Raw genomic sequence first — 72,089 nt, 5'->3', positions numbered from 1 at the left:
TTTTTGTTTTATAATATTGTTATTTTTTTAAAAAATCAGCCTAGATTCAGTAGGGTTGATCAAAGCACGCTTAACTAAGTCTTTTGTATAGAAAAAATAATCCAGCAACCAATGAGGGGATTTTGAACTCATCAGAGTGTTACATATTCTGTTTTACAGATCATCATATTACTTCGCTCCCCAAGAACTCCTGGAGAGATTAAAGTATATATAATCACTTGAAACTAATTGTGTAAATATGTGGTTGGCAGAATAATTACTTTTCAGGGGTTTAAAGAAAGCTATGGTGATAGATTAACAGCTGGACAGTCGTGTAGCTTGGATGAGCAGAAAGCTTTCAGACTAAACCTCTCAAGGGAAGTTTTAACAGATTAACAGAGTTTGAAGGTACCTTATAGGTCATCTAGTCCAACCCCCTGCTCAAGCAGGAGACCCTACACCATTTCTGACCAGCGCCAGTCCAATCTCTTCTTGAAAGTCTCAAGTGATGAAGCTCCCACAATTTCCAAAGGGAACTTCTGTTCCATTGGTTGATTGTTCTTACTGTCAAAAAGCTCATCCTTATTTCTAGGATGAATCGCCCCTTGGTCAGTTTCCATCCATTAGCTCTTGTCTGGCCTTAAGGTGCTTTGGAAAATAGCTTGACCCCTTCCTCTCTCTGGCAGCTATCAGATCTATACGATAGATAGATAGATAGATAGATAGATAGATAGATAGATAGATAGATAGATAGATAGATAGATAGATAGACAGACAGACAGACAGACAGACAGACAGACAGACAGACAGACAGACAGACAGACAGACAGACAGACAGACACACTATATTGCCAAAAGTATTCGCTCACCTGCCTTTACTCGCATATGAACTTACAGTATTTAACCTGTGATTATGTCTTCCCGACTGAATTGCTGTTAGTATTTTTCCCTCTTTGGATTCATTGTTGAGTCACTGACACTACATTAGTGCCCATAATGTGGCTAGATATTTCCTTAGTCTACTCCATGCTTCATTCACTTTTATTATCCTACAGATGCGTATCAGTTATAACGTGACTTCTCCAAATTAATGACTTTTTTCATTATTTTTTGTGCTAATTACAATTAATCTGGATTTTATCAGACTGATTTTCATTTATCTGTTCTGTATTAATATGAGTATTGGGTAGAGAATTTGTAATAACATCCATTAGACATCAGTCAGCAGAGATCTGGAGCAGGTGGCATGTCCATATGGGAATGCATGGCAGAGGTTGAGGGGAGCAGTAGTCCTGCAAGTAGCTCGGTTCTATGGTATCTAAAGCTTTAAAGGCAATAACCAGGAAACTTGAATTGCACCTGAACATCTATTGGGAGCCAATATAAGTTCATATGCGAGTAAAGGCAGCTGAGCGGATACTTTTGGCAATATAGTGTAGATAGATAGATAGATAGATAGATAGATAGATAGATAGATAGATAGATGGATGGATGGATGGATGGATGGATGGATGGATGGATGGATGGATGGATGGATGGATGGATGGATGGATGGACGGACGGACAGAAAGACAGACAGACAGACAGACAGACAATGGCATGTATGTGTGTGTGTGTGTGTTTATATACATGTACATATACATATACATATACATATACATATACATATACATATACATATACATATACATATACATATACATATACATATACATATACATATACATATACAAATACAAATACAAATACAAATACATATACATATACATACATACATACATACATACATACATACATACATACATACATTATAGATAATGGCAGTTATCCAGATAAACTCTAGTTCAGTTTATACACTCTAAACTTCCGTTGGCAGTACAAATGTTCATAAATTGGGTTCACATTTGCAACTTATTGTCATAAAAATCTCTGGAGACTCTTTTTGTTTGCCCTGGCCAAAAAAAAAAAATGCCAATAAGAAGTTAGCATTCAGTTTTGCAACAAATGCCTGGAATTTTGCCTAAAGATAAACCAAGGGGAAAGTGATGGGTTGAAGCCAAAGCTGTTTGAAATGGCAAGACCAAATCATGTATTAAACTTGCTTTATTTTTTCTGGAAAGTAAAGGAGTTAGCATCCTTTTCTAACAAACTACATTTACAGTAACAACTGCAGAAACATCATACCTCTAAAAAGAGCTGTCATGGATCCACACAAAACCGATTTATCTAACCATCTATCTCAGCATAACATCCAGATGTGTACAGATAGAATGTATGGGAAATAAAACATTACCACTCATGTTCCCTAATAACTGCCATTTAGTCTCATGCCTCTAATTTAATTAAGAGCATTAATTAAATCAGCTGAAATTGAACTCATAATGCACAGAAGAATAAGTGTAGATTGGCCCTGAAGTGCAAGGCAGAAGGGAAACATGAATTCCTGATGCATTAAACTTTGGCTCCAGAATTTCAAACCACTTTGTTAGCTAATGGGAGGGTAGTATATCAGAATGAATATGTAGCATGGCTGTGGGAGGTGGATCATAAGGAAGGCTGAGTGCCAAAGAATTAGTGTTTTCGAATTGTGGGGTTGGAGAAGACGCTTAAGACTTGGACTGCAAGGACATCAAACCAGTCAATCCTAATGGAAATCAATCTAACAAAGTTTAGAGGATTTTTGATACTCTAGTTCTAGATTTTAGTCATTCTAGTCCTTAATAGAAATGGAGTGCCCAGATTTGAGAAATGTGTTGATCCCTTATCTTCACAAATCTGTTCAATTCTTTAGTTATTAGGATAGAGTATTTTCTCTTCAACTGGATTTCAGCCAAATCTTCCACCTCTGATATCTGAGTCTGAATCTTGGCCTATGACATTCATTTTGTAGCAGGGAGGGAGAGAGAGAATATTAGAACATCTGCGGGAAAGATCCAAGAGAACAAGAGAATCATCCATTAATGAAAAGATCTTGTTTTCTAAAAGTTGCCTCTAAGATTCATGGTTTTATGTCAGCAATATCTGATGTCCAGGTTGTCTATTTTCTGTAGTCCCAAGAAGAGAATGCATTCTTAATGCTATTTTTATTTATTAAATAATTATCCCGCCTTCATTGCTTTATAAATAACTCAAAATGATGAACATACTGTACGTCATATTCATTTCCTCTTCCTATTTTCCCCAAAACAATAACAACTCTGAGGTAGGCTGGGAAGAGACAGAATGACTCGCCCAAAGTTACCCAACTATATGGAATCTTTCTTTCAATTTCTCAACAGTTTTTTTTTGTTTCAAAATATGTTTTTTGTAATTATTAAGAAGTTTAATACCCCCTCTCCAGTGGTGGGTTTCAAAAATTGTTCGAACCTACTCTGTGGGTGTGGCCTCCTTTGTGGGAGTGGCTTGCCACCCATGTGACCGGATGGGAGTGGCTTGCCGCCCATGTGACCGGATATGAAGATGCCGACAACACTTGTCAGAACCACCTTAAATTACCTCACACACAGCACTGACATGTATAAGAATATGAGGTAAACTTGTTTTTTAGAAGGCATCTTTGGTTTGCGTTAAAACAACTTCAACACACACAATGTTCTGATTGCACCACAAACGCAGTCGTCATTCTTACCTTTCACAGAGTCACTGAGTTTTATAAATATGAGCATGATAGTGTAGAATAATCATATCCAAGGACCAGTGATGGGTTTCAAAAATTTTTGGAACCTCTTCTGTAGGTGTGGCCTGCTTTCCGGGTCCACTGGTGGAACCTCTTCTAACCGGTTCGGTAGATTTGACAAACCGGTTCTACCGAATAGGTGCGAACTGGTAGGAACCCACCTCTGCCCCTCTCCCTCAATTTCAATACCTCCCTCAATACCACCTCTGACTGCACCTGCCCCATCTATTCTCTGTCTCCAGAGTCCCAGCTGATCAGGAGGAAATGAGGATTTGCAGTATCCTTCCCCTGCCACACCTACCAAGTCATGCCCACCACACCACACCATGCCCACCAAGCCATGCCCGCAGAACTGGTAGTAAAAAAATTTGAATCCCACCAGTGCTATAAACCTTAAAAAGTCACACTCCATGGATAAAATGTAACTAACCTCTTTCAAAGAAACATTCTCTTTTATTGGTCAGACCCAATCATTCTAATTATTATTTATTTTCAATGTTTAATTTAAAAAGCCAGATGGGAAACTGACTTTCTGCATAATAAATCCCTTGCCTCTGCTTATTTATTTATATTTATTTAACAGATTGCGCAACCTATTGCTAGGATCCCCTGACAATGGAAAATTAAGCATAAAATTAGGGAAGCTACAGAAAAAATCTTATTTTCAAAAGCTACATTTTTATGAAGTTTTTTTTTAAAATAAGGGTAGTCTATTCAGCTCAGCAGGACATAAATGTCAAACATTGGGTTAAAATCAATCGCAGAGCTCAGCAAAATATGCATTTTCCCTACTGCAGAGAAGTATATAGAGAAGGTCATTATCTCATATCAAATGATTCCAAGCCTTACATTGCTTTAAAGGCAATACTTAGCACTCCATATTTTGTCAAAGAACCTAATTAACAGCCCGGGCAATATTTTGTAATGGGATCTATTCAAATTCTCCCAGAGTCCAAACCATAATTTATTTTGAACATGTTCAACCTGTACAAAACTCAGAAGCAAACTGGAAGCAGTTATTTGTCTTTGGATAGATGAGTATTTTGTCACTGACAAACCACCCTCTTGGAAATGTGCAAGCTTCACAGCTGTTTTGCACAAATGCTCACTCTATTATTCTCAAAATCCCAAATATGATCACTGGGTTGAGTTTCCTTATATTACAAAGCAGAATGCTGGAGTAGACAGGCTTTTGATTGGATCAAGCAGGGGTTATTCTTATGTGTTAGAACTCAGACTTTTAATAAATGAGAATTCTCTGGTGTAGGATGTTTTGCAAGAAAAACCAAATGTACAGGTATAGAATAGATGGTACCTGACTCAATAGCAGTAACTGAGAGAGGGATTTTGCAGTCCTAGTGGATAATCATTTAAATATGAGCCAGCAGTGTGCAGCAGTCACAAAAAAGCCAATTGTGCAGCCATCTTTTCTTTTGGATCTTTGGCCTGCCACACTTTCTATTATTCTACCATGCATTTTCTATTGTGGGAAAACGGGAGGGGGTATTGTATGAAGTTAGATGATATGTAGCCATAGCAAAATTCTTTCTAGATAGCCAAGGTCATCCTTTGTCTTTGCACCTCTGAACCTGACCAGAACTGTATGGGTGGAACTGCCAGCATGGCAATGGAAGATTGGACCATGTAGTGGATTTGTGGGTGTGGGGGCAAGATCTTGAACTTACAATTGGGTGGGGAAAACCAGGAAGCTTTCAGATTCGGGTTTTCCCAGATGTGCCAACATGGCTCTCTTAATAAATTGGAACTTTGAGCAATACTTTGCCTTGGACTCTGATTTACTTTTGGATGCTATTTGGAACCCTGACACCAATGCAGTCCTAAGCTGCATTAACAGAGCGATAGAATTGGGTGATGTGAAATATTAGCACCAATTTATAATGACTTGGTAAGAGCACACTTTGACTTTACATCCAGTTTTGGTCACCACAACATTAAAAAAAAGATGTTGGGATTGTAGAAAGAGTGAAGAGAAGAGTAACAAAGATGATTAGGATGCTGGAGGCTAAAACACATGAAGGACAGTTGCAGGAATTGGCTATGTCTAGTTTAATGGAAGGGAAGGACTAGGGGTGATATAATAGCAGTGTTCCAATAGCGAAGGGTCTGCCACAAATAAGAAGGGGTCAACCTATTCTTTAAAGCACCTGAAGGCAGAATAAGAAGTAATGGATGGAAACCACTCAAGGAGAAGACCAACCTAGAACTAAGGATACATTTTCTATCAGGGAGAACAATTAATCAGTGGAACAACTTGCCTCCAGAAGTTGTGGATGCTCCAACCCAGAAGGTTTTTAAGCAAAGATTGTCTGAAACATTATAGGGGGTTCTGCCTGACCAGGGGTTGAACCAGAAGGTCCCTTCTAACTCTGTTCTTCTGTTATTTTTTTCTGCTGCAAGGAAGACTATAATTGGAATCTTTGATGCTCCTGATTTCTTAACGTTACCTAACTTGAAGGGGAGCCAACAATTAAAGGTTTCTCCAAGTTTCTCTGTGACTCATTTTAACACGTTGGGTTTGTTTCTCACACTTTCCTCTTTCTTGAGCCTGAATAGTCTTGTCAGCACTTTAATGTAGTCCAGACAAGCAACACAAACCATTAATATTAACACTACCTTTATAGTAAGGTTACAGCAACAGAATCTTGCAAGTCTTAAATTACTGTTTGTCAGGGTTCCAAGTAACACCCCCAATGAAAGAAGACTCCAAAGCTTGAGTTTCCTCAAAGTTCCATTTTATTAGGGATGTCGTTTTGGCACATCGGGGAAAACCCGAATCTGAAAGCTTCCAGGTTTTCCCCCACCCAAATAGCAATAGCAATAGCAGTTAGACTTATATACTGCTCCATAGGGCTTTCAGCCCTCTCTAAGTGGTTTACAGAGTCAGCATATTGCCCCCACAGTCTGGGTCCTCATTTTACCCACCTTGGAAGGATGGAAGGCTGAGTCAACCCTGAGCCAGTGAGATTTGAACAGCCGAACTGCAGAACTGCAGTCAGCTGAAGTAGCCTGCAGTGCTGCATTTAACCACTGCGCCACCTCGGCTCTTATGAAAGTCCAAATCCCTGCCCAGCACCCACATGTCCATCACATGGCCAAATCAGACACCATCCAGCAAGTTATCATACATCCCTGGTCATGTAGGACATGGGGAATGACTGAACATCTGAATACCCATAACAGGATGATCCCAGTCACACCATCACGGCTGCAGGGCAAGGTGTCCTTGACTCTCTGAGAAAGGAATGTTGTTTCAACTATATATTTCCCATACTCCCTATAATCCCCCCTCCCATTTTCCCACAGCATTGAATATTGCAGGCCAGAAAACCCAATGTAAAAGATGACTTCCAGGCCTGACACTTCTCCCCTCCTTTCCTTTTACTTTCCATAAAAGTAAGGAGGGTTCCTTCTGAGAGGTTTCTAATGCCTCTTTCTTGTTTGCAGGCTGAGCTTTCTCTTGGATTATGGTTTTCTAGTTTGCATTCTTCCTCCTGTCTACCAAAGTCAATCTCACATCCCATTACAAATCTTTTCTTGAAGTTTCTTTTCAGGAAAGGAGAGAGTCACTCCCTTCCCTGTTCTCAGGGTTAGATCCACATTCGGTCCCAGCAAGTTATCCTACATCCCTGGTCATGTAGGACATGGGGAATGACTGAACATCTGAATACCCATAATAGGATGATATTACAGGTAGTCTTCAACTTACAATGGGTGGCTTAATGACCATTCGAAGTCCCAGCAGTCCCCTGGATTTGAGGTACCAAAGGTTATCCCTCCCTTGCAGTCATGTGACCATATTTTGAGCTCTCAGCAACTGGGCCATTTGACACTGGGCCATTTGCAGCATCCTGCATTCATATGAGCATTGAGATAGTGTTGCTAAAAACAACATTTATATTTAGTCTTGGTTTTGGTTTTTTTTGCAAAATCACACCCGTAACGAACCGTTGGTTTTCTACTGACTCCGACATTCACTTAACATCAGCACATTTGCTTAACAACTGTGGTGATTTGCTTAATGACTATTTGAGAAGAGGTGGTAAAATTGGATTGACATTTCTTTTATTATTTTCAGTGTTACATTTATCAACTTTCACTGGGTATATTAAAATGCTATTTTTTTAAAGCAAGAGAATTTTTAGTGTAATTTTAAAAAGAGGATGTCTGCATGGATATTAGCATATATGTGTGTGTGTGTGTGTTTATGTATATGTATGTGTGTGTGTATGTATGTATGATATGTATGTATGTATGTATGTATGTATGTATGTATGTATGTATGTATGTATTTAGTGTCACAACCCCTGGTATGCCTAAATATGGGAGGAAGCTAACTGCTTCCATTCTCTGTCTATCGGCTCGTCACAAGAGACCATCAGGACAGAAACCCAAAAGGCAACAGTAAAAAATATTGGGTTTCTGTCGTGATGGTCTCTTGTGATGAGCCGATAGACAGAGAATGGAAGCAGTTAGCTTCCTCCCATATTTCATTGCCACAATCATTGCTCCTGGAAGCACGAAGCCTGAAGATGACGAATGAGACTTAATCAAAACGTCGCCAAGACACCTCCAATTTTACGCGGGAGAAAACCCGAATAACCAAAGACCTACACACACACACACACACACACACACACACACACACACATATAGGCATGCTAATTTTGGTTTTTTTATTTATAATGGGTTTATTTAATTCTCAGAAAAGATAAAATCTACAGATGAACAGATATTTATATATTTGAGCAACTGCTGATCAATACTGTAAAGCATTAATAAAAGATGCTAAGCAAAGTACATTGAGTTGTTTTCATAATATTGTATTAAAAAGAAAAACAAGAAAAATGTGAATTTTTGAGTTTAGTAACAAAGTGTCAACCATGTTATTGTTTATAAATATTAAAAGGAAAACAGAAATAAGAGGGGCTGAGAAACTAATATAGATTACTTAAATATTTGATTTCTGATTTCCCTTTCTTTGTTCTTTGCAATATCTTTTAAATTAAACTTTAGAAACCATGTTATAAATATTTGCATTGGTCTTGCTGTTTCATGTGCTACTTCTAGGTCTGCCTGTCTATCTGTCCATCCATCCGTCCGTCCATCCGTCTGTCCATACATCTGTCTGTCCATCTGTCCACCCGTCTGTCTGTTTGTCTGTCTGTCTATCTAACTTCTATCATCTATATTCTATCTATCATCTATCTATCTACCTTCTATCATCTATAGTCTGTCTGTCTGTCTGTCTGTCTGTCTGTCTGTCTCTGTCTGTCTGTCTCTGTCTGTCTGTCTGTCTGTCTGTCTGTCTGTCTGTCTGTCTGTCTATCTATCTATCTATCTATCTATCTATCTATCTATCTATCTATCTATCTATCTAGAAGCCATTCTTGTTTGAATATAGTGAAACCTCTGTTTAACTTTAAGTGGCCTTTGTGAAAAATGTTTGATATGTGAAGGGAATTTGTTTTCTAAGACTAGTTTTGCACATATTCCTAATTAGAATTGGGTTTTACGTAACAGAAAATTTGAATAAATTGATTGTTCTTTCTGAAATAAAGCTTCAGGAAAAATAGAAAGGTAGATATGACTGTAGGTTATAATATAACAATGTATTACATTTTTTTTCACAGTGTAAAGTATAGATTTTTTAAAAAATGAATACAAATATCTGAAAACTGAGTAATGTTTTGTTCCATTCTTGGCAGATCTACATAAAACCTTTCCAATAGAGTTCACGAAGTTGATGCTCTACTAGGTGGTCATTCCATACAGAAAAAGTTAAAAAATATGTAAATCCTATTATATTTTTGAAAACTTGATAAAGACCAACATAGTATGTTATTCCAATGTAAAATAATTACTTTACAAATCTGACTTACAAAATAAGCTGTTTTCTTTTCATAGTCAACATAGTCAAGGCAAAGTTCTGGGGTACTGTTAGAGAACTTTGCTTACAGGACTTCTTAATTCTTGCATTCAATCTTGTGTTTCTTGAGAAGATGAAGCAGGGAGTGTTTAATTATCACATGAAGTCCAAAGTCAGCATATAGAATAACAATAGCCTTTAGACTTATATACCATTTCATAGTGCTTTTACAGCCTAAGTGATTTACAGAGTCAGCATATGGCCTCCAAAAATCTGGATCCTTATTTTAGCAACCTCAGAAGGATGGAAGGATGAGTCAGCCTTGAACCAGTCAGGATTGAACTGCCAACAGTTGGCAGAGTTATCCCACAATACTGCATTCTAAACACTGTGCCACCAGGACTCTTTTGAATGAGAGTGAATGATTGAGAGTTAATGCTCAAGATACAGGCAGAGAAGGACCCGGGCACATAGAAAGTGGCATTTATAGACCTGTCACCCCATCCTTAGTGGTAGAGCAGTAAAAATTTGGGTAGATGCTAGGAGCATAGCACCCATTTACTTACTGTTAAGAGATTTAATACTGCATTACATTTACATTTTTATAGCATATTTATGTCCACATTTAGAGTGCTGAAAACTGAGCAAAGTTCTAAGTTGTATGCAGAAATAAACAGTCCCTTAGCAGAGTTAAATTGAGGTCTGCAGCTGGCCACATTCACGAAGCTGAGAAAAATGAATGCATCTGGAAACAAAGTCACCCCAAACAATCAGACGAGCAGAACTGTTTAATGAGGATTTAAACTAATTGGCCAGTTAATCATGACAATTGCATGAGTCCCCCACCCCCAATCTCATCAGTAATTCTTAATATATGATAATAATAATATATGAAATTGAAAGGACTCCGGTATCAACCCCCCCCCCCACTTTGCAAATGTATCTCACATAACAACCCAGAAGCAGTGACAAAAATCCATTAAACCTGCCGTGCTACTGTATGAATCTCTTTGAAGCCCATCGCTTTTGATTTGAAGGTTGGAAGCAGATTCCCACCTCATTTTGTGAATAAATAGGAATAAAATAATCATCTAATCTATATCTAATTGGAATCACCTTTACGTGCAAAGGAAATAAAAGCAAATGCATTTGATTGTTTTCTTCTTTCAAGGACATCCCCTTCAAGATAATCACTGCAAGGATGGATGGATGGATGGATGGATGGATGGATGGATGGATGGATGGATGGATGGATATATGGATGATGGATGATGGATGATGGATGATGGATGATGGATGATGGATGATGGATGATGGATGATGGATGGATGGATGGATAGATGGATAGATGGATAGATGGATAGATGGATAGATGGATAGATGGATAGATAGATAGATCAATGAGAGAGAGTGGAGAGGGAGGGGGGAGGGAGGGAGAGGGAGAGAAAGAGAGAGAGAAATAGCACTTAGACTTATATACCACTCAATAGTACTTTACAGCACTCTCTGAGCCAGCAGAGTCAGCCTATTGCCCCCCAAAATCTGGGTCCTCATTTTACTGGCCTCAAAAAGATAGAAGCCTGAGTCAACCTTAAGCTGGTTAGGATCGAAGTCCTTGCTGTGAGCAGAATTAGCCTGCAATACTGCATTGTAACCATTGTGCCACTATGGCCCAGATAGATAGATAGATAGATAGATAGATAGATAGATGGATGGATGGATGGATGGATGGATGGATGGATGGATGGATGGATGGATGGATGGATGATAGCATTTAGCAATAGCACATAGCAATAGTACTTAGACTTATATACCACTTTACAGATTATTCTTTATACTATTTATGTTGTTTGTATTTGTTGTCATGTGATTGCACCAATGAGGCTAAAAGCAATTTTGTTGTATTTATTTTGTACAATGACAATAACGGCTATACTACTACAGTGCTGTACAGCCCTCTCTAAGTGGTTTTCAGGGTCAGCATATTGTCCCCAACAATTTGGGTCCTCATTTTACCCACCTCAGAAGGATGGAAGGATGAGTCAACCTTGAGCCTGGTGAGATTTGAACTGCCAAATTGCAGTCAGCCGGCAGTCAGCAGAAGTAGCCTGCACTCTAACCACTGCACCACTGTGGCTCATAGACAGTTGATAGATGACAGATGATAAATAGATAGATAGGTAGGTAGGTAGGTAGGTAGGTAGGTAGGTAGGTAGGTAGGTAGATAGGTAGGTAGGTAGGTAAATGATAGATAGATAGCCTTCAATGGATATGGAGGTTTTCTACACCTATAATCAGTAAAGAACAGGCTATGAATCCTTTGGAAAACTTGGGATGAATAGTACTGATATTATTCCTATGAGTCTTAGAGATAAAGCAAGAGAAAGAATTGGGAGAGGCGAAGAATCACTGAATGGCAAGAGATAATGCTAATGCAATATGCATCTGCAGTTGCCATTTGAAATATGTTGACCATTTTAATGCTCAGGAATAGACTCTAGTTCTCTCAGAGGCAAAGCGATCATCATTTATATCCTGACTAAATCAAGGGCAGTCCAGTTACTATTTATGTTGTATACTCCAGTGAGTTTCTGCTATATTCACTGCATCGGTATTGCAATTTAAAATGCTGGGTTGCAGCCAAAGGGGAGTAAGGTAGATGCTTTATTGTGAACCCATGCAGTGTACTGTAGATGTGGAAGGAGACCAACAAATCAGCAGATAACCTTTCCATCATAGCCTTGCACTTAATAAACAGGAAGATCCATTTATTCAATTGAGCAAAATGTCAGATGGACTGGACACACTTGCCCTTGAGGGCAGTGCATCTAGTCTTTGTAAAAATGGTTTTATATATATTATAGCTACCAGACCCAGGCTGAAAAACTCCAGGCAGCCACTAGAGGAATGCAGAGAGGCATATCAAATACTTTGCTGCCATCTTGTGGATGGCCAGATTTTGCACCCGAGATATAATAATAGCCTGACCTTCCTTCATTTCATTTTTCATTTCATTTATTTGGGATTTATAGGCCGCCCTTTTCCCTGAGGGGACTCAGGGCGGCTTACATTCATAGGAAAAGGGGGGTGGTCTGTCTGTCCCTCCCTCCCCACATACCCACACACTAAATTTAATTGAATTAATTCTGAACACATTTCCCTGGAGAATGCATGAACAAAAAAGGAAGCAGTAAAAGGTGTATAGATGCATACACTTGTGTGCATGTGTTTGTATCTACAAATCAGTGTTGACTCCTGCCAAGATTTTTCAGAAGTGGTCTGACATTGCCTCCTCCCGCCTACGTCTGAGAAAGACTGACTGACACAAAGTCACCGAACAGTTTTCATGATCTCCCATTTTCTAGTCTGGTGTCTTAATCACTACACCAAATTTGCTTTCTAGATACAGTATTTTTTTCAGTATCTGGGCAGCAAATTTTGTGAAGCAAATTGCTATGGGTCTGGAGCTTCCTCCAGCATTATTTGATGATCTCATTCTAAATACTAAAGGCTTATTCTTGTTTATAAAATATTTTATTCAATTTTCACATTCCATTTGCAATCATTTATATACAGGGTATTTACTATAAAAAAAGAGAAAAAAAAAGAAAAGAAAAAGGGAATAAAACGAACAAGTAAAAAGAAAACACAACTCATCATTCACAACCCCACCTAACCCTTGCATCCTCCATACACCCCATCTACCCCCTCCAACTTTCCTTTCTCCCTCTAACACTCCCCTCCTACTTCCCTTTCCCCTCAAACCTTACTCCCCAGACACCCTCCTTACATTCCCCTTACTCCTTACATTCCCCTTACTCCTTCCTTACTCCTCCCTCTTCCTTCCCTCTACCTCCCTCCTTGGTGTATGCCTTTATTCGAGTGTTGTTTGATCTGATAAAAGTAAAGTGAACCAAGGGAAAAAATAATAATAATAATAATAAAAAAAAAGAACCACCGTATATAAATACATTCTTGTTCTTATTAAGACTATGTTAACACCCCCCCACCCCACCCCCCACAATCCCCATCCCTAATCCTCCCGACTTCCCAGGGCCCACACCTGGCACTACCTTCTATCTAAAATATCTTGTATACATATGGATTAAAAAATAAAAGTAATATATCAAAAAAAAAGAAAAGCAGAGAAAGAAAAAAAAAGGAAAAAAAGAAAAGAGAAAAGAGAGAAAAGAAAAAAAGAAACCACTCTTTGTGTTGATCTCAGCCCCCCATCTTTATCTATGCTTAAATAGTATAAATCATTCTATCTATGTTTTATTCTCATCTCTTACTTCTTTGCTATTTACCCCGACCTTCTGTAGGCTCTCCCGTTCCCTTCCTAAACCTCATAATCCCTTCCAATAAGATTTAAGCAGCGTGGTTCATGCCATATATTCAAATATAACTTTACAGACAAGTAATCAAACTTTCCCTTCTAGTAAAATTTAAACAACGTAAATGATCTTTCTTTACCCCTTTTTCAAACAGTAATTCAAAATAATCTAACCAGTTTTCCCCTTCTTAGTAAAGTTAAGCAGCGTAGATCAGATATTACTTTACACAGGAATCAATTTCTATCTTAAGATAATTCCAACCGACTTCCCCTTCTAATAGGATTTAAATAACTTAGTTCATACCACATGTATTTTACCCTCATCCCCCACTTGTCTGATATTTACCACTATCAAATTTATACTACCATTTGTTTAAAATATAACTCAGAGCGATTTGTAGCATGAATCATTCCACATATTCCAATAATACTTTCAGCAAGAGTCAGTTAACCTTCTATTTTAAGGTAGTCGCTTCTAACAAAGTTTAAACAACATAAATCATTCCGCATTCTTTTTACAGTTATCTTAAGATAATCCCAAGCGGCTTCCTGTTCTAATAAGCTTTAAACAACGTAAATTTTGCCCTCTTCCCTTGCTTGTCTGATATTTACCACAAATAACGTAGTTCATTCCACATGCATTTTACCCTCATCTCTTGCTTGTCTAATATTTACCACTATCAAATTTATACTAGCGTTTATTTGAAAAGTAACTCAGAACTATTACAACCAACTTTCCCTTCAAATAAAAGTTAAATAGCATGGATCATATTCAAATAATACTTTCAGCAAGAGTCAGTTAACCTTCTGTTTTAAAATAGTCCCATCTAGCAAAGTTCAAACAACATAAATCATTCCGCATTCTTTTAACCACTATCAAATTTATGCTAACGTTACTTTAGAATCTAGCTCAAAGTAGTTTCACCCAGCTTTCCCTTCTGATAAAAATTAGTCCACTTTTTCTACCGGAGAGAGGTCTCAAACCCCCATTCAGTCCTCAACTTTAGGAAGTCTTTTGAAGTATCTAAATTCTCGATCTGCGTTCTTCTGCTTCTCCGAGGGAGGAGGGGCTGCCCCCTCCCTCTTGCAGCCGCATGGCCAGCCGTTTGCTTTCTCCTTCCGCTTGTCTCTCCTCTCTTCCAAGCGCGTCAGGAGGTCCCGCCTTCAGAATCCTACAATAGAAATCTTGAGCCTCCGAAACAGAGTTAAGACGAAATCTTTGATTCTCAAATGTAACCGTGATGCCGGCAGGGGCCTCCCATCTGTATCGAATCTGTTGACTCCTAAGCTCTTTGGTTAAAAAAGTATAGTCCCTTCTTTCTCTCAACATCTGGAAAGGTATATCTTTGAAGACAATCACGTCCTGGTCATCAACTCGGAGACTGTTATTATGAAACTTTTGCACAATCGCGTTTCTAGATTCTTTTGTAGAGAAATGTATAATTATGTCCCTCGGGAGCTGTTGCTGTTCCGCTATCAATGAGTTCTGGCGATAGATTTTCCGAATCTGCCAATCAAAGTTAAGTCCCGGGCTTCCCAGCGCATGGCTGAAGGCTTCAGCAAAGGTCTGTTTTAAATTCTCTTGCTCCTTTTCACGGAATCCTCTGACTCTTATTGAAAATGCCTTCCTATCAAAATTTAGCATCATAAGCTGTTCTTCGTTATTTCTAATTTTTTCTTGTAAAATTTGAATATTGGTAGTCAAATTAAAATTAGCCTTCTCCAGACTTTCCAATTTGTTCTCTATTTCAGCAGAGTAATCTGACAGGGCAGACACGGCTGCAAACGTATTCACCTTCATTTGATTAACTTTAGATTTTAGATCATCATAAAGTTGCAATACAAATTCCTCAATTTCTTGCTTAAAGGCATTAAATATTTTAAAGAGATATTCCTGTGTTAAAACTTCTCCAGTAGAGGGCGTAGGAGACAAAGGCTGTGTTTCCAAAAAAGATTCTTTAAATTCTTTAGACACATTTGTAGCAAGACGCTTCTTTGATCTGGGTGCCATAATAAATAAACAAGTAAGCAGTGCTTCGCTCCCCTCTATTTCCAAAGAAAAAAAAAGTTTATTTTGTTAAGGAGCGGTCTGCAGGAAGATAAACCCGGCTAAGTACATCCAGTAATCATCCACGGAGAGAAATCGCCATTTTGAAGTCTATTTAAACAAAGAAGTCTTTAAGACGAATGGTGCTGGTATTTAAGATAGTAATAAAAGCATAAATCTCACAGGGGTGGTACCCTCCCGTATCAAATCTAGCTTGAAAAAAACTTTGTTTTGTCCTGGGGGGGGCTAGCCTGTCTGGGGCTGCCAAAAAAAAAAAAGGCAGCTGAGAAGAACTGGCCGGAGATAAAAGCTCCGCTTCGGCTGGATCTAATCTCTTCCACAGCCAAAAAAAGAAAAAGGCTGTGGCTTACGAATAGACCCTAGTCTACGGAGCTATCCTCCCTGCCCCTTTCTTAGCCAAAAAGGGGTGCTATCTATGATCTTATTTAGATATACAGACCAGATCTCTGAGGAGCTCGGTGGAGCCCTCCTCGGCAACAGGCCACGCCCCCAGGAAGTCCTAAATACTAAAGGCTTATTCTTATTGCCCAGTTGCCCAATTATTTCTAGAAAACAGAGACAGATGACATCACCATCTATTAATCTTTCACCCACCTTCAAAGGAACATCAGAAAACATTTTTCTGCTCCATTTTCAAAGTTCATTTCATGTATGTTACTTTAAGTGCTCTTGTCTGCTTGGGATAAAATGCTTATAATTCATTGGCCACTTCAACTGAGCCAATGCTTATCATACACTATAATAGTCTTTATACTTCTCCTAATCAGCATAAGAGGGATGCGGTGGCTCAGTGGCTAAGACGCTGAGCTTGTTGATCAGAAATTTCGGAGGTTCAGTGGTTCGAATCCCTAGCGCTGCATAATGGAGGGCGCTCCCATTACTTCTTCCAGCTTCTGCCAACCTAGCAGTTTGAAAGCTTGTAAAAATGCAAGAAGAAAAAAATAGAAACCCTCTTTGGTGTGAAGGTAACTGTTCTGTGTACCTTCTGCATTTAGTTATGCCGGCCACAAGACCACCGAGATGTCTTCGGATAACACTGGCTTTTCGGCTTTGAAATGGAGATGAGCACTGTCCCCTAGAGTTGGGAATGTCTATCGCATATTTGCAAGGGGAACCTTTACCTTAATCAGCATAAATGAATAGCACATGGTTAAAATCTTTACCTTTTTTCTCCTAAATTAGAAAGGTTTCAAGCTGCACACTCAAGTAGTGGTTACTCTGGATGATTGGTGCATTCTTCTGGTGTCACCTGCAAATGGGAAAAAAACCCATCACAATTATTCTCCCTAAGGGAGAAGGAGATTTGACAGAGAGCTATATTTATTGCTATATTTATTATTTATATATTTATTTTCCAATGTCATTGTGTGTACTCCCTTCCCTATACGTTGTAAGCCACCCTGAGTCCCCTCAGGGAAAAGGGCGGCCTATAAATTAATCTATCTATCTATCTATCTATCTATCTATCTATCTATCTATCTATCTATCTATCTATCTATCTATCTATCTATCCTGTTTAAGCTCTAGACCTTGCTTTTCTCACCAATGAACGGCTGAATGGGTCCATTTCTCTAGTCTATCAAGATCCTTCTGAATCTTTTGTCTGTCTTCCAAAGTGTTAGCAATTTCCCCCAGCTTGGTGTTGTGTGTATATTGATGAACTTTTGTTCATCCAGATTGTTTATGAAAATGTTGAAGAGCACTGGCTCCAAGACAGAACAGGTTTCGAGATAACCTGTTGCATGCTGCCCTCCATGTAGATGTGGTTCCATTGAGGACTACACACCAAATGCAGTTGATCAGCCAATTGAGACGCCATCATGTTGTGATATTGTGTGTCCTATGTTGCTCTACTTTACAAAGAAGAAGGCTGTCTACTTTGTCAAATGCTTTTGGTAATGTCCAAGTATACTATATTCATAGCATCTCTCTGATCTACTGATATACTTTGGGAACAGAACCCATAGAATCTGGATAGATGTCAACCTCAACAACATCTTCAATAGCATCATTTAGCACAGAGAACCCCAACCTCTGGTCCATAGACTGGCACAGGTTCACAGCAAGCTAGAAACTGGGTCGCATAAACAAGCAAAGCTCCATCCATGGGAATGCAGGTAGAACACAAAACCACACCCCCTCTGGTCCATGGAAAAATCTCTCTCCATGGAACTGGTCCCTGGTGCCCAAAGGTTTGGGGGCTGCAGATCTATTTATATGTATTGCAAAAGTTGTGTTAATTGAAGGAAGAAAAAAACCTTCCAATCCAGAATTGCTCAAGATTGAGATAGGTTACTACCTCAGTGGGCAGGAAATGAAATGAAGACTATATTAAGAAGATTCTGATAATGGTTTGTGGGGCATCTTCATGACCCCAGGGGGATGTAAGGAATAGCCTCATGTTTCCTTCACACTGCATATGCAAAGGGGATTTAATAGGAAGGATATATCTGAAGAAGAGATGAAGAAAAGAAGAGCCAATGATAAAGAAGACAAGAGAAGACAGCAGAACTGTCAGAAAGAAAAACAAATGAAAAAAAAAGAGTAATAGAAGCAATAATGAAGGCTCAAAGGAAACCGTGAAAAATACTGAGATTCAGCAGAAGCCACCAGGATAAATCACTATCCAATTTTCATACCACATTTGTAATCAATTGTGATTTTCGTAACAAGCAGTTGTGGGATTCAGCCAGTTTGCGCCATTTCGGTTGTTAACTTTCTGAGCAGTCTGGCAAACTGGTTGTTAGAAGAAATCATTAGGGCAGAGAACTGGTTGTTAAATTATCTGAATCCCACCAAGTAACAAGTCTTTGCATTTGATGGACATCATGGTTCCCTGCCCTGGATTTCATCTCCTATAGTCCCCAACCATCACAATCAATGGCTGCTAGGGGATTATGAGCATCGCAGTCTGACTCATATCAGGGCAAAGAGATTGGTAGTCTGATTTATTTAGTCATTTTTCTTTCTCAATTTTATTTCATCCTGCTGCTTCGTAAAGTTTCAAAAACCAATGAGTTAGGGTTTTTTTATGAGAAAAAACTAACTCATTGCAATCTGTCTCTTTCCTTTCTGATTCTGACATTCTTAAGGTTTCATTCCTGGAGATCAGAGCAAATGTCTGAAGATGTCATCTCCTGATTCTAGACAGTGTTGTATGTGATGGGTTAAAAATTGTCTACCCGTAACCAGATGAGAAAATATATGTGCAAATCTGCTTGTGAATATTTACCACTCAATGCTCCAGTTCCTCAAAGAAATCAGAGGCAGGCAGGCATTCTTGTTATAAACAACAACTAATATTAAACAATGCTACTTCATTTTTTTAAAAATGTAACACTTATTTATAGAAACTTGGCCTCCAGATGAAAAGCTGCTAATTAAAATGCTTAGTGTGTTTAAACAGCTTTATGCTCTTATTGATCTTCCATATTCATTGTTATGTCTCTACTGTCACACACAGATAGAAATATCAATAGGCTCCCGCAACAGGTTTTTTTTTTTTCTGAGATGGTAATAAATTCACTGGCTAAGTAATGTGATCAAATTAATGCAAGATAAGTCACTTCCTCCCCTGAAATAACACATTTGTTTCCCCATTTATAAGCCAAAGAAATGGGAGCAGATAAGACATAATACATCAGTTGGGGTTTGATTAGCGTGATGATTCATTTCCATAGCACTTTTCAAAGCACAGAGGTGCTCATTTTATCTTTCTTTTCATTTACACTAGCAATAAACTTGCGAGACGGGCAAACTAGAATAAAGACGGCTTCAAGCCTACCCAATGACTTGATAATTCACATCACTGTAGAAAGTAGTTTTGATTTCAAATGATCTTTTCAAAGGCAATCAAAACATCTAACATTTCAATCCTGGGCGTATGTTCTCTTGCTGGTAAATGTTAGACAGTGCTCCCCAAGTAAATCTAGTATCATTAGTTATCATGGGGTTATTGTCACCCTGATGGAGGTAGCTTCTACAAATAAGAGCTGTGGCCAGAGGGGGCTTTATTCACTCATTTGGAGAACTATAGCAACCCTTGATATTTTCTGGGAAGTTACAACTACAATACTGCAAAATTTTCTTATTTGTTTTTGTAGCACCCTTTCTACAGGAGTTCAAAGCAACATACACACTAGAATAACAGAATTACAGAGTTGGAAGCAACCTTGGGGGTCTTTTAACTTGCCAGCTGCCCAAGCAGGAAACCATATCCCCATGATGTCGAACCTATGGCACATATGCCACAGATGGCACACGGAGTCCTCTCTGCAGGCACGCGTGCTGTCGCCCAACTCAGCTCCACCATGCATGCGCATGTGCCTCCCGCTGGCCAGCTGATTTTTGGGTCTATGCCTCACATGCAGGAGACATGAACACATGCACGGGGGTCTTGCACACATGTGCAGGGGGAACATGGGGGAGCGGCGTGCAATGTTCCTTCTAATTTTTTTTTCAGTGTGCATGGAAAAGTATAGTGTTTGGGCGGCACATTTTCATGCCTGAGCACCTGAAATTTTTTTTCACAGATTTTTTTCAGTGAACAATAGAGGTGAATGCTAGAGAAGAATAAAGCTACATACAAGACAGACATAATCCCTCTAATCGCATAGGAATGCACAGAGGGGGAGTCCGCGCATTGTATTATGGGTGTGGGCACTCTCACACACGCTGTTGTGCATGCACACGCGCTTTTGGCATGCAGGGAGAAAAAGGTTAGCCATCACTGTCTTATTACATTGCATGCTTTTAGTTTTTCTTTTCATTTTTGTACAGTGTATTTATTTTATAGATGGAGCCATGGTGGCGCAGTAGTTAGAATGCAGTACTGCAGGCTACTTTTGCAGTTTGGCAGATTGAATCTCACCAGGCTCAAGGTTGTCTCAGCCTTTGATCCTTCCGAGCTCAGTAAAATGAGGACCCATAATGGCCTCCATATTGGAGGCAATATGTTAACTCTGTAAAACTGCTTAGAGAGGGCTGTAAAGTACTGTAAAGTGGTATATATATGTTTAAGTGCTATTGCTAGATAAAAATAAAAAGATAGGAAGGGAGGGAGGGAGTCTTCCAAATGAGATATAATTGCTAAAGGAAATATATAAAAAGCAGGGCTGTCAAAAAATTCTACTAGCAACGACTATATAAATCCATTTGGATTTATTCTGGGAACAAATTATTTGCTCATAGGCTTATCACCCTTTTCTCCCTCCTGCATTTTAATCACAGTAGTAGCTTCTCGGGTTATCTGGAAATCACTCTTCCACCTCCACAGTTGAACTGTTAGAATGGAAGTCAAGTGGCCAGATTTCCTGAAAGGCATGGTTCAACCATTGACATTTGCAAGCAATCATTGTATTTCAAACAGTTACCGGAAATCATTCCCAAGTCAGCCTGACATAAACCAAAGGCCTGACTTTCAGAAATGCCCTACATTACATAGTATGACCTCACCAAGATCTGAATGAAAGCTATTGAAGCTTGTGCTTGAATATCAAGGAGAAGAGAAGGGGGGTGGAGATGTAAGCTACGAATAGCAAGTAAGATGCCTTTTCAAAGACCAACTCAATTTATTTGCTTTTTATGACAAGTCCCCTTCCCTAGTTCTCCAGACTTCAGATTTTTCTCTGAAATATGTATTACGGTGTCTGAAGGCTATATATTTGCAAATAGACTCATATAAGTTCTTAGACTAGGGAGTTATTCTCAGAATAATGCAATCTTTTACACCAAAACAAGATTGTGTGTGTCTCTGTATCAGTTTATCTATGTTTGCAAATACACACACATAGCTACATATATTTTTATCTCTATGTACTCTAGCTAACCAATTTCATTGCATTTATTTTGTACAATGACAATAAAGACTATACTTCAATTTATCTATCTATCATCTACCTATCTATTGATAATAGCAGCCAGCTGTTAAATTCTACATCAATAGCAATCTAATTGCCCAAAACTCTTTTTAAGGAATAGCTTTTCTATTGTACTATAAATGCAATTTTCCTTATTTAAAGACTACATTTGAGGGATTTACCTCTCCCCTTATGGCCTGACTTCCATATTTCCATTTGACTTAAATAAAATACCGTAGTACCAGTATATAATTTGTTTTTGTTTAAGGCAAAATCTTTTGTCCCTTGGAACAGCAGGTTGATAAAAGTTTACGAAGTTATTAGCCACCATGAAAATAAGAGCACAAATATAAACTAGTCAAACCATTTTTTTTTCTAGGAGGAAAATAAGCATGAAACATAAATCTCCTCTGATTGCCTTCCTGCCAGATGGAAGAGCAAGCTAGGGCAGATTTTTGTAAAAGCAACTGTTTAATCACATCAGCTTGTACTTGGCTAACATTTAAATCTGAACACTCTTTCATTTTAATTATTTGAAATGCTGCAAAAACTTTGCCTTTATTTCTCGAAGGCAAGCTGCTAAAAATAAATAGTTCAAAATGCTTCCCCCCTAGCTTATTACACACAAACAAAGCAGATCAAATGTTTAGAAACATGGAGCCAAATGGACTATTGCAGAAAAAAATGGTCATTGTTTCTACCATCCAACTTTTGAAAGGGACGAACAGATAAGAATACCAATAGGACAATCTATGGATGCTGTGAAATTCTACCTGGCCAGTTTGTGCCTCAAAGATCAAGTATCTACAAGTATACAATTTGGTGCCTGGTTGAAGCTGAGCCATTTATTTCAGCTTTATTTGTTAGACATTCAGCTTGTCTTAAAGCTGGGGTGTCAAACTCGATTTCATTGAGGGAGTCATCAAGATTGTGTTTGACCTTAGGGGGCCAGGTTGGATATGGCCAGAGTGGATGTGACTAGCTCATGTCGGGGGCCCAAGAGCTTTGCCAATGAAAACAGGCTCCTAAGCTCTGTTTTTGGCTGTGATGGCTTCCTGCAACCCTCTGCCAGTGAAAACGGAGTTCAGGAGGGCCTCCGGTGGCCCTCATGACCTCTGTAACAGCTTCCTGCAACCCTCCGTCAGCATAAACAGAGCTCGGGATGGCCATTTTCACTGACAGAGGCACTACAGGGCAGTCCTTGCTGTTTCCAGAGTGGCCCTGTGGGCCAGATCTAAGCATCCCATGGGCTGGATCTGGCCCCTGGGCCTTGAGTTTGACACACCTGTCTTAAGGTATTCCAAATATTGCACACAGCGACAGAATTAATGATGTGTAAAATAAATCGTCCCTATGGAACGATCTCCCCGTTGAGATCCGGACCCTTACTACCCTTCTGGCCTTCCGCAAAGCAACTAAGACCTGGCTGTTCCGGCAGGCCTGGGGCTGTTGAATTATCCAGCCCCATCCGATGTTATGACTGTTGCTGAATTTTTAATTGTTGTTTTTATTTTTGTACCCCCTTCCCTTTCTTATTGTTAGTCACCCTGAGTCTCTCAGGAGTAGGGCGGCATACAAGCCAAATAAACCTATTAAAAAAATGTGTCCAGTTCCTCATTTTCAAGCTAGTTCAGGCCAGTAAGATTACTTAAGTGAAATTCATATAATGGATTTCACAGTTCTGGCACATGCACACATGTTATTTATCGTTTCTTTTTTATTTTTATTTTTTGTATTTTGTTCCATATAGAATTGTAATATGCCTCTCAACATCTTTTGGAATGGAAATGGTTTATGTATGGGGTTGGTTGGTTGTTTGTTTGGTTAAAATATGAAAAATTCAAAACAAAATCAATAAATATCTTTACTCAGCAAGATAGTAGTGGTGATAGATTGTCTTACAAAATAAAAGCAAGTTCTTTTAAAAAAGAAGAATGCAGTGAACCTAAATATATTTATATATTACTATTTGAAGTCAAAATCAATTCTGTTTCTTGGAAAAGAAATATTTTCTTTTCTGTTTCTAGAACAGATTCTGGTGCTTCTTATACTTCACAGTATTATTAAATATCTTAGAGCTTTGGAGTGGCTAATATATTTGTCCATTGGGATTGTTTAATTACGGCAAACACACTTGACCCCTTTGTGTTTACTATATTTTCAGTTCTCCAAAAACTTACAATTAAAGGTGGAAAAAAGGCCTGGATGTTCTTATTTCTTATGTCTTCTCTGCCACACAAATATGCATACCCCATCTTTGTTCAGGAAGTCAAAGCATATAGGTAGAGACATCACCCTGCCAACGAAAGTATGCATAGCCAAGGCTATGGTTTTCCCAGTTGCAATGTATGGTTGCGAAAGTTGGACCATAAGAAAGGCTGAGTGCCAAAGAATTGAGGCTGGAGAAGACTCCTTTGGACTGCAAGGCGATCAAACTGGTTGGTCCTAGAGGAGATTAACCCTGATTGCTCTTTGGAAGGCCAGATCCTGAAAATGAAACTCAAATACTTTGGCCACCAAATGAGAAAGAAGGACTCACTGGAGAAGAGCCTGATGCTGGGAAAGATTGATGGCAAAAGAAGAATGGGACGGCAGAGAATGAGGTGGCTGGATAGAGTCACCAAAGCAGTTGGCGTGAGCTTAAATGGACTCCAGAGGATGGTAGAGGACAAAAAGGCATGTAGGAACGTTCTCCATGGGGTCGCAATGGGTCAGACATGACTTCACAACAACAACATATATCACTAAATAGGTACTTTAATTATTTCATCTAAAAAGTGTGCAAGTCTTTTAAGGCTGGAAGCTGCATTGCTTTCATTTGTTTTCACCATTACTAAGAACAAGAGAATGCATAGCTGTGCCACCACCAGGCCTGAATCTTTTTTACAGAGTTTCAGTGGTATGAAAACTTAACACATACATTTTACTTTATTTCTCTCTTCAAAAAAACAACAACTTAAAACTGCACTTATACTCAGTGATTTTTCTCACCAATTCTAACAGAGCCATCCTGGAAAGTGTCTAGGGAAGTTTTTGGAATAAAGCCTCCATAAGCAGCTGGTGGGCATTGTTTTTCCAATTTTAAAAGCTGTCCACATCAGGGCCCATCAATGCATCTCATAGTATTTACTTCCAAAGTTTTTCCCCCAAATATTCTTCTGAACTTCCAGCAGTCATTTTATTGGATTAGCTTGTAACTAAAGCTTTCTCCCTATCCACCTTTTTGGCATAATGCATAATTGACTAAGCCTTTTTTATGTTTTCCCCAAACTCACTTTTCTAAGTTAAAAGAGACTGGTTTTTTGTAATTTTTCCTTCCCTTGATCAAAAGATTTCAATTTTTCAGTTCTATAATACATTTTGAAGGTTATAAACATATGCAAGACATTACATGTGTAGTAATAGAGATATCTGTAAAGCATCACAATATTTTAAAGTCCTGGTAATCTCCAATTCAAAATATAAAAACATCCTGAAGTTGAACATTTTGTTGATGAAAGAAACTAGCTTTTTCTAAATTATTATAACTGTCCTCTGTTGAATTTGAACATTTGATAAATGTGTTCCATAACAAGATTAAATCTGTTCATATGGAATTGCATTATGTACTGTTATTGTTGAAATTTTAAACATTCCTTCATATTTTGATAGCTTATGACATTTGAGATTTGACACATATTTGATATATGACAATTTGATATATGACATATGACAAAATATGAACAGCAACAATTTTAGCTATTAGACTTGCAATTCTTTAATTCAAACATTATGTTTGATATTTCTAGTCCATGTGCATTTTTAATTCTGCAAATAACATTTGACTTGCTGCCCAATCTGTTCATATTATTATTAGTAGCTGATAGCTACTGCAGATGACGCCTAATTTCAATGAAGTTTTGTTAGTTGATTTAAATCCATGAATATTTAATTAAAACATGCAGTTGGCTGGTATATCCCTATTGTACTCAAGGTAGGTCTTAAAACTACACTGTCAAGATTCCTTGGCCAAGAATAAACGTTATATTTTTAGGAGTTCCAACATATCTAGTTGGGACTGGTTGGTTTAGAAGAATTTACCGGTGTTTTAGTCAAACTGAATCCTTTGACCATCAGAATTACTTCTCTCCATTGATTTCAATGTGTACAAAATCTGTCTAAAATTCAGTGAATTGACTCATGGCTTGTTGTAACCATGACATGCTAAACATGCAAGAAGATGAATGAGGACAACAAAACAATGATTAACAAAGACCGGTACGGTTGCAATGGGGCCCAGCATCCTCCACATGAACACGCACAGCGCACGCACACACACATGTAGCATGTGCATGCGTCCTACCTTCCAACAATGCCTCCGTGAGCCTCCCTGATGCTCCAGATGCTCAGTGGAGTGTTGCGCAGGCACTGTACATGCCATGCACGTGCGCGGAAGCGCCGAAGGGTTTAAAGATAGGTAAGGTAAAGATGGGTGGGAGGGTGGGTCCTCCGGAGCACTGTACCGGAATGGTACCCAGTGCTCCAGGCAGGCACCGGTATGCCCGTACTGGGGCGTACTACCTGCAACCCATCACTGGTTCGGGAGAACCCATAGCTAATGTTATGACCAGTTCAGAGAACCTCCCAATCCCACCCCTGGCTGGCCCCACCCAATATTCCCCTCCCCTCCCAGGAGTCTCCATTTTGGATGTGAGGTAAGTGCAGGACCCACATGGAGGTTCAGGGAATGGGAAAACAGACCTCCCAGAAGTTCTGGAAGGCCAGAAACGGGCCTGTTTCTGGCCTCTGGAAGGCCTCCAGTGCCCTGGGGAAGTTGAAAATGCCACACTCCCCCACTGTGGTGCAAGAGGTCAACTAAGGCCATGCCCACCATGGCCATGCCCACAGAGCAACCAGGCAGAGAACCCATTGCTGAAATTTTTGAAGCCCACACCTGATCTATATGTCTCATATTTTCACCCAAATTTGAATTTAAGATCATTTAGTAACATTTTTAAAGATCTCCAATCCCTGCAAAGACCAATCCTGATCTTCTTAATATTGACAAGGTTGCTTGTTAGGTATATTGTGACTTCAGACCAAATCCCAAGACTTTAAATCCAAATTAACACAACAAGAGAGCTAAACTAGACTATGATATCAAAAGGGAAAGTAATTTGACATATCATGCATGCTACAAAGAAACATTCAGGTTCTCTACCACCAAGGGAGTTTATATTTTCATATATTTTTTTCTAAGAGGTGTAAGGCTTCCAGCTTAAGGAGTGCCACAAGTCTGAGCCACAATTAATAGACTGTAGCATTCATGCAAGATTTTTAAAAATGTTTCTCAATGAGCAGCCATGAAATCACAAAGAACTTGGGAAAGGGATACAAAAGTTTTATCGTCTTCATTTTACTGCAGGAAGAAAATATGCCGTTGAAATGCATTGTTCAAAATTCTCAAAATGAGATTTGCGCAACTAATCATTCTTAATGAACATCATTCTTGACCTACCCTTCTATTAATCAGATTGTTTATCTGAAGACACTGGTAAAATACCACAATTTTTATTCTCTGAGCCAATCCTGTAATGCTTCATAGTTGTCCTTTTTTGCAGCGGTAGCAAGTTCTCATTTGAACTAATCAGGGCGCTTTTTGCAGATACTTTTCTTCTTAGTCTCCACACTTATTTCTTCATGTTTCAGTGTCCCAATAGAAGGCATTATCTGTAGCTCAGGGTTGACCTCTGGAGTTGCGCTGATGATGTCACCTAGTTGGGAAAATGAAATTTCTGCAAGAAAACATTTTCAGAGAACCAAGAACTAAAGACATTTCAGTGTCTTCAGTGACAAAGGAAAGCAAAGCAAAGAAATAAACAGCTGCTGGCTGATGAAAGTTTATTATGAAAATACTGAGCTGGTAAAAGTGACTTGTCAGTGGAAACACCAAGAAGCTAAAAGGCAGAAAATGTATATAGAAGAATAGCTTCATAATGTGTAAGTTCATGTATATAGAATAATGGAGTTGGAAGGGACCTTGGAGGTCTTCTAGTCCAACCTCCTGCTTAGGCAGGAAACCCTACACCACTTTAGACAAATGACTATCCAATCTCTTCTTAAAAAATTCCAGTGTTGGAGCATTCACAACTTCTGGAGGCAAGTTCTTCCATTGATTAATTGTTCTAACCGTCAGGAAATTTCTCCTTAGTTCTAAGTTGCTTCTCTCCTTGATTAGTTTCCACGTGACCCGTCAAAAGCGCGTTTCACAAAAGCACGGTTGACGAAATCGCGTATATGACGTCATCACAACGCGACGAAAAAGATCGAAAAATTGAAATAAAAATTTAATTACAGCAAGCCGATTCACATAAAGGTAAGGGTTAGGTTAAGGGTTAGGGTTAGGGTTAGAGCGTTAGCGTTACGTTTAGCGTTAGGTTAAGAGTTAGCGTTAGGTTTTTCGTTACGTTAAGGGTTAGGTTTAGGGTTATGTTTAGGGTTAGGTTAAGGGTTAGGTTTAGGGTTAGGGTTAGGGTTAGGTTTGGGGGGGTTAGGGGAAGGTTTTAGCTTTATTTTTACATTTTTCGATCTTTTTCGTCACGCTGTGATGACGTCACATACACGCTTTCGTCGACCGCGATTTTGTCGTCTGCGGTTTTGTGGTAGAACCTAGTTTCCACCCATTGCTTCTTGTCCTTCCCTCAGGTGCTTTGGAGAATAGCTTGATTCCAGTGGTGGGATTCAAATAATTTAACAACTGGTTCTCTGCCCTAATGATTTCTTCCAACAACCAGTTAACCAAACTGCTTAGAAAGTTATCAACTGGTTCTCCCGAAGTGGTTCAAACTGGCTGAATCCCACCACTGCTTGACTCCCTTTTCTTTGTGGCAGCCCCTCAGATATTGGAACACGGCTATCAAGTCACCACTAGTCCTTTTTTTCATCAGACTAGACATAGCCAGTTCCAGCAACATTTTTTTCTATGTTTTAGCCTCCAGTCCTCTAATCAACTTCGCTGCTCTTCTCTGCACTCTTTCTATAGTCCCAACATCTTTTTTACATTGTAGCGACCAAAATTGGATGCAGTTTTTCCAAGTGTGGGTTGATTGATGGTAGTTCTTGCCAATGAAAATGGCCCTGCAGTGTAACCTCTTCAATTGCAAAGATAAAACTTAGGCATTTGAGTTTTTGTAAAGTTGGGATGGAAGAAGTCCAGTTGAGTTGTTCCTTATTGAAGGTACTGTGGGAACCCAGAAACAGAGTGTTGTTGCAAGAGCAGATCTAACATATGGAAGAGTCTCAACTTTTGATTATTCTCCTTACCCATCATTTCATAAAGAAGGAGGAAGAGGAGGAGGAGAATTCCCTCCAAATGAAATCAACTCTTGGTAAATGCATCCATGCAGTTTTCTTGATAATGCTATAGAAATTATTTGACTTCTTCTGGCATGTTTTTTTTTAACCTCCAAACTTCCAGTGTAACAAATAGTATTTCCATTTTTCATGCTAATAATCACAGTTGATTCTGCTTAACTTCCAAGAACAGCCAAGATCAATCAGATTCTGCCCCATTTTATGATGTTGTCTCAATTTTAAATTTTGCTTAAAATCAGTATTCTGTTTCAATTGTTGTTGTTAGTTGTGAAGTCCTGTCCAACCCATCACAACCCCATGGACAACCTTCCCACATGCTTTCCTGTCCTTTACCATCCCCGGGAGTCCATTTAAGTTCACGCCTACTGCTTCAGTGACTCCATCCAGCCACCTCCTTCTCTGTCGTCCCCTTCTTCTTTTGCCCTCAATCTTTCCCAGCATTAGGCTCTTCTCAAATGAGTCCTTCCTTTTCATTAGGTGGCCAAAGTATTTGAGCTTCATCTTCAGGATCTGGCCTTCTAAAGAGCAGTCAGGGTTGATCTCAAACAGGACTCACCTGTTTGATGGCCTTGCAATCCACTTGCAGGAATCTTCTCCAGCACCATAGTTCAAAGGCTTCAATTCTTTGGCACTCAGCTTTTCTCATGGTCCAACCTTCACAGCAATACATTGCAACTGGACAAAACATAGCCTTGACTATATGCACTTCTGTTGGCAGGGTGATGTCTCTGCTTTTTAGTATATTGTCTACATTTGTAATCTAGATTTGTTTCAATTGTAATTTCACTAATTTTGCTTATTTATCCCTCAAATTCATTGAATGTTTTGCAACTATTTATAGATAATGGTTTTGTGTCATCTTCCTGTGTTATGACCATATAAACAGTATTTCACCTCAAATTTCATTCCTACTGAGTACTACATATAGGTGTGAATATTTTAGACTTTCATCAGAAAGTTCAAGACTGGGCAGTATGGGAATAAATTTGACCAAATGGCAAAGAATTACTTGGAAAGCAGCTATAGCAAGGAATTTTGAAAACCCTACTGAAATAGTCTAATGTTCTATTTTGAAAAAGTTATTTTAGATCTGTTTTTCCTAATTCATGTTCAAGAATCAGAAACTATTCAAATCTGACTACCACTCAAGTCAACATAAATTGACAATCCAAATGTATTATTGTACTCTAGTTGAGCTTACTGCAAGCATCCAGTTTTGATCACTATATTATAAAAAAAGATATAAAGACTCTGAAAAAAGTGCAGAGAACAGCAACAAAGATGATTAGGGCGCTGAGGCTAAACCATATGAAGAATGGTTGCAGAAACTGGGTTTGTCTAGTTTGAAAAAAAGGAGAAGGAATAGAGGTGACATGATAGCTATGTTCCAATATTTCAGGGGTTGCCACAAAGAAGAAAAGATCAACCTATTTTCTTAATCACCTGGAGGTGCTTAAGAAGCAATGGGTGGAAATTAATCAAGGAGGAAAGCAACCTAGAACTAAGAAGAAATGTGTTGACAGAACAATTAACCAGTGGAACAGTTTGCTTTCAGAAGTTGTAGATGCTTCATCACTGGAGGCTTTAAAGAAAAGATTGGATAGCCACTTGTCTGAAATGGTATAACAGGGTTTCCTGCTTGAGCAGGGAGTTGGACTAGAAGACCTCCAAGGTCCTTTCCACCTCTGTTGTTCTGAAAGGAATGCAGTGAAGCATTCTGAAATGCCTCATTGTAAGTTAGTTGCTAGAATGCTTCATTTCTCCATTACACTGGTTAAATGTAAAAGGTCAGTGTATTCTGGATTAGTAATCTGGTAAGAATCGTGGTTGATAGTTTGCATTGTAAAAACCACCTCTATGATTTTATAGGTACATTTAAGTCCACATCAGCTTGAAGTAAGACATGACCCTTCTGGAAAGGGTCAAGCAGGCAAGTTGCATATTCTCTAGGCAGTGCTATCATCAGCTGTTGAGCCTTTAAAGTGCTACTGGGATTGACAAACATAGAAACCATGTAAACAGAAGATATTTTGGGATACTGCTTGCTCTGCTTTTATTATTTATTTAGTTATTATTTATTTATTTATTTATTTATTGTATTTATTAAGTAGTGTTCTGACCTAGGCTTCCCCCAAAAATATGAAGCAGATTCTTGGTCCCAACAAAACTCCTTTTATTGAACGAATGTGGTCCTCTCATTCACATTCAGCAAAGGCCTGGTAAACAGTCTTTCAAAGGTGAATTCATGACCAGATACCTTATCTAGCTTGGAAAGCTGCTGTGTAAATATTTTCCAAATGCAGTGCTGTGCAAGGAAAGACTTGGCACAGAGTATCTGAGATTCATGGACAGATCTTCACACTCCTGAAACAAACAAACAAACAAACAAACAAACAAACAAACAAACAAACAAATTGTTTCCTACAAAAGCCCACTCCCCTTTCATTCCTCTTTTATTCCCTATGGGAGGGGCCATTCACCAACCACCTGTGGCTTTACTTCCAAGTCGATTTCTCAGATGTTCTTTTCTTCTGGCAGCCCTGTGCATGCGCATACTGGGAACAGGCTCCAGCTGTTCCTCTGCCTCACTGCTGTCTAGCTCCGAAGGCATTTGCGAACTGCCAGATGACCTTGGCCCAGAGGTGGGTTCCTACCGGTTCGGCCCAGTTCGGCTGAGTAGGTAGTAACTTGGCCTGTCATGCCCCCGAACTGGTTCTCTAGGTGCCACCATCTTGGTTTTTGTTTCTGTGCATGCACAGAAGTATTTTTAATACTGTGCATGCACACATAGCATGCACACCTAGTGTATCCCTGAGTGAACTAGCAGTAGCAGCAACTGGAACCCACCCCTGCCTTGATCTCACCTCCACCTCTGATGCAGAGCCCTTCTCCGAGCCTTCCCCAGACTCCAGGACTGGCTCATGTTTTTCCCCAACTTCCTGACTGTCCGACTCTGCTGCCAGCTTTGCTGGCTACTGGCTGCTGGCCACTGGCCGCTGGCGCTGCCGGGCCACAGCAAGTAGTGACTGAACCAATGAGTTGATTTGATCTCTTCCTGCCTGAAGGAGAACCAGCTTCATTATAGTTGCTTTGTGATTTCTCATGGTAAGGTTTAGGGAACTCGCATCTGAATCACGATTGCAATCAAAGCACAAAAGGCTGTGTCTCATCATTTTCTGAATATTTTATAAATGTTCTATGGATATTTTAGGCTGGGGAAAATAAGCCCTCCTTCCGAGCTGGTATTATTATCCATCTCCATCTATATTTTGATAAAAAGGGGAATATACAATGCACTAACAAATGTCTCTGCTCATTTGCTGAAAGATGCTAAAGACTTCCTCTGAGATAATAGTATATTATAGGATAATACATATAAAAAAGGGTTGACATTTCATTCATGGCAGCCCAGATACAATAAGACTTCTGTATCTGAAGAGAATGAACAACACAGAGGCTCTGCGTTTAAAGAACAAGGAATATCTTTTGCTAAATCAAGATCATATAACATTATCTAAGCTGCTCAATCACAATGGCATAGAAATTAGGGAAACTAACTTAGTGAGACTTAAGAAATATTATTAAGATTAAAGGAACCAACTTTAAGTTAGACGATAAAATAAGTGGGTTGAATGGATGTTAGTGGAACATTCTACCTGCATTCAAAACAATACAATTTTCATAGGTACATCATTTCACAGTTTAATGAAATAGATAGTGTGTATACGTATGTGTGTGCACCCAGGTCGGGGCTGTGTTTGTATTTATTTGATATGTATAGTTTCCCACCTTCACAAGTGATTCTGGCAGGCATAGATCATAAAAACATAAACCTATTAACATGAAGTTAATCTGAATAAATGCAGATTATATATCGATACAAGTAAGCGGGAACTAGAGGCCCATATTTAAATAAATATAGGCAGAGGTGGGATACTCCGGGTTTGCCCAGGTTCAAGAAAACCTAGAGCTAATGTTATGGCTGGTTCGGAGAACCTCCAAATCCCACAACTGGCTGGCCCCGCCCACTCCACCCCTCCCAGGAGTCTCCATGCAGCCTGTTTTCTTTGCAAGGTAAGTGCAGGGCTTGCATGGGGGGAAATGGGCTCTCTGGAAGGCCTCCGGAGCCCGGGGAGGCAGTTTTTGCCCTCCCAGAGGCTTGAGGAAAGCCTCCGGAGCCTGGGGAAGACAAAATTGTCCCCCCACCCCACGATAGTGCAAGAGACTGACTAGGCTACGGCCACCATGGCCACACCCACCCAGCAACCAGGCAGTGACGTGACCCAACAAATGCGCGCCCAACAAATGCTTGCCGACAAAACTGCGCCCACAAAAGCGCAGTTAGGGTTAGGGTTATAACGTTGTTTTCACGTCCCACTATGTTGTTTGTTGATGCTGCGCTTTTGATGGTGCGGTTTTGTCGGTGTGCATTTGTCGGTGAACCGGCAGAGAACCCATTGCTGAAAATTTTGAAGCCCACCCCTGAATATAGAATAATTTCTAGCCCGTAAATTATGAGTTTTTCAAAATATAGTGCACTATTAAGGCTAAAATTTAAGTCAAGTAGACAGGGAAATATCCTTTTCATTTTATTCTAAGCCCATCCTGCCTGAGTCTGATGTTCATAGCTCACACCATGGCATTTGAATATCTTTTTCAAGACTTTCATATCTTCTCTACCAACTGCTTGTCTGCAGCAGATTTCTTGTTCTTGTTCCTTTACTCGGGTTAATTAGGCTAACTATTATTAATAAATAATAATCAACAAACTCGGGTAGAAAGTTCACAGTTTCTTCTATTTTTCACCTTGCAGAGAGGAACACACATTGAGTACAGCTGCCCGCAACTTCTTTGAAGTGCTCCACCGCCGAGGCTAAGAAACAATTAGTGCTTTGCCTTTTGAAACTGGTTCAGAAAAGTACCAAATTGGAAGCATGTCTACTCTTGAATCTTACGGTGAGGGGGCTCCATGTCCTTTGATTCACAGCTGGTTGAAGCTGATTGGTGCCAACTCCCAGCAGGCTTCTTCTTTATTGCATGTGCTGTCAGGGTTCTAAATTCTAGTATATTGAACTTTTATGAATATTTCTAAACATAAAGCGCCATGAAATCACGTCAATGCAAGTTTGCTTTGAAGTGAACGCTGGCAGCTTTCAGGCTAAAGTGATGCAGGATCAGAAGATTTAGTGGTGTTTTAGCTATTTTATCTGGGTATTTTAGATTCTTAATTTGCTACTCACCCTAAGCTTTCACGATGGGATATGATAAATGGGTGTTAAGAGCTATTGTGGCAGCCCAAAGGCTAACACTCCTGCCTTAATAGAATAGAAAGGGACAATTTCTATATGTGGGTCTTGACAGTGCAAATGTGTGACCTAACAGGTAAAAAAATATATCCTTTTTGGAAAAAAAGATGCAGCTATTTAAACGGTAGGGATAGAGGAAAAATAAAGTATATTTCATGTAGATTTAGTTATTGCATGTGCCTAATAAATAAAATATTATTTATAGCAATAGCAGTAGACTTATATACCGCTTCATAGGCCTTTCAGGCCTCTCTAAGCAGTTTACAGAGAGTCAGCATATTGCCCCCAACAATCTGGGTCCTCATTTTACCCACCTCGGAAGGATGGAAGGCTGAGTCAACCCTGAGCCGGTGAGATTTGAACCGCTGACCTGCTGATCTAGCAGTAGCCTGCAGTGCTGCATTTAACCACTGCGCCACCTTGGCTCTTAGAATTCAATTTAGAATTGAATTAAGAGAGAAATCAGGAGAGATATAATATAATAATACTAATAATTCTACCAGTCTCATTCCAACAATTTCTCCCATTTAACTAAAGAAGTCTACGTTGAAATAAATATTTGATTATCTCAGCCTGGAAGGGAATAAAATAAATAGAATTCATTAGGTATACGAGGTCTATGGCTTTATCATTAATACTGTGTCATAATGGTGGTTCGTACTCATGCCTGTCCATCATTTAATCCTCACATCTTGCATCTGTGAAGGAGCCACTCCAGTCATAAAAGTTCAAGAAAGTTCAACCAAATTAGGCTATGAACTAAACTTCCCAGAGAAAGCGAGAGATATTCACATAATAGTTGCATTCCACCAATGCATTAAATTATGCAGATCTATCAATTGCTACAAGCGGTTCAGTATGGCATAAATTACCAGTGCAAAACGTAGCACAAAACAAAAAAAAATCCCTTTACGCTTTTGCAGAGATACAACTAATGCTGTAGATGTGATACATATTTAAATAATCTCATGAATGAAAATTTGAATTTCCATCTATGTTTCTAAATTACTTGTTCCGTGACTGCACAGGCCCCATCATATTTCTATGGATTACAGAGCCTGTATACTATAAATGAGATGCAAAAGGATCCATGAAGGAGAATGCTTCAAATATAGGAAGTAAATAATTTAAACCAAAGACCTTTCTGGATTACTCTGTTGTTGAGCTCTAAGGCTTATGAATGAAAGGGACCATATGTGTCCCAGGATAAAGGCTCCAATCTGGGTCGGTCACCCAATAGTTAATATATGGGATTTAGTGGTGATTCATCAGAGGTGGGATTCAGCCGGTTCGGCCAAGTTCGCCCAAACTGGGCAGAAATCATGGGTGGGCCTGCCCACCCATCCCGGCTCTATGCCATCCTATTGAGACATGTTTTTGAGGCCAGGCGCATGTTTGGATGAGGTGCATGCAACCGCAAACCAGTGGTAACAAAATGTAAAACCCATCACTGTGTTTCACGTGTGTGTATATGTATGTGCCATGCCCCTGTCAGAGCTCTATGATTCAATGATATAGGAAACTGATTGAGTCAAATGGTTGGCAATAGAAACACTGCAGTGGTCCTCCATCACACCTAGATCTCTCTTTCAGGCACTATTGTTGAGCCATGTGCATCTGGTTTGTCCTGCGTTAAGTGCGGCACCTTTATTTTCTCACCACTGAACTGCATCTTGTTGGATATATACAAAGATCAATGTCCGTATTGATGCAATAATGCCAGTGGGACTAATCTGCAATGGTATTGTGAAAAATGCAACCATTTATATACGTTCTTAGAAATAAAAAAAAAAGTGATAGAATCTATTGGGACTGTTTCATTTTACAACTGATGGTAAACTCATTTAAACAGCAATCTTTTAATCTCATGTTGCTAGCCAAGAAGGTGCAGAACAATTCAAAACATTCAACAAATAAGTTACAGATATGTGATATAACAACATAGGCCGGATTCAGAGCAGGAAATGCTGTTTTGCTTATTGTAATGATACTCTTATCATTTGCTGTGTTATCTACCTTTGATTATTTCTCAGATCTTTGGAGTTGGCTCTAAAATAAAATCTGTATCAGTTTCTTAGAATGTAGGAGGATTGCGTAGGGATCAAGCAGTGTCCCAGTGAAGGGCATTAAAGAGAACACATGCAAGGTACATGCATACCAGTTTGCCTAGTGTTATATGGACTGAGCTCCCAGGCCAGCTATTTTGGATACAGACTTTTTCCAACTTCTGCTATTGTAACTTTTGGTTTATAAAGAGACTTTGCCATCTTCTGGTTGTCATTGGATGATCTTTATAAAAAGATCTAAGCAGAGTTGGAACTACTTAGTACAAGGTTTGAGATTACCAGGAAAGGTCAGAATTGTAAATCGCACAAACAAAATCTGGGAATAAAGCAGTGGCAAACCACTGCTATCTTCTTGCCAAGAAAAGACTATCCATGGATCTATGGAGATATCAGGATTTATGTTCAACTTGATGGAGTCTTTAGCACTGTCCTTGATCTTGAGAAGAACTTGATCTTGATCAGAGTCTGAAGGTTCAAAGAAGTCAAGTTCAGCCTGCTGCTAAAAGGTATTTCCAAATCAAGTTCTTGAATGCAAAAGATAGGATCTAGAGGCTAAATCATGGAGGAATATAGTTGTGTTTTTCTATGTGCATATGTGGATATTTTTTTGAAAAGTTTGTTGAACAAATTCCAGTGTCATTGTTGTTGTTGTTGTTGTTGTTGTTATACATTTTTATTCACCAAACATGAAACTCAGTCAACTGAATATTCAAAAATGCATTACAAATACATTTGACTGGTGCTAATGGTTGATACGGGTTGCTGCCAGCATCCTAGGTATCAACCAAGTACCTTCTTAAGATGTACAATGTTCCGAGTAGTGCAGTTTTTTGCAGTTCCGCTGGTGTTATTGCAGGAAGCTGCAATTTCTGATGTATTTTATAAAAGTCTTGGAGATTATACCAAGTGCCTCGATAACAATGGGTATCACTATGTCATGTTACATTCATAATAGTATAGTTTCTGTGGCCAGGTCGTGATATTTCGTGAATTTTTTCCAGTTCTTTTTCTTATTATCTCTTTTATTAATTAAACATGAAACTCAATCAACTGAACATTTAAAAATGTTCCACAAATACCATTGACTGGTACTGGTGGTTGATATGTGTTGCTGCCAGTGTCCTAGGTATCAACCAAGTATCTTCTTAAAATATATAATTTTCTGAGTAGTGCAGTTTTTTGCAGTTCTGCTGGTGTTATTGCAGGAAGCTGCAATTTCTTGATGTGTTTTGTAAAATTATTGGACATGGTGCCAAGTGCCCTGATGAGAATGAGTATCACTGTTACATGTTTTATCCATAGCCATGTAGTTTTGATGGCCAGGTCACGATATTTTGTGATTTTTTTTTCAGTTCTTTTTCTTCGACTCTGGCATCTCCTGTTATAGTAATATCAATAAACAGAGAGCTTCGGCCCTCAACAACCATGATATCTGGTGTATTGTGTTCCAAATGATGATCCATCATCATCATCATTGTTGTTGCTGTTGTTGTTGTTAAGTTTGGTAGCAACTTTCTATTTAAAATTTTGCATTTTCATCCACAGAATATTTATCATATTAAAGATTATAAAAATAAATATTGCATATTGCAGAAAAACAATGAGAGAGATTGAACTGGCCTTGGGAAGGTCATTCAAGATCCATTCTGACAATAATTAGTTGTCCATTGACTTAGACTGAGAAGCTTCTCATTTTTTGCTACCATTTTCTTTCCATGTACATGACTTGTATTGAAATTGTGGTAATGCAGAGAAGCTCTCCACCTTGTCTCCAACACATGTGATCATCTTTAATCATTCTTCATTTTAGTCCCAAAGGGATCTGTAGAGATGTTCCAGATGATGTCAAGAAAAAAAGTAAAAGCTATTTCACCCCAAAACGAGACAAGACTGTTAACTGGACAGGCATGCATCCCTGTTGTGCTCTTCCAATATCTAAGGGGTTGCCACAAAGAAGAGGGAGTCAAGCTATTCTCCAAAGCACCTGAAGGCAGGACAAGAAGCAATGGGTGGAAACCATCAAGGAGATAAGCAACCTAGACCTAAGGAGAAATTTCATGACTGTGAAAACAATTAGTGGAACAATTTCCCTCCAGAGGTTGTGGATGCTAAATATTGATAGTTTTTATGAAGAGATTGGATAACTATTTGTCTGAAAAGGTTTAGGGTTTCCTGCCTAAGGGGTTGGACTAGAAGACCTCCAAAGTCCCTTCCAACTCTGTTACTCTATTATGACTCTGTTATAACTCTTTGCTACCTTCAACAAATGAATATTAAAAAGAATAGTGAAAGCTGTTGCAACAAGGAAGAGAACTGCCCATTCTCAGCTATGTTTGGAATCATTTGGCTCTTTAAAAAGCATAAATTGTAAGTTCTTCTATTGCAACTTTTAACATATGGAAAAGTTTTTCTGCTCATTAATCAGAAAAATAATAATATTGCTTATTTGAGTGTAAACTGTAATGTCCGGTGCTTTCAGGAAGAGCAGGATGATGAGGAAAAGTTGACTTGCAGAAAACACAGCCTTGCCAAATAGACAGATGGAACAATAATTGTTTAAAAGGACAAATAATAGAGTTGATGTCCTGTCTCTGCCCAGAAAGCTTCTTCATTCACCCCAGGATCCATTTTATGCATGTATCACCCTTTCTGATCTGATGCTTGAAGTTATTTTGAAGTCAGGAAGAGTTACCCAGGTGAGTTGTAGCAACAAGTGGAAATGTGGAACCAGAAAAAAAATGTTCTTCCCGTACAGAATGCAAAGCTCACCAAAGCTGTAACTCATATATTACAGACCATTTTCTCTATTCCTAATCAATCTTTCTAACTATAAAAATGCTCAAGGCAGTTTGTAAAAATTAATGGAATGTGAAATCAGACTAAAAGTAATTTGACTGAATTTGCAGTATGAAATGGCAGAAGAGAAAAGGGTGGGGAGAGCTTTCCAGTGGTTAGAGAGCCAAAAAATGGTCAACCCCATCAATGAGAGCAAAAATAAAAATAACGTATAAACGGTATTCCGACGAGTTGCAATTTGGTGAGCTTTCATAGAAACAAAGATCCAAATTTATGGCTTCACCAACTTAAAATGGCTGCTCTGTTCACAATCTCTTTTCAGGCCTTGCCTAAACAGAATAGCTTGAGAACTATACATCATGGATATTTGTTGTTTTATCATCATCAATTACCCCCTTCAATGACAGATGTAGACACAGTAGCAATAAATTACTATCTAAAATGAGACTAGATTAGATCACCCATATATAAACAATTGTTTGTTTGTTTGCTTGCTTGTTGCATTTTTTGAACCAGCCCTCTTCCTCAGAGAGATAGTCTGAGTAATGTACAAGAAACGGTTAAATGTTTTTTTTTAATCTAAAAAATAGATATTTGTCTTTTGTTTTCTTGCATTGCCAAATCCTCAGGTCCTAAGTACTTGATAAGCTGGTGGTAAATCAGGACTCGTGTGGAATGATGATGATCCAGTCAACAGTCAACACTGTTTCCCATACAGCTTCTTTTCACCATTCTTGATCCAAGTCTACAGACATAAGTTTTCCAAGGGGAAAGTTAGAGAGCAGATGTTGTAGGCCGGGCTTTAACTTAAGACATTTTGTGGAGGGACAAAAGTGTCCATGGGTCAGGACAGGATTTTCTCCCAATATGGATTTTCTCTGTCTTTTCTGGAAAATCCTGGTTCATTTTTTTTAGGTATGTTTTAAAATATGCAAACATTATTTCGGATACGACTTTCATACGTTTCTCATTCAGGCATGATAGGAAACCACACCACTGATTTTTAGTAACAGTGGTTAGAAGAGATTCCAGAAAAGGAATTTGAAAACATTTGCCTTATTCTTGCCTTTAGGAAATGCTGTATAATTCATTGCCCTCAAATGCGTTAAAGCTGTAAAGCAGTCTCATCTTCGTACATGGTGTGAAGTCAGTTCTCCAACATATGCAAAAGGATCTATTGTTTTCGTATACAGGGAGTTAGCATAATAAGAAAATATAATTTATATACCCATCATATTGCCTAAAATGTATACTTAGCTAGGCTATGGAAGATTCACAAAGCATCTACTGATTTCATAATTGCTGGGTGAACTGGAAAAGGGGACTAAGGTTTTGGGACCAGAAAATTTCATGTAGTTATAATCAAACCCATTGTTCACAGTAGCGGATTTAGAATCATTTCTTTCTTCAGGGTGTTAACCTGCTTTTTCTTCTTCTTCTCTGTCTTCAAAAATGATACATTACCATAGCAAAGTAGTTTCTATAGACATATTTTGCTCATCAGGGAAGGAAAGAATAAAGTGATATTTCAGATCCAAATTCATTCTTTATTCTGCCCCTATACCAATATTTGAGATTCTTCCATAATTTTATTTTTAGTGCTCCATAAGCATGTGGAAAAGTCTATATTTTGTTAACCTTGAATGTCCCTTCTTTGTTCTTGTTATCTCTTTTAATTCCTTCATAATCAAATAGGAAATGCTGATGAATTGCAAGTCTGAATGAAGATAGGTCCTTGTTCTTCTTATTAGATTTTGTTGGATATTGGAACATACATCCCCAGAAGTTAAATGTACAAGAAATGTAGGACAGAGAGTGTATTGAAATACTAAGAAATGCCAAAGGTTGAACAAATCATAGATTTGCAAAGAATGTTTTTGTCTCTCATATTTGAGCATGAACCAAGAAGTGGAAATCTGGGACAGAACAATACATAGGAGAAATTAAGGACTGTATTTATATGTGCATATTTTCTCCCAAAAAGAAAACATTTTTCATTGTCTTTTTTCTTGTATTTTCTTATTTTCTTTACTGAAAAAGTAGTATTTAGCAGAATAGCAGAGTTAGAAGGGACCTTCAAGATCTTCCATCTATACCATCTCAGACAAATCTTTTCTTAAAGACCTCCAGGGATGAAACACCCAGAACTTCTTTTTTCACTTTACACACAATTTTTAACTTCATACAATTTTTTTTGGCCTTTACACACAAATGCATTAGTGAAAGGCTCTTCGGTGCTCTCTGAGTTTGCCTGTTTTCTTGAAGGCATTTCATTACCCAAGCTAGGTTACCTTAACAATGCTAGCAAAGCAACTCAGCTCAAAGAACACCCAGGAAGGCTCATTTTAATCCTCAGCTACAAATATTCCCCTTTATCAGAATACATTAGTATTATTATGCCACAAAGAAGAACGAGTCAAACTATTCTCCAAAGTACCCAAGGGTAGGGCAAGAAGCAATGGGTGGAAACTAACCAAGGAGAGAAGCAACTTAGAACTAAAGAGAAATTTCCTGACAGAGCAATTAATCAATGGAACAACATGCCTCCAGAAGTTGTGAATGCTCCAACACTGGACATTTTTAAGAAGATGTTGGATAGCCATTTGTCTGAAGTGGTGTAGGGTTTCCTGCCTAAGCAGGGGGTTGGACTAGAAGACCTCCAAGGTCCCTTCCAACTCTGTTATTCTATTCTACTTTCTGGGGGTCAGCACTAACTAACTTGAGCCTGGGCATATACTGTATTTGGCTTTGCCAATCTATGATCAAGCAAATCCATCTGGACCTAAGTGAAAGATACTAAATATAATCCTATGTATCTCTGTTTAAAAGCATTGATTCCAGTGAAACTGCCCCCTTACAGAAACTCTGTTCAATTTTCCTTTTATTCTTCTTTTCTTTGTTAATGGCCTCTATTCTGGACTTGAGGTGAACAGACAATACGCATGTTCACCCAAAGACTCTTTATTTCAATAGTAATTTGATTGCCCCCCCCCTCCTTCTGACGTGTTTAATTCAACAATACCTCTTCAACATATTTTAAATTACAACACATTCTGGCATTACCTCTTATTTAGACCAACAGAGGGGGGAGAAAGAGAGAAAAGCTGCCACGACAGTTGTTTCGATAATAAAAATATAGAATTCTCGGCAACCATCAGGCGTAAGACAAACAATTCAAAGATAAGGAGAAAAGAAAAGCAGAAAAAGAAAGCAATGAGAAAATGTAGTGTTCAGCCATCAGTTAAAAACATGGTGCTTGTTTGCATTCCTGCAGGCAATATGGAAACTAGTGCTTCCACATTAATGCTCTTGCAGATCACTATTGCCATCTTCTGGTGCATCCTCTCTTTCAGCCGATTCCTTTCAATGCTTTCTCTGTCTCTCAGTGATCAATGGACAGTGATCAAGAAAAGATCGCACCATAAGCAGGCACTGAAAAGTGCTAAAACATGGAGAAATATATTTAGATCTTCCGTGGAGAGACACATATTGATATAAAGAGAGAGCTCCGTGTGGGTTTTTTTTCTTTCTCAGATTAATAGCTTACTGCCTTTCAGATACCTTAATGTTCAACTTCTCAAATCCTTAGCTGAGCTCAGGGGCAGACATGAAATCCTCTTATCTTCACTAGCGGTTTGGAACCGAGCCCGCGCGCATGTGCAGAGCGTCCATGATGACGTCTGGGCAGGTGGGCGGAGCCACCCGACGCCTCCGCTAACGGTTCGCCTGAACCGGTGTGAACAGGCAGAATACCACCTCTGCTCAGGGGTGTCAAACTCGATTTCACTAAAGGCCACATCAGAGTTGTGCATGGCTAGTTCAACGTCACTTGTGTCAGGGGCCTCTGTGGTGGTTCAAGTGCTCTGCCAGCAAAAACGGGCTCCTGAGCTCCGTTTTTGTCTGTGACTGCCTTCTGCAAGAGCCGGGGTGGTGCAGTGGTTAGAGTGCAGTACTGCAGGCCACTTCAGCTGACTGCTATCTGCAGTTCGGCGGTTCAAATCTCACCGGCTCAAGGTTGACTCAGCCTTCCATCCTTCCGAGGTGGGTGAAATGAGGACCCAGACTGTGGGGGCGATATGCTGACTCTGTAAACCGCTTAGAGAGGGCTGAAAGCCCTATGAAGCGGTATATAAGTCTAACTGCTATTGCTATTGCTATTCTGCAACCCTCTGCCAGTGAAAACAGAGCTCGGGAGAGTTGCATGTGACCCTCCTGAGCTCCATTTTCACTGGCAGAGGTACTGCTGGTCCTTCACTGTTTCCAGGGTGGCCCCATGGGCCAGATCTAAGCACCCCATGGGCTGGATCCAGCCCCTCGGCCTTATGTTATTCTACTTATTCCAGAGGCCATCAGGATGGAAAAGGATGTATACAGCACCAACCAGTTTTTAGGGATATCTATTGTAGATAAATATCTAAGGGCCATAAATATCTACAATAGATATCTGGAGCTGAAATCTGGAATCTGAAATCTGAAATCTGAAATCTGAAACATGGAATCTGGAATCATGTGGAATCTGGAATATGAACCTAACTACTGTAGTTTCCAGTCATAATTTTCTCTAGGGGATATTTATAACTTTAGGATTATCATAATTTATTTCATTATTTGTATACTAAATTAGTGAATGCTGGATATTTAATTTCCTAATTAATATTGTAATGGTCTCTTTAGGGTAAAATACATCCTTGGTTCTCCTAAAGCAGGGGTGTCAAACTGGCAGCCTAGGGGCCGGATGAGTCACGCGTAAGCCACACCCACCCCAGCTCCATGAAGGGGGTAAGGTCACAAAATGTCACATGACAGCAATGTGATGCCACAGGTTCGACATCCATGTTCTAAAGCACCAGGGGCATATAAGTTGTCTTCAACTTACAACCATTCATTTAGTGACCAAAGTTACAACAGCACTGAAAAAAAAGACTTACGGACATTTTTCAAACTTATGACTGTTGATCACATGATCAAAATTTGGATGCTTGTTCAACCGACATGCATTTAAGACCGTTGTGGTGTCCCCGGGGTCACGTGATTACTTTTTTGCAACCTTCTGACATACAAAGTCAATGGAGTTTATTCAATTTGTAGGCTGCCCTATTCCCCGAAGAGACTCAGGGCGGCTGAACAAAGCCAAGGGAGAGGAAATTACAAAAAGTAAGACAAAGACAATCAGACAATACGAACAATTTAGAAGCACAACAGACACAGCAAATTCGAGTAGGGGTGGGGGGAACTCAACCCCAGGCTTGCTGGGACAGCCAGGTCTTCACGGCCGGAAACCAGGTTCACTTAACAGCCATGTTATAAAATTAATCACTGCAGTAATTCACTTAACAATGGTGGCAAGAAAGGTTGTAAAATGGGACAAAACTCACTCGGGAACTATCTTGCCTAGCAACAGAAATTTTGGCTCCATTGTGGTCATGACATGAGGGCTACCTATTGAATATCTTGAAAGAAAATTCTCAAGGACTATGAAGCAAAGGAGAAATGCAATTTCCAAGTCAGTGACAGGGGCTCCAACGGGTATTTTTAGATTCCTAAACAACAGCTGTTTAAAAGCAAAAGTAGCTTTCACTGGAGTACATGACTTATTCGTAGAATGATGGAAAAATATCTCTCTGTACCAGTTTATGGCTAACCTTTTTGCCCTCGCGTGCCAAAAGCAGGGGGAGCATGGGGGGTCATGCGTGTGCATGACCACACCCATAATTCTATGCCCCCTCCCCCAGTGCATGCGCGCTGACCCTTCCCCCGTGCTCCCCCTGCTTTTGCCAGGTGATGGCACGGTGGGCCCATTTTTCACCCTCCCCAGGCTCCAGACTCTTTCTAGGAGCCAGGGGAGGGCGATAAAGGCCTTCCCCACCCCACCCCTCCCCAAAGGCCCTCGGAGGCCAAAAATGGCTCATTTGCCAACTTCTGGTTGGACTGGAAGCCCTGTTTTTCACCCTCCTTAGGCTCCAGAATCTTTCCAGGAGCCTGAGGAGGGCAAAAATGGCCTTCCCACTTCCCGGGAGACCAAACACAGCCTGTTTCTCGACTTCTGGTGGGCCCAGAAGGCCTGAATATAAGCTGAGCTCGCATGCCACCTGTGCCACGGTTGGTATTTTATGGCTTACAAGAATATTGATCTGTGTGCATTTTGCGAATGGTGCTGTTTTCATTTTTTACATTGATCTCATTGTCATGTTCCTAAAGTATCAGACAGCCTTGGTGTCATCCTTGGTGGTCCTCAATAAAACAAGGGCTCTTTGCGTTTGCTGGCCAGAAATCCAAATGAAGCGAAGCTATCCAGGCAAAACAAAGTCTATTTAGCCACAGCTGCACATGTGAAAATGCCCTTTCTCTGAAAATATTGGCCTACAATGATTGAATTTCATGACAGCAAACAAACATTGAGAAGGAGAAAAAAATATGCCTCTATTGTTTCTTTTCATCTCAGTTTTGGAAGAAGCTGAAAATGGAATTTGCTTCCCTTTTGGTCAGGGGTTTTTGGGGTGTTTTTTGTTTCTCTGTGTTTTTGGATTGCCTCTTAAATGGTTGAAAAGAATATTTCATTCCCTAATGGGTTTGTGTTTCTCCTGCTTGGAAAACAAGCATCCCTCCCCACCCCCTTTCATCTACGCTTCTTACACTGCACAAGCCAACAATATTCTACTGGCTATATGAATGCCACCAACACATTTACAACTATAATTTTTACAGGAAAATGTTACTTTTTTTTTTCTTGGGGAGATAAAGGCTGCAAAATAGGAAATGTATTGGCATCTCAGTGTTGCAGAGGTGGGTTCCTACCGGTTCGCATCAGTTCGGTAGAACCGGTTCATCAAATCTACCGGACCGGTTAGAAGAGGTTCCACCAGTGGACCCGGAAAGCAGGCCACACCTACAGAAGAGGTTCCAAAAAATTTTGAAACCCACCACTGACACACACACACACACACACACACACAGAGACAGACAGACAGACAGACAGACAGACTCACACAGAGAAAAAGAAAGAAAGGAAGGAAGAAATAAATAAAGAAAAAAAGAAAATAGAAAGAAAAGTGAGAGATGAAAGAAAAAAGGAAAAAGGGACAGAGAGACAAAAGGAAGGAGAGAGAGAGAGAGAGAAAGAGAGAGAGAGAAAACACATGGACGGCAAGCCACTCCCACAAAGGAGGCCACACCCACAGAGTAGGTTCGAAAAATTTTTGAAACCCACCACTGCAGCGTTGGAATGAGGATAATAGTGAAAAATGGCTAAGAAGGTAGATTCTGATTTTCAACATTGGTTCTCAAGAATTTCTAACATTTACTTCTGCACGGGGGTGTATCTTTAATATACTTCATTGTTGATAATACAATATTACCAATATTGTTTTCAAATGCATGCTTTTCATTACTTGGGAAACAGCAACGTTTTCAAGTCAGGAAAATGAGAAGGATCCCCCTTCCTATATTTTTTCCCTCTCTTGGGATTTAATGGAGAGGTGGACAGCTAGAGACAGCTGGAAATATGATTATACTATATCATTCATACATGACCTTCTGACCTTCACCACCTTGTAATAAAGTGAGTGTCACAGTTGTTTTTTCCACTGTATATAGCAAATTGTTCCTTCAGGTGCAGAAATGAATTCCTTGGCTTCCTTTTTTGTACATAACAATAGCATTTAGACTTATATACTGCTTCATAGTGCTTCACAGCCCTTTCTAGGCTGTTTACAACAATTCAGAATGATGGAAGGCTAAGTCAACCTTGAGGCAATAGGATCGAACTCCTGGCAGTCAGCAGATTTAGCCTGTAATATTGCATTCCAACCACTGCACCACCACGGTTCTAGATACATAGTTATACTTTATATTTATGTCTCATTTGATGATGAGAATAAGGTGTTAACAGACCGTTTTTAACATGACATATAACATGCAGTGGATCCCAGATATATCCAAGTATTATTTCATAAGCTTAATCACCCTTCTTCAAATTCTAAGCTAGTCATTTTAGTTATTAAGATTCTTGGATAGATGATTGCTAAAGATTGAACTGAGAATACTTTCTTAATAGAAAACATGTTAATAATACTGGATGTTGAATTTTTGAGATGGAATGTAGTGAGGAGATAGAGCCTGAGAAGGGAGGATGTGAATTGACGAAGCGGCTCAGTCTTCAGTTTAGTTATAGACAAAGAGGGTGAAGACGATCCCTCCCTAACAGTTCTCAGAATATATGTTTGAAGTAAATAGTAGAGTACTTTAGTTTGGCAAGATTCTATCTATAGGTGAGAACAGTCAAATCTGCTTGGAAGGATCTCCAAGTGTCTTGGTTTTTAGGCCTGACCATTTTATTCGTACACTCTATGTTGAAATACTACTAGTCATTACTATACGTCAACAGTCGGTCTGATAGCAATAGCACTTAGACTTACTGTATGTACAATTTCACAGAGCTTCACAGTCCTCTCTAAGCGGTTTACAGAGTCTGCATATTGCCCCCAGTAATCTGGGTCTGCATTTTACCGACCCCGGAAGGATAGAAGGTTGAGTCAACCTTGAGCCAGTGAAACCCGAACTGCCAAACTTCTGGCAGCCAGTAATCAGCAGAAATAGCCTGCAGTACTGCATTCTAACCACAGTCCATCTGACTTTCCCAGGAACATGAGAGAATTGGTTATTTAGTTCAATACAATTTTTACTGGTTGACCAACAGAAGTATATGCAGTCCTACTTGGAGATTCCTGTGGCCTTCCATATAGAAAGTATGTACTTCTGCCACATCAAAACTTGGCAATCAATCTCTATCTCAAAACTCAAGCTCTCAGTTTGAATTTAGCAGTAAAGAGTCAAAAACAAGACTTAGGGGAATAGGATGTAATATTGCCTGTATTCCTCAAATGGAGGGAGGGTGTGAGGGAGTACGTTCCAGAGAAGCAAGAAATATCATAGTTCATTCATTCACTCACTCACTCACTCAGTCTTTTTATAGCCTCCCATCTCAGTCAATGACTCTAGGTGGCTTACAATTAAAAAAAATAGATAGCTTGTTTGGGAGGAAGAGGGTGAAGACAGCTTCTCTCTATTAGTTCTAGGTAGATGGACGTAGACTGCTTTAATTTGTCAAGATTTCTGTATATCGAAGAGGAATAATAAAGAAAACTGGCTAGAGAATCCGAAAGTATCTTTCTTGGTTTTTGAAGGTCGACAGCTGGAATGTTGCTATAATTACAGATCTAGACTAGAATAGAATAACAGAGTTGGAAGGGACCTTGGAGTTCCTCTAGTCCAACCCCCTGCTTAGGCAGGACACCCTACACCACTTCAGACAAATGGTTATCCAACATCTTCTTAAAAACTTCCAGTGTTGGAGCATTCACAACTTCTGCAGGCAAGTTGTTCCACTGATTAATTGTTCTAACTCTCAGGAAATTTCTCCTTAGTTCTAGGTTGCTTCTCTCCTTGATTAGTTTCCACCCATTGCTTCTTGTCCTGCCCTCAGGTGCTTTGGAGAATAGTTTGATTCCCTCTTCTTTGTGGCAGCCCCTCATTACTATCATGTCACCCCTAGTCTAATAAAGCTCTAATAAAGATAATCAGCTGTACAGTTAAGCCTGTACAGTTATGCAAAACAGCACCAGAGTTTAAGTCTTATATCTTCTCATGTTTATCCATAATGAATTTGTTGCTACTCATGTCTTGCTTTAGAATATGGAGGGTATCTCCACTCCATTTTTGATGGCAATTCTGTTTGATCTCAAGCTCTTTGTTTCTGTTTCAACCTTCACAATTATTGAGATGAGCCCTCCATTTTGTAATGCATAGGTCAGCATGTATATTTTTTTTCATTCTATACAAGCTCCACTTAGTTTCTTATTTATTCTAAGTCCAATTTTCATCTGTTTCATTTCATCTGTATTGATATATTGTTAGGACTATTTTGTGATCCAAAGCCAGATTGCGACAAGAAAAGAAGTAAAGATTGCTCATTGGTGACTTAGCAACCAGCTTTATGGAGATCTACTGTTTATCCTCTGCTAAATCACTATACCTTTTGAGAAGTATTTTCTGAATCCATTCTCAACAATGACAAAAATGCAGTGCAACAGATAATGAAAATGGATTTTAAAAGCCCATTAGCAGAGTTGTGCATTACTGGTGCTGTATTAAACTTCTTTGTGTTATCATTGCAGATCCATAATTCTGGAGGTTTGTATCATTTATTCACTTACGATGACTCTTCCACTGAAACAACAAATAAAAATGATAATAAGGAAAAAATGTTATTTAAGCACTCTGTTGAGCAATAACTGTGCATCAATTGCCAAGCACTGAGAAACAGTATATTATGTTATCTTAGGAAAGTAAAATGTAATACACTGGTAGTCTACAAGCTCCAGAATGAAATGATTGGGAAACACTTCAATTTTCAAATGGAATTTACTTCTCTGGGAGGTAAAATGAATCATTCCAGCTAAAATTTAAAGTCTCCTTGGCCTTTTTCAGTCAGCAGACACGGAAATTAAATTATTTTTTCACTTGCTTCTTGATCTTTTGCATTCTTATATTACATATTCCAGATTTCAGGATTTTGATTATCAAAATAACAGAATAAGAGAGTTGGGAAGGACCTTGGAGGTCTTTTAATTCAACCCCCTCCTGAAGCAGAAAAACCTACACCCATGATGGCGAATCTATGCCAGAAGTGGCATGCAGCACCCTCTCTGATTGCACTTGAGCCGTCGCCCCAGTTAAGTTCTGCCACGCATGTGCATGCCAGCTGGTCTTCAAGTCTCTGGCATATATGCAGGGGGGAGGCATGCGGGAGGTCACGCATGCATGCACAGAGGGAAGACAAGGGGGGTTGCACATGAATGCATGGGTGTGTGTGCGGGCATTGCATTTGGGGGGTTTGGATGCATTTTGGGCACTCCAACCAGAAAAGGTTATCCATCACTGACATACACCATTTCAGACAAATCATTGTCCAATCTCTTCTTTAAAATCTCTAATGTTGGAGCACCGACAACTTACAATACAATACAATAGCAGAGTTGGAAGGGACCTTAGAGGTCTTCTAGTCCAACCCCCTGCCTAGGCAGAAAACCCTATACCGTTTCAGACAATTGGCTATCCAACATCTTCTTAAAGACTTCCAGTGTTGGGGCATTCACAACTTCTGGAGGCAAACTGTTCCACTGATTAATTGTTCTAACTGTCAGGAAATTTCTCCCCAGTTCTAAGTTGCTTCTCTCCTTGATTAGTTTCCACCCATTGCTTCTTGTTCTACCCTCGGGTACTTTGGAGAATAGTTTGACTCCCTCTTCTTTGTGGCAGCCCCTGAGATATTGGAACACTGCTCTCATGTTTTTCCTGGTCCTTCTTTTCATTAAACTAGACATATCCAGTTCCTGCAACCGTTCTTCATATGCTTTAGTCTCCAGTCCCCTAATCATCTTTGTTGCTCTTCTCTGCACTCTTTCTAGAGTCTCCACATCTTTTCTACATCGTGGCGACCAAAACTGAAGGCAGTATTCCAAGTGTGGCCTTACCAAGGCATTATAAAGTGGTATTAACACTTCACGTGATCTTGATTCTATCCCACTTCTGCAGGCAAAATATAGGTATCAGATATGAGTTGTGTCTACTCTGAGAAGACTACAAAGTTTGAATACAGCCACTCATTTAGCAACCGTTCCAAGTTACAACGGCACTGAAAAAGATGGCTTACAACTAATCCTTGTACTTATGATTGTCCCAGCATCCTACAGTCAAATGATCAAAAATCAGATCTTGGCAACCAAATGTATTTACAATGGTTTCAGCATCCCAGGGACATGTGACCACCATTAGCCATCTTCCCAGCTGGCTTCTGATAAGCAAAGTCAATAGGAGAAGCCAAATTGACTTAATGACTGCATAATTCACTTAACAGCCACAACCATTCACTTAACAACTATGGCTAAATGGTCATTAAATAGGGCACAACTCATTTAACAACCATCTTGCTTAGCAAAAAGAAATATTATCCAGTTGTAATCATAAAAGGGACAATGAGCATTAGATTAGTAAAGGGAGAACTCAGAATTTCAATTGTATTAAAAACAACAACCCAGGTTTAATATATACATATATATATACACACACACACACACACACACACACACACACATATATACACATATACACATACACATATACATATACATATACATATACATATACATATACACATACACATACACATACACATACACATACACATACACATACACATACACATACACATACACATACACATATACATACATACATACATACATACATTTAAAGTCACAACCCCTGGTATGCCCAAATATGGGAGGAAGTTTACTACTTCCATTCTCTGTCCATCGGCTCATCACAAGAGACCATCCAGACAGAAACCCAATATTTTTACTGTTGCCTTTGTTACATTTGTGTTGTATTTGTGCTGATAAATAAATAAAGGGAGACTAGTATAGATCTATTTCAAGCTATTTAGCTCTCAACAGCTAGCCATATCCTTAAGATGCAGTACAGCACAGGTTCTAATCCCAGTAAGGGTATGGCTAGCTGATGAGAGCTAAATAGCTTGAAATAGATCTATACTAGTCTCCCTTTATTTATTTATCAGCACAAATACAACACACACACACACACACACACACACACACACACACACATTCTGTAACTGTTCTTTTTTTAAAGGAAATAAGCTATAACCAAAATTAAACCTGCAAAGATTAACAGAAAACATGACAATAGAAAGAAGAAGGTGGCATCAGATGCCTGAACATAATGTAGAATCACAAGATGTCGTAACAGGGCTGAGCTGCTAGAAACAGTCACACAGGGATTGTCATTTTGTAATAAAGAACATACGCTAAAGACAGACTAACAAGATACCTTGAACTTTGCACATTTTGAAGCTTTTTGTTAGGCAGCCTGGGAGATAGAAATACATTCAGTATGAGCTTCTGATTAAATACATAGCAAATATGCAAAGTCTGTTGCACAATTTCAAGGATCTGTCATGGTGAGAGGGTTTTTTTTTAATAGAAGAAGGGAAGGGAAGGGAACAGAACAGAATAGAGTTTTTATTGGCCAAGTGTGATTGGAAACACAAGGAATTTGACCCTGGTGCATAAGCTCTCAGTTCACATAAAAGCAAAAAATGATAAATCATGAACATAATCATTGTAAAAATACATTCATCATAAATCATAAGATACAACACTTAGTGACAGTTATAGGATACCAAATAAGCAATCAACATAAATCATACTAAGATATTAATAAACCAATATACATCACAAGATACAAGTAACAAAGTTATAGTCATAAGAAGATAACGAGATACGTAAGAAAAATGAGAAAAATAATAGTAGTACAGCCTTACGAGATAGTTTCATAGTGCTGTGGGAATTAGTTGTTTAGCAGAATGATGGCATGTCACCCCTAGTCGTTCCTTTCATTAAACTAGACATGCTAAGTTTTTGCAACCGTTCTTCATATGTTTTAGCCTCCAATCCCCTAATCATCTTTGTTACTCTTCTCTGTACTCATTCTAGAGTCACCACATTTTTGTTGTGAATCTTCCCTTTCTTACCAGGAATTGAAAATGAAAGAAGGACAGAGGCTGACACACGATGGACTAGTCTGTTAAGGCAAGAGCTTTCTGAATGTGGTAGTAAAAAGGCAGGCAAGCAAATGCTGAGCATGCAATGCTGAGTAATGAATCCTAGTTCTGAATTAACATATTTCCAGGAAAGATCTGTTTCTAAACAGCTGCCAAGCATTGTGCTAGAATTAATATACCAAGAATGTGTTGGTGTGTTGAGAGATCAAATTAATGATATGTCTTTAATTAAAGATAATTCTCTATTAGAAATATCAATGTAAGGCATAAGAATGCATTTTTTTAAAGCTTTCAGATGAATGATTAGATAATCACTCGAATATGAATGAAGTTAAGTGATTGGCCAGCCAATTACCAACGTTAGTAGGGATGGCACTGAAATTCTTAATTATCTGGCTGAGTAAATGAATTTGTCCAGTTTATAATACTTGGCTGTATTACAAATTGAACATACGGTCTCATTGGAAAATTGTCTCTGGCTTGGAATCTTAAAGAAGATTTTGTATATGCAGAAATGGCATTCAACGCACCTGGAGTCCAACACCAGCTGAGCACTATCTATGCATGTTATTTAAATTTAATCTCTTGCCTTGATACCACTTCCACTGGCTATGGGGAAGCTAGCTGAGCAGACTTCTGTATGATGAGTATTTTTACTATTTAAGTGGATTGTAGGTAGCCAAGAAATCTGTACAGATGTGCTAATGATGCCACCAGGAGCTGAACTGGATTTGTGGAAGACCCCCCCCCCCAAAAAAAAATCTAAGTTTCCATCAATAAAGGTGGAATGTCAAACATTTGCTGGAACCATGACTAGAAAAAAACTGCCTAAAACTGTTGTCAATCTTCTTTTGCAGGTGTGGATAGCCACTTAAATCATAGTTTACATCTAGAGAACAGGGATGTGCTAGTGGTGATAAACAACATGACTTTGCTTCCATAATCACTGAGTTTGATGGGCTCAAATAATCCTCTTCTTAAGGAACATGGTGTCTCGCATAGTTAGGATGTTGGATTGGCAAGCAACAAGCCAATGTTTGAGATGGGGGGGGGTGGGGGGGTTGAGCTTCCATCCTTTGCTCCAGCTCCTGCTGGGGACATGAAAGGAGCTGCCAACTGGGCATCCCCTGGGGAACAGTGATGTCATCAGCTAATCCTTTCAACCTGGAAGTGCCTTGATGCTTCTGATACAAGTGTTATGTGATACTCTTCTTCCAAAGCCATTTGCCATATCATCTTCTGCATAATCTTTCTCCCAAAGAAGAAGTGTGAAGATGGAACAGGCTTTTTAAGCAGACTCCTACCTCTTTTAAGGCCAAAGGTACCAAGATGTTAATTTTAGCCAAGTCCCTTCTTCTTCCCTGATCAATTGAACCAGCTAGGAAGATCTATCTAAGATCACAAAGAACTCTGACATTTAAAGAATCCATGAGATTCATAGGCTCAAATATCTTCCAGACTAACCTGTCTTCATGTCTTCAAATAAATGCATGTGATTGTTGCAGGTATCTACAAAAGAATCAGCCAGGGAATCTCATCTGCACTCACTAGATTGTCAGCCTGTACCTTTCAGGTAGTCTCCCTAAAGATTGCAGCTGATTAACAGCTGATAGTGTGTGCATATATATGTGTATTTGGAACCTTTGAAATGTTGGCAAATGCCATGTTCCAGCTATTATCTGAATCCTATGTTGCATTTTCAGCATTGAAAGGCATTTGACACATTTGAATGGACTCTTTAAACTTCTATAATCTTGATCTCCCCAGTGGAATCTGCAGGGAGGATTTAAAAAATAATCAAGATGTCAGTAACAGCCATGGATCTCTATCTATCTATCTATCTATCTATCTATCTATCTATCTATCTATCTATCTATCTATCTATCTATCTATCTATCTTCTATCTTCTATCATCTATCATCTATCATCTATCATTTATCTGTCTATCTATCTATCTATCTATCTATCTATCTATCTATCTATCTATCTATCCATCCATCCATCCATCCATCCATCCATCCATTCTTTCATCTACCTACCTACTTACCTACCTACCTATCTATCTATCATCTCTCTATCTCTCTATCTCTCTATCTCTCTATCTCTCTATCTCTCTATCTCTCTATCTCTATCTCTCTATCTCTCTATCTCTCTATCTCTCTATCTCTCTATCTCTCTATCTCTCTATCTCTCTATCTCTCTATCTCTCTATCTCTCTATCTCTCTATCTCTATCTCTCTATCTCTCTATCTCTCTATCTCTCTATCTCTCTATCTCTCTATCTCTCTATCTCTCTATCTCTCTATCTCTCTATCTCTCTATCTCTCTATCTATCATCTGCCTTCTATCATCTATCTATCATCTATCATCTGCCTTCTATCGTCTATCTATCTATCTATCTATCTATCTATCTATCTATCTATCTATCTATCTATCTATCTATCTATCCATTCATCCATCCACCCATCCATTCTATTATCTACCTACCTACTTACCTACCTACCTACCTACCTATCATATTTATCTATCTATCTATCTATCTATCTATCTATCTATCTATCTATCTATCTATCTATCTATCATCTTCTATCTATCATCTATCATCTATCATCTATCATCTATCATCTATCATCTATCATCTATCATCTATCATCTATCATCTATCATCTATCATCTATCATCTATCTTCTATCATCTATCTATCATCTATCATCTATCAATCTATCAATCTATCAATCTTTCAATCTATCAATCTATCAATCTATCAATCTCTCTATTATCTATTTATCTAATTTTATGCTTCTCATCACCCCCATAAGGTGACTATAAATACTGCTCATTCATAATAGGGACAAAAATAAAAATGTCTCATCAAAGTATAGCATAAAAACCTGCAAGCCACAACCATTGACTGCTCATTACAAGGTGGCTAAATGGATATTCTCTGAGTTGTTCTGGTGTTACAGTGCAGGAGCTTAATTAAATAAAGAATGCTGAGAGTTATGCTTTATTTATTAGGGTTTTATGCCATAATAATGCAAGGGAAAAGTTGCCAATTTAATAAAGTGCTCTAAACATGATGTTCCTTTCATATATTATTAATATCTAAGCAACTCTAATAAACATACACTTGCATTTTCTTCTACAATCTTGGTGATGAGTTGTTGCACGACTAAAATATAAAAAAGAAACATGAAGCTGTCAGAATAGGGTATTAAACTATTCAGAAGGCCCATAGTAAACTTTACATTAAAAATCCTTGTAAACAATAATATAATTTAGCAGAGCACCCAAGCAAGAAATATCAAATGTACTTCAAAAGGCACATACTATATTGAAGGTTATTTAAATTATATATGATACTTTCTTGGCTGTTTCCAGAAAGAAGGAACCTACCAAAAGATCCTGTAAGCATTACGTGTGTTTACATAATATAGCGAATCAAATCAGATTAACATCCAGCAGGTACATTGAACCAACATGTTAAACTTGATTAATGTGGACTGTAGGTTTTTATGATTCAGTGTATTATAAGAATCATTTATAATTCAGTAAAAGAGCCATGGTGACACAGTGGTTAGAATGCAGTATTGCAGGCTAATCTGCCGACTGCCGGCAGTTTGATCCTGATTGGCTCAAGGTTGAGTCAGACTTTCATCCTTCCGAGGCTAATAAAATGAGGACCCAGATTGTTGGGGGCAATATGGTCACATTGTAAACTGGTTAGAGAGGGCTGTAAAGCACTATAAAGCGGTATATAAGTCTAAGTCAGGGGTGTCAAAGTCAACACCCGGGGGCTGGATCTGGCCTGTAGGGTACTTAGATCTGGTCTGTGGGGACAGAAGTGAAGGACCAGCCCTCTGTGCTTCTGCCAGTGAATATGGGCTCCTAAGCTCTGTTTTTGGCTGACCCAGCCACCTGCAATCCTCTGCTAGTGAAAACAGAGCTGGGGAAGGCTGCCACAGCCTCCCTGACATGAGTGACATTGATCTGGCCATGCCCATCCTGGCCACATCCACCCTGGCTCCCAGAGGTCAAACACAACCCTGGTGCAGCCCTCAATGAAATTGATTTTGACACCCCTGGTGTAAGTGCTATTGGTATTGCTGCACTTTGTACATACTGAAAATACATGAACTTAGTAACCAATCTATATGAATGCAGCCACAGTAAAGCTACTCTTATTTTATCCTTTCTTTCTATCTCTTCCATCCCAATTTGGAAGAACTAAGAAATAATCTGAGATATTGAGCATCTATTGATGGTCAGATATTGTCTAGTCTGATGAAAAGAGGGACTAGGGGAGAGATGATAGCAGAGTTCCAATATCTCAGGGGTTGCCCCAAAGAAGAGGGAGTCAAGCTATCCTCCAAAGCACCTGAGGGTAGAACAAGAAGCAATGGGTGGAAACTAATCAAAGAGAGAAGCAACCTAGAAATAAGGAGAAATTTCCTGACAGTGAGAACAATTAATCAGTGGAACAACTTGCCTCCAGAAGTTGTAAATGTTCCAACAATGGGAGTTTTTAAGAAGATATTGGATAACCATTTGTCTGAAGTGGTGTAGGGTTTCCTGCCTAAGCAGGGGGTTGGACTAGAACAGTGGTCCCCAACCTTTTTATCGCCGCGGACCAGTCAGCCTTTGATAATTTTACCGTGGCCCGCTGAGCGCGTCGATGACCAGCGCTAGTAGCGTAGCCTTGCGCAGGCGCAGTTCAGTATGGCTAGCGTAGATAGCGTAGCACAAACTGCGCCTACGCAAGGCTACGCTACTAGCGCTGTCTACGCTAGCCCTACGTAGCTGCGCAGGCGCTCTTAGGTTTTTTTCAGGAATCGGCCGGCCGCTGCAGCGATCATGGCCCCCGGCTGCTGCACGGCCCAGTGCCAGGTACTCCACGGCCCGGCACTGGTCCGCGGACCGGGGGTTGGGGATCACTGGACTAGAAGACCTCCAAGTCCCTTCCAACTGTTATTCTATTCTATTCTAAATTATATTGCCATTATTGATCTGTAGCCTACAAGGGTAGATGGGAGCTATAAAGAAAATCTATAAAACTATAAGACTATTATAAGAAAAGCAGATCTTAATGTTCATTTTATACCACCCCCATGTTTAATCTGTATTTTAAAAAATCCTATTGCAACTTTTGCAGGTGCATAATAACTTCAAGGTCACTTACTCCAAATAGTATTTGCCTAGTTTCTTTTACCAAAAGTATCTTTGTAAAATTCTGACCATTCTCTCTCTTTTTGCTTTGTTTTCCTTTGAAAACCAAGTATTGACTTAAAAATGATTGACTTTGTATTGTACTGACTTTGATTGATATGTTTCTCCGGTCTAAAAGAATAATAATAATAATAAAGGAGAGGTGAGGACTGCACAAGATTCTAGCAGAGATTCTATACTAGGAACCAATGTCCATGCATTATAATCACAATTTTCAAAAAATATGACCCAATTAATTTGGTTCCATTTGTATGCACAGATTCTCCCAGCTGTATTCTCAGCCAGGAGTCTATTGTTGGTGTACAATAGCATTTAGCAGATGCTAGACAGTATAATCACCTGTTGTTAGCCACAGGTAGCTTTAATTTTGATGTTAATTGCTTATAGTGTTCTGTTCACTGAGCTGCTTCAAGTGTCAAAATCTGTGTGCTCAATGACAGATGGGTGACAGAACAAAATAGGTTGATGATCTCTTGAGAGGAGAACAAGATTACTTTTGTAATACACAAGAAAGCCACCTGACATAGCTATAAAGCTATAAAGAAATTCAAGATAGTCCTTTTAGAAATATAATAACCACTCTAGGTAAATGATGCATTCCCATAAAACGTACAAATGGAGGAAGGGTGGAAGTAAAGTCTTCTCCATTGCGTGATGCCAATAAATACAGATCACCAACCACGGAGGGTCTGTCTGAAGGAAGTTAGCACCCAACCCTCTCCTAGAAGAATGGAATATTTTATGAAATATTTAAAAGGCAGAATATTATGTTTCCTTGGATGAGAAAAGGAGAAACATCAACCAATCAGAATACAAGATCAAATTCAAAGCCCAAAAGTGTGTGTGTGTGTGTGTGTGTGTGTGTGTGTGTGTGTGTGTGTGTGTGTATGTATGTATGTATGTATAAAGGAGGAGAGCCTAGTGGCTAATACAACTGCCTAATATGTAATACAGCCCAGGTTTGATTCCCAGTAAGGGTATGGCTAGCTGATGAGAGCTAAATAGCTTGAAATAAATCTATACTAGTCTCCCTTTATTTATTTATCAGTACAAATGCAACACAAATGTAACAAAGGCAACAGTACAAATAATGGCTTTCTGTCTGGATGGTCTCTTGTGATGAGCCGATAGACAGAGAAAGGAAAGCAGTATGCTTCCTTTCATATTTGGGCATACCAGGGGTTGTGACACAATACATACCTATTTCCCTGGCTTAGCTAATAAAGGAGGAGAGCCTGTGGCCTAGTGGCTAATACAACTGCCTAATATGTAATACAGCCCAGGTTTGAATCCCAGTAAGGGTATGGCTAGCTGATGAGAGCTAAATAGCTTGAATAGATCTATACTAGTCTCCCTTTATTTATTTATCAGCACAAATGCAACACACACACACACACACACACACACCTACCTACCTACCTACCTAGGTGGACATTTCTTCCAACTCGCCTAAATACCTTTCCATTTGCCATTGTCCCTTTCAGGACCACTTTTTCCTGCTTCCTTTATCCCTATTGAGTTCTTGCTTTCTATTACTAGTATGTTCCATTTATTTTCAGTTTGGGGATTCAGTTCTAAAACCTCTTTTATCCATTCTAAACACTGAAGTGACTTTTTTGAATTGAGTTACCTGTTTAATTGTAAGTATCAAGTTGAACTGGGTGCCACTGAATTGATTCAGAAAACTTCTGCACATGTATAGCAATTGATTTTTGTTTTCTGATTTGATTTGCAAGTCTGAAGCAATTCTTTCAGTCTGGACATGTAGATCAATTTTTTAAAATTAAATTGGAAGACCAGATCAAATCAGATAGCAAATCAGAAACAAATTGGCAATTAAAATATTATTTAATTTCCTTCCTTCCTTCCTTCCTTCCTTCCTTCCTTCCTTCCTTCCTTCCTTCCTTCCTTCCTTCCTTCCTTCCTTCTGTTAGAAGAATTATCCTTCTGGGTTCAGTTCCAAGTGGGGAAAATGACATTGGATTTATGGAAGTTGCTTGGAAAGAAGGTTTATTGATGAATAGGATCACATGGCTTGAGATACTGGGCAAAAAGGGAAGAGATGCTGAGAGTGCCTGGGTTTTATGGCCTCTCTGGGCTTTTGAATTTGAGCTTGTATTCCCAGTTGTCAGACTCCCATGGGGTCATGCAGGGGCAACTCTGTAGGCTGTTCTAAGCCCCAAGCTTGGTGGACTCTTGCTGGGTGATGACGTAAATCTTCCCAGGTGCCATGTGGTGAGATGAGTAGAGGACTAATCCTATCATGTCCTGAGGGCCATGTTTTAATCCCATCACCTTGGAGCTGAAGGGGGGAAGGCAGCTGCAGGGAGCTGCTTTGTCTTTAAAATATGTTTCTCCTTTTCTCATCCAGGGAAACGTAATATTATGCCTTTTTTTAATATTTCCTAAAATATTTCATTCTTCTAAGAGATGGGTAGGTGCTAACTTCCTTCACCATGCTACAAAGCAAATGTACCGTTGTATATTTTGCTCAAATAGTGGCAGTATCTGGGTTGGATGAGAGAATTTCTAGGAATGCCAAAGCTGTAGACTAGATTGATGACCTGAGAAGACATTTAGGAAGAAAATGGAAAAACCCTTCCATGTTATTGCCAATAAAGTTAACAGAATAACATAATTGCAAGGGATCTTGGAGGTCTTCTAGTCCAACCCACTGCTCAAGCAAGAAACCCTATACCTGTGATGGTGAACCTATGGCACACGTGCCAGAGGTGGCATGCAGAGCCCTCTCTGTGGGCCCACACCCCATGACCAGCTGCTCTTCTGTTTCCTAGCATGCACATGAAAATGAAAACGGTCTGAAAATAGTAAAAAAACAGGCCATTTTCAGGCCATTTTTCAGGCCATTTTTGACCCCAAAATGGCCAGAAACGCCCAAAAAACAAGCATGCGCACTCCGCCAGCTGGTCTTCGGATTTCTGGTACTCCAGCGCATGCACGCACATGCACGCACATTGCAATTTTGGCACTCAGTGGCAAAAGGGTTCGCCATCACTGCCATATACCGTTTGAGGCAAATGGTTGTCCATCCTTTTCTTAAAAACCTCCAATTACACGAGTGGAACCATGAAATCACCAAAAGCCAATGACAGTGAAAATGACATTGTATCTTTTCTTCCACAAAACCTTTAGAGTTCTGCTGGGAAGAGTAGATGATGAATTATAAATTTTGAGTGTAGCTTCTCAAGAGCCCTTCAACTCTGATGGCAACTGTGCTTTCCATCTTTATACATTCATCAGAACTAATGAAGAAGGTCGACTCATTGAGTTGAATAAACTCAACAGAAGTTTGCATGAATGTATCAATTGGGTCCATACTGATTCGTGTTTTCAGTTTGCAGCATGACACCAAGCTCAAACACGCTGCCTCTGATAGGGAAACTGTAGTTATGTCTACTACTGCATAAAATATCCTGATTCAGGTAAGGTGATCAGTTGAACAGATGGTATTGAATTATAAACAAGCGGAACAACAAAACTGTCAGAGTAAAATTGACATAAAGTAAGACTGCAAATACAGCACTTTAAGCAACAGAGCCAATCATGCCAGCTTATGATGGAATGAAAACATAATCACAGGTTTCTCTCCCCCCTGCCCTCTCCCTCTCTCTCCCTCCTTCCCTCCCTCCCCCCCCACCCATATGGAAGACACCCAAGTTAAGTAATCACCTCTGATTCCACCTAGTTGGTTGGCAACATACATATTTACTGATCGGGTCTACACTAAATAGATTTTGCTATTCAATATTTAAAGCATTGAATTCAAAATAGAATTTTTATATGATGCCTCTATCATGGTCACTCCAAACATTGTATAGAGATTGCACAGTCGTTTCGCTTAGATGACCTCTCTTGTTCTTTTTCATTGGGACATGGCTAGTCACATGTTCAGATTGTCATGATGTTTTTTTTGTTTTGCCAGTTGAGTTTATATTCTGAGATATACGGTAGACTGCCTCTCATTTGTAAAACTCACTAGGCATGTCCATTTGCCTTCTTCTTTCTCTTTTATTTTTCTTTGTTTGCCTGCCGAGGAGGCAGGCTAGGAACTTTGCCAAAATGTAGTTATTAGCTAGTAAGTTTGTTTGTTATTTATTTTACAATAAAATGTGTTTCCTTAGAATATATCTCCGGTTTATTTTTCTTAATTGTAAAGTATACTTCAAGGAAAACCACAGTTCATCCTCCATTAACACAGGGCTGAATTTCCACCCCTGACACAGATGGCAGAAACAGTTCCAAAAACCCTTAAAGCATCCCATACTTTCTCCAATGCACTAAAATTACCAGATACTATCTACACATTTCCTAAGTTAGAACATAGAATAACACAGTTGGAAGGCACCTTGGAAGTCTTCTAGTCCAACTCGCTGCTCAAGCAGGAGACCCTATATCATTTCAGAGGGATGGATGTCCAGTCTCTTCTTAAAAGCCTCCAGTGATGGAGCTCCCACAACATCTGAAAACAAGCTATTCTATTGGTTGTGTTCTGACCTAGGCTTCCCCAAAAAGCACGACACAGATTTCTGGTCCTGACAAAACTCCTTTTATTAGACAATTGTGAATTCCTCATTAACATTCAGCAAAGGCCTGGTAAATAGTCTTTCAAAGGTGAATTCATGACCAGAGACCTTATCTAGCTTGGAAAGCTGCCATGTAAATATTTTCCAAATGCAGTGCTATGGAAGGAAAGACTTGGCACAGAGTCTCTGAGATTCACGGACAGATCTTCACACTCCGGAAACAAATGAACAAATGAACAAATTGTTTCCCGCAAAAGCCCACTCTCCTTTTGCTCCTCTTTAATTTCCTATGGGAGGGACCATTCACCATTCACCTGTGGCCTTACTCCCAAATCAACCCTGATTTCTTAGCTGTTCTTTTCTTCTGGAAGCTCTGCGCATGTGCACACTGGGAACAGGCTCCAGTGTTCCTCTGCCTCACTGCTGTCTAGCTCCGAAGGCAGCTGAGAACTGCCAGACGGCCTTGGCCACATCTCTGTTTGCAACACAGCCCTCATCCGAGCCTTCTCCAGCCTCCAGGACTGGCCCATGTCCCTCCCCAAGCTCCTCACTGTCCAACTCTTCTGCCAGCTCCACTGGCCGCTGGCAGGCCACAACAGGTTGATTGCTCTCACCCTTAGGAAATTTCTCCTTAGTTCTAGGTTGCTTCTCTCCTTCGTTAGTTCATAGGGAGATATTCAAAACCTAGATCTTTATTAACCTTTTTTGGTTTTAGCCCATTGTAAATTTGACTTCATCAACCAGAATTGGTGTGGAGAAATGATGTCATGAGGCATATGATAGTCTTCCCGTTGTTTTTATTTCTGCTAAATCAATTATTTTGGTGAAGCCGAGCAAATAACATTTTGTTTCTTCTGATAGTAATTTGAGTCAAATTAGGATATATCCCCATGGAGTGCTGAGATTCATTTTCATGACTATTCTCTACTATATTCTGCTTAAATGGAGAAAGGCAATTAAAAGTTTCCTACTGATAACAACAAACACAAGTGAAGTTGCTTCTCCTTGTCTGTGTTTAGCTGTAAATGGGAGATGCCTAACTTCATGTCTGCCACAAGGATAGAGGGAGGGAAGGCTAATTCCTCCACATAAAAACATAAACTTAATGAGATAAAATGGTCACAGCTGGCAGTTTTGTAGATGCTTTTTTCCTGCTACTACTTTCAAACAGTTTAGCTATGATCTCAGTCAATGGTGCCTCTGTGTGAACTATCTTTTTGTTTTGCTATCTTAAGCTGTGAAAAACAGAGTGGGATGAAATTGTTTTATGAGGGCACACACAGCCTGACATGAGTTGTTGTTTTTTTTTAATTTACTCAGTGTGGGTTGGGGGGAAAAATGAAATGAAGACGAGAAAAAAATGGAACTGATTCCTTGAATCTTCACTGAAGATGGGATATAAATGTGCTAAATAAGTCACCATATTGGGAGTTTCTTCCTGTTATTTCCACAGGAAGAGTTATGTTGTTGTTAGTTGTGAAGTCGTGTCCGACCCATCGTGACCCCTGGACAACATTCCTCCAGGCCTTCTTGTCTTCTACCATCCTCTGGAGTCCATTCAAGCTCATGCCTACTGCTTCAGTGACTCCATCCAGCCACCTCATTCTCTTTTGTCCCCTTCTTCTTTTGCCCTCAATCGTTCCCAGCATTAGGGTCTTCTCCAGGGAGTCTTTCCTTCCAGTGGTGAGTTTCAATTTATTTTACTACCGGTTAGCTCGTGCATGCACGCGTGACACCTCTGCACATGTGCAGAAGTATCCTGGTGGGTGGGCGGTGCCTCCCGCCGCCACCACTACCTGTTTGCCTGATCCGGGGTGAACTGGCAGAAACCCACCCCTGCTTCTTTCTCATTATTATGGCCAAAGTCTTTGAGTTTCATCTTCAGATCTGGCCTTCCAAAGAGCAGTCAGGGTTAATCCCCTCTAGGACTGAGCGGTTTGATGGCCTTGCAGTCCAAGGCACTTGCAGGAGTCTTCTCCAGCACCAGAGTTGAAAGGCCTCCATTCTTCAGCGCTCAGCCTTTCATTGATCTGGAAATCTCCACCACCACCACCCAAAATCAGCCAGTAATTTCCACAGTTAGTGGAAATTTGACACCAAATCTTTATTAACCACTTTAACCACTACTAGGAGTGTCTATAGGGAGGAGAGAGGGATAAAAAAATTGCATGGTTGTGCAATTTAATATTAATGCAATAGTGGAATCATGATCGTCACAATATTCTTTTTTTAAAAAAATTCTCACTTCTCTCTTGAACAGCATTTAAGAATGTTACATAAAAATAAATGCAGGATTAGTAACCTTTAATTAAAATGATCTGATATGCCAGGTCGAGGCATTTTTTTTTAATGGGTTCCCATTTAGGAATCCTAGAGGGACTTTTAAAATATTTTGATATTATTTATTATTTACATGGGATGTTATGTTTAGAGGAGATTTGATGTAGGTTCTAGCAGAGGAGTGTAGCTAACATAGACCCTCCCCTGAGCAAATATTAGTACACTCCTTAATATCTAGGGTAATTGTCTTCTTCTATGGAGACACAACTTCACAAGAGATTCATATGGAAATTTGATGGAGGAAGTGTCTCTGCTGTTCCATGATGGAGATATCAAGAGCTGCAGATGGAGAAGCATCTAAACCAGCGATGGTTAATTTTTTTGGTACTGAGTGCTAAACTGGTGCACGCACCGGAGTGCTGAAACCCAGAAGAGAGCAGCTGGCTGGTGCGCATGCACACAGCGGCCAGCTGCTCTCTTCCAGGTTCCATCATGCACTTGCATGCCAGACAGCTAGTCCAGCATGCATGTGCCCTGTCCAGCTGTTCTCTTCTGGATTCTGGTGCATGCATGTGCACCAGCCAGCTGGTCTTCATGCAAAGAGCATCTGGCCAGCGTGCATGCATGCACCGGAGCCTGGAAGAGCAGCTGCCTACCATGCATATGTGCACTGAACAGAAAATTTTTAAGAACTCATCCTTTTGTTTTGGACCTTATTCACTTGGTTTCACCTCAGTTCCTGTTCATCTTTCCACCTAGCCTTTAGTTATCCTGGGCCTTCCACCTTATCTCATTAGTTTTGAACCTTTCATCATTTCATATAGCTTATGTCCCAGGAGCGGAAGGAACAAGAGAGATATCAGTGAAGATTGCATGACACACAAAATGAAAGTCTTCAGTTGTCCACGTGGTGCTTTCCTTGAAGACTAACTATCACCATCTTGTCAGCCCTCTAGTGGTAAACCAGACAGGAAACATAACTACATGAAATAATTCCACTTTATTGTAAGGCTACGTTATATTGCAAGTCTGGACCTATTAACTTCCTCCCGGCTCTGCTTGATCCATTAGGTGACTTTTTCTTAAAGTTTCTTTCTCTGATCGTTAAACCCCTTAGAGCTCCTTCCTCTCTTGTCCCTGTTGTTCCTAAATAAGCATCTCTTTCCTTCCTTCCCCAAGATCATCCATCCATTCCATTCTATCCAAATACCAAAAGGAAGAGCAGGATTCTTCCCTTTCCCTAATAAAAGATGGAGCAAATGTTGGAATTTGTGCCTAAAGAATCATTCACTGGCCACTGTTGAACTCATCTCTGAACTCAGAAGCACCATTTAATGTTCAGCCAATGTAGCAATTGATAGTTCTATCCAATGACATGTTATGATTTAAACAAAACTATGGAGTCACAAAGATATCTTTTTCACGGGGCTGCCTACATTTTGGAATCGCAACATCCCCCTCATGAGGAATTCATCTTCCCTGATGCCATTGGCTTTTTATAAGGAGTTAAAAATGAAGTCTTTCAGAAAGCTTTTGATCTATGAGCTGGCATTATCAGTTGCAACAGTATGTGTGCTAGTTTCCTTTTATTATATTATTCTGTTTTGTTGTTGTAAGGTGGATGTTTTATCATTTGTATTGATGGATGCTGTATCTCTTTGTAGTATAGATAAATGCTATCTCTTTGTCTCTATCTATCTATCTATCTATCTATCTATCTATCTATCTCCTCCATCTATCATCTATCTATCATCTATCTATCATCTCTCACACACTTTTTAAATAGAAGCTCAAAGTTGCTTGCATGGAGATTCCACAATATCTCCAGTAACACATATGTGGCTATTTTTGCTGTGCCAGAATGACAGCTCTCTGTCTCTATTCCCCACCCTTCTCTCTCTTTCTCTCTTTCTCTCTCTCTCTCTCTCTGCCTCTGCCTCTGCCTCTCTCTCTCTCTCCTTACCTACCTCCTCCCCGGAAAGGGGACTAGTAAGAACAATGCTTATTTTGGGCGGGTATCAAATGTGTTGACATACCTGCTTAAAGGCTTACAAGATATATTCACAACACAGAGTAACAGAGTTAAAAAGGCTCTTGGAGGTCTTCTAGTCCAACCCCCTGCTCAAGCAGGAGATCCATACCATTTCAGACAAATGGCTGTCCACTCTTTCCTTAAAAGCCTCCAGTAATAGAGGCAAGCTGTTCCACTGATTAATTGTTCTAAGTGTCAGGAAATATCTTCTTAATTCTAGTTGGATCAGTCTTTGATAAGTTTCTATCTGTTGCTTTTTGCCCAGCCTTCAGGTTCTTTGGAGGATAGGTCAATCCCTCTTAACTATGGCAGCCACTTAGGTATTGGAAGACTGCTATCATATCATCCCTGGTTGTTCTTCCCATTAACTACACATCCATTCTAAGCTTACTTATTATTAACCTTGGTTTGCTATTTGGTTTCTGCATTGTATAAAGCTTTTAATGTATTGTGTGTGTACTGTATTTTAACAAGTGGGTTCATTTAGTCATCAAGATAATCTTATTGTATGAACGCAGCCACATTCAAGTATGCCTGCAAAAGAATTGCCAAGGCAACATGGCAGTGTTTTGTTAAATAGCATTTGTGCCTGTTTTACTCTGAACTATTTTGTTAAAAGAGGAATCCTAGGGATGAAATGAATGAGGCTAAAAATTAAATTCATGCACACAAGGCATTTTGGAAAACCAGTTCTTTTGGCTGAATGTTGTAATTAAATGCACAGGCTCTAATTATACACCATAAGTTTTCTTACATTTAAAAATAAAATTCTTATATGCTGTCATTTAACTTCCATATAATTAGTTTTAAAAGGGAGTTGTGTTCTGTAGCCAGTATACCTTTTGAGACCATTTCTGTTAACTGACAGATGAGAGTTAATTTCCCTTATGTGTGTACCTGCAACTCAGTGTTGGGAAGATGTTCCAGAAAGAGGCTGGAAAAGAAAAAAGTCATGAAAGAAAGAGATTAATGAGAGAGGTGAGAAGTAAAACATTTTCCCCCTAACATGAGGAATTCTTCTTCATTGGAATTTTCCAATAGAGACTTTATGGCAGAGGTGTCAAACTCGATTACATTGAGGGCCTGTATCGGGGTTGAGTTTGACCTTGTAGGGCTGGGGTAGGCATGGCCAGGGTGGGCATGGCTCACTCAACATCATTCATGTCGGGGATGCCTATGGTTGCCCGTGTGCTCTGCCAGCAAAAACGGGCTCCCAAGGTTTGTCTTTGGCTGTGACAACCTCCTGCAACCTTCTGCCAGTGAAAATGGAGCCCTCCTGAGCTCTATTTTCAGTGGCAGAAGCACTATGGACCAGTCCTTTGCTGTTTCCATGGTGGCCCCAAGGGCCACATCTAAGCACTCCATGAGCCGGGTCTTACCCCCCCAGCCTTGAGTTTGACATCCCTGCTGTATGTTCATCAGATGGAGATTCTGCATGGACTAGATGGTTAGACTAGATCAAGGTTCCCCAATGTGATGAATCTCAATGGGACTGTCTAAGGGATCAGGGTTAGTAGTATTAGCATTAGTATACTAGTACTATTAGTTAAAGTAATGTTTATTGAATTATTTTCAGATAATAACTTTTGGGAAGGTCAAGCAACAATCTGAAACTTCATGAAAGGGCCAATGAGTTGAAATGTTTGGAGAACCAACCTAGAGGAACCTCATGGTAACTTCTGATTCTACAGAGTCTATGAAGGATATGAACTCTCATGGATGGGAGCAGACAGCTAGTGCCACACCTCTTGCAAGACTGGCCCATTTACATTTTGCATGATCACTCCAAATGATTATTAGCAAATTAAGAGATACTTAAGATTTTTACTCTACGTGTTCCAAAGAAGATAACTGACAGTTTGTATCACAAATCCTGGAACAGAAACATTAAACATGTTGTCATTTATTGGCAGTCTGAACCCGTACCGTGCAATTTGACTGCATAATAAGAATAGGATAGGATGGGATGGGATGGGATGGGATGGGATGGGATGGAATAGAATAGAATAGAATAGAATAGAATAGAATAGAATAGAATAGAATAGAATAGAATAGAATAGAATAGAATAGAATTCTTTATTGGCCAATTGCAATAGCAATAGCTTTTTGACTTATATGCTGCTTCACCATGCTTTACAGACCTCTCTAGGTGGTTGACAGAATCAGCATTTTGCCCCCAACAATCTAGGTCCTCATTTTACTGACGTTGGAAGGATGGGCAGCTGAATCAACATTGAGTAGTTTAGTAGTTTGGACTACTGCAACGTGCTCTACATGGGGCAGCCCTTGAAGAGCATTCGGAGACTTCAGCTTGTCCAGAATGCAGCCGCGCGAGCGATCGTGGGTGCACCTCGGTTCACCCACGTAACACCTATCCTCCATGAGCTGCACTGGCTGCCTATTGGTCTCCAGATACGCTTCAAGGCGCTAGTCGTCACTTATAAAGCCCTTCATGGTATTGGACCTGGGTACTTGAGAGACCGCCTGCTGCCAATCACCTCCGCTAGACCAATTAGATCCCACAGATTAGGCCTCCTCCGAATTCCATCCGCCGGCCAGTGTCGACTGGCGACTACCCGGAGGAGAGCCTTCTCTGTGGCTGCTCCGACCCTTTGGAACGAACTCCCCGTGGAGATTCGAACCCTCACCACCCTCCAGGCCTTCTGCAAAGCCGTTAAAACCTGGCTGTTCCGACAGGCCTGGGGCTAAAGAGCTGTTGCCCCCGTCTTGAATGGTATGACTGTTGTGTGTTTTTAAATTATGTATTGTTATGTATTGTTTATTTTTTATTTTTTTTGTTTGTACCCCCCCCTCCCTGATTTGATTTGTTAGCTGCCCTGAGTCCCCTTTAGGGGAAAAGGGCGGCATATAAATATAATAAATGAAATGAAATGAATGAGAATCGAACTCTTGGAGTAAACAGTGAATTAGCCTGCAGTACTGCATGCTAATCACTGTGCCAGCATGGCTTATTTGCCTAGTACAAATCCTGAAACCAATTTGCATTGTTTTCAACATTTGGTATTCTTTTGGTCTCGCCTTACTTCTCCCCTCCCATCAAGAGTAAATCTATTCTTTGTGGGCGTGGCAGGAGAAGGATACTGCAAAATCCCCATTCCTTCCCCACCCCACTAACCTGCTTTCCAGCTCCGTTCTCCTGTTCAGGGGAACAAAAGAAGATCAGCTGGGGAGCAGCAGGGGTGGGGCCAGCCTATTTACTGGTTCTCTGAACTACTCAAAATTTCCACTACCGATTCTCCAGAACCTGTCAGAACTGGCTGAATACCACCTCTGATGTGATCCAGATTGTCCATATTATATTATTTCTTCATTCTTCCACCACTTAAAAAAAAGAGGATAGTCCTTGAATACAAAATGATTAACTATCTAAAGCTTAAAAGAACACTTGAGATGTCCAACATACAGTCCGAGAACTAATGGGAGCTATTAGTTTAATTATTATTATGGATGATCGTAATATGTTGAAAGCATGAAGATATTTCATCGTTGTCCTCCCTAATGAGGTCAATGCATAAAAGCTAAATGAGAAAAAAAATTACTAAGACCAGATACAAACAAAACAGAGTGTGTTGTGTCTGGGGGCAGCTATATAAATTAGGCCAAATAAATAAATATCTGCTTCTCCCTATCTTCCCTTTTGCAGCTTTCTATCTGAACCAGCAAAGCAGAGCTGCTCTTTAAGAAAGAGATGGGCTTAAGTTGTCAAATTTCATTTCTTTTTGCTTTTCGCAAGTCATAATAGAATCACAATATCTGTGAGATACACCTACATTTAATGGAGATGATTTCCGGCCCTGGATGGGTGGCGCCTGTTGAGTTGTTAATGAAAGACGGAGACTATGGCCGTTGTGGGTAATTTTCACTCAATCTTCATGGCTAAAGAGAAAAAGTTTTCACTACTGGTTCTGAAACAGCTTTCTCTAACTTTCCCAGTTTTAAATGTCCACCTTCAGGATGCATGCGAAACAGGGATGGGCTCTGGCTGGCTTTACTGCTGGTTTGCACGTGTGCACACTTCGTACACACCCATGAGTAATCCAATTAAAATTGTTCTGCATATGCACAGAACTCAAAAACAAGATGGTGGCGGTGACGGCAGTGACTGGGGAATCGGTTGGGGGGGGGTGGCAAGCCTGGGTCACTTCCGTTTCCAGCGACCCAGGCCACCATACCACTACCGATTTGGCCAGCTGAACTGATAGGAACTCACCTCTGATGTGAACGTATGCCTATACATGTAATATGCATTGACATTAACTATATCAGATAAGAGTTTGTTAATGGATTAAACCCAAGAATAAACTGAATTGAACTGAATTGAATTGAATTTTATTATTTGTATGCCGCCCTTCTCCGGGAGGGACTCAGGGTGGCGAACAACTCAAAAGGGGAGAAGGGGAACATAGAACAGAATACAGATAATTAAAATAAGCAAGAATCACACAACCACACAAGTCGAGAGGGGCAGAACTAAGGCAGAAGCTTGTCCACCCCAAGGATAAAACACCCAGACACAAACTGAGCAACATGGTATATGCAGTACAATGCAGGTTGTGCAGATATGTACATCGGGGAAACAAAACAACCACTTCATAAACGCATGGCACAATTTAGGAGAACATACCCATCAGGATTAGAGTCAGCAGTCTAGCTGCGTTTTAAAGGCAAAGGTTTAAAGGTTTGCTATTTTGAAGATAGCAAAGTCCACATTTTGGACAGAGAGAGGACTGCTGGTTTGAAAGATGAATCAAAGAGGTCATCTATGTCAAAATTGAACAGCCCTCTATAAACAGAGGGGCGGGCTATATGACATCATATATCTCTAGTCTACAACAAAGTCCTTTCAGCAGTTCCAAGAAAGCTCCACACCCATTTGCACTACTCAGGTGTCCCTGATGACACAGACAAACCTCCAAGTGGCCTTTAACAACTCGTTAAAAGTATGCAAATCACCAGCTGTCTGCAAGGAGTATAAATCCTTCCATTCCCCACCATCCACTCAGAGCTGAAGAAGCTTCTTGGATG

Source organism: Thamnophis sirtalis, unplaced genomic scaffold, assembly GCF_051295495.1.
Source record: "Thamnophis sirtalis isolate CommonGarterSnake01/CBP01778 unplaced genomic scaffold, rThaSir2_p1.2 scaffold_11, whole genome shotgun sequence".
In the NCBI taxonomy this organism is placed as follows: domain Eukaryota; kingdom Metazoa; phylum Chordata; class Lepidosauria; order Squamata; family Natricidae; genus Thamnophis; species Thamnophis sirtalis.
This window is presented reverse-complemented; position numbering follows the sequence as displayed.